Source organism: Lactuca serriola, chromosome 6, assembly GCF_051521515.1.
Source record: "Lactuca serriola cultivar US96UC23 chromosome 6, Lser_US96UC23_V15, whole genome shotgun sequence".
Lineage (NCBI taxonomy): Eukaryota > Viridiplantae > Streptophyta > Magnoliopsida > Asterales > Asteraceae > Lactuca > Lactuca serriola.
This window is the reverse complement of record NC_136413.1, coordinates 190,958,068-191,030,156: the sequence shown is the minus strand read 5'-3', so window position 1 is coordinate 191,030,156 and position 72,089 is coordinate 190,958,068. Positions and strand designations below refer to the sequence as shown.

At 38.0% G+C, this 72,089-nt stretch overlaps 5 protein-coding genes and 1 non-coding gene across 6 annotated transcripts; 2 read left to right on the top strand and 4 right to left on the bottom strand.

Moving 5' to 3' along the window:
- The first annotated feature begins 20,471 nt into the window (after positions 1-20,471).
- LOC145057629 (stromal 70 kDa heat shock-related protein, chloroplastic-like) lies at positions 20,472-23,440 on the top strand. The gene is made up of 8 exons (XM_079005499.1): positions 20,472-21,161; positions 21,251-21,503; positions 21,599-21,678; positions 21,761-21,903; positions 21,984-22,082; positions 22,182-22,371; positions 22,455-22,853; positions 22,936-23,440. The coding sequence occupies exons 1-8, from the start codon at positions 20,652-20,654 to the stop codon at positions 23,317-23,319; spliced, it is 2,058 nt and encodes a 685-aa protein (XP_078861625.1). The 5' UTR covers positions 20,472-20,651; the 3' UTR covers positions 23,320-23,440.
- A 548-nt stretch (positions 23,441-23,988) lies between these two features.
- On the bottom strand, positions 23,989-25,827 carry LOC145057630 (GDSL esterase/lipase At1g71691-like). Its single transcript, XM_079005500.1, has 5 exons — positions 25,433-25,827; positions 25,223-25,350; positions 24,775-25,014; positions 24,414-24,663; positions 23,989-24,347 (listed from the first exon to the last, which is right to left on the bottom strand). Exons 1-5 carry the CDS (start codon positions 25,746-25,748, stop codon positions 24,127-24,129), a joined length of 1,155 nt encoding a protein of 384 aa, XP_078861626.1. The 5' UTR covers positions 25,749-25,827; the 3' UTR covers positions 23,989-24,126.
- Positions 25,828-29,771: 3,944 nt separating this feature from the next.
- Positions 29,772-29,878, bottom strand: LOC145060816 (small nucleolar RNA R71). The gene has a single exon (XR_013686999.1). It is a non-coding gene; the product is annotated as a small nucleolar RNA R71 (small nucleolar RNA).
- Positions 29,879-45,492: 15,614 nt separating this feature from the next.
- LOC145060508 (uncharacterized) lies at positions 45,493-51,649 on the bottom strand. Its single transcript, XM_079008158.1, has 6 exons — positions 51,389-51,649; positions 50,881-51,244; positions 50,596-50,676; positions 46,629-46,778; positions 46,402-46,478; positions 45,493-46,269 (listed from the first exon to the last, which is right to left on the bottom strand). Exons 1-6 carry the CDS (start codon positions 51,647-51,649, stop codon positions 45,493-45,495), a joined length of 1,710 nt encoding a protein of 569 aa, XP_078864284.1.
- A 2,518-nt stretch (positions 51,650-54,167) lies between these two features.
- On the bottom strand, positions 54,168-54,608 carry LOC145060507 (uncharacterized). Its single transcript, XM_079008157.1, has one exon. It carries the CDS (start codon positions 54,606-54,608, stop codon positions 54,168-54,170), a length of 441 nt encoding a protein of 146 aa, XP_078864283.1.
- A 2,055-nt stretch (positions 54,609-56,663) lies between these two features.
- LOC145057628 (uncharacterized protein At4g06744-like) lies at positions 56,664-58,131 on the top strand. Its single transcript, XM_079005498.1, has one exon. It carries the CDS (start codon positions 56,787-56,789, stop codon positions 57,996-57,998), a length of 1,212 nt encoding a protein of 403 aa, XP_078861624.1. The 5' UTR covers positions 56,664-56,786; the 3' UTR covers positions 57,999-58,131.
- Positions 58,132-72,089: the final 13,958 nt, after the last annotated feature.

Sequence of the window (72,089 nt, the reverse complement as noted above, 5' to 3'; positions counted from 1 at the left end):
GGGGACTGGAGTATTGATGTGTGACACAGCAGCCGCTACGGCCGCCGTGAAAGCTGCTTGGAACATGGCAACGTCAAAGTAAGGAGGTGGTTGAGGTGGTGGTATCAGTGTTTTGTTATTAGGGTTACGCCTTGGATTTATGCGAGGCGGCATCTTTTAACTATAAGTTTACAAAGATGATAATATGGATTTAGAATTGAGACATTGATGAGAGTGACTCATGGACTAACTCCCCATAGTCCAACAACACAATTGAATAACACATTTGAATGAAGATGATAACATTTGGATAATAATTTCCATATGATTAGATATCTGTCAGTAATACTGGAATTACATATGTAACAAGTTTGGGAAAAATGGCCTAGAAGTAGGCCTTACATTAACCAAGATGGGAAAATTTTGACAGAACTATGATGGTATCAAGACCTAGTAAGTCTAAGATTTACAAAGATAGGAAATTAGACCAGAGTTTTTACATAAACTAGGTTATATCCAAAAGAGAAGTCGATGAGATTCTATCGGCGACGAGAACTACTAGAGTGAGTTCTTGATCCTGACAGTAGGCGTTCTAGGTCCCCCATACGCCTGTCAGCTCTTACTTGCTGAGCTCGAAGTTCCCTGACTTCAGCTTGGGTTTCAGCAAGTTCTCTCTTTAGAGCTGCATTGCGAACCAGAGTCCTTTCATGATCAGACTCTAGTTGGCGAATGTGGACCGTGTTAACGCCAGAGTTGGTGTCAATCTCCACGACTCGATTGATAGTTGCTCGACCTTGTACGTCATTCCGAGAAATCCTACAAACCATGTGATGGCATTTGAGCATTCTAACACTTCCTAAGTGTACATGCAACCCTAGTAACATTGGATCTATGTTTGTCTAATTATCATGCAAAGTTGATTTCCAAGGTTATGTTCCTATCTAGCATACATGGGGAACAATTTTTATTTGAATGAAAGATAGAACTACATACCTTGTTGTTGAAAGTGTTCCTTAAAACCTTCTGAGCCTAGCAACTCAAGTGTGATGCCTCAAATGCTTCACACCGCACCAAATGCAATGAACAAACTTGAGAGAAAACTCTAACACTTGCAAAATTGGCCAAGCCCTCTTCTTCCAGTTAGTGTAGCCGTTTTGGGGGAAAAATACATTGCTTATATAGTGTGTTGCATTAGGTAAACCCTAATGTAACATGACTCTTCATTTCTAGATCCATGGGTTAACTCCATAGAGCATCCATGGAGCATCCTATGGGTGGAACCCAACTTGACAATCCATGGAGCCTCTTAGCCCTTTATATAAGATATGGAAGATTTATATAATCTACCCATATATCTAATTAGTTATTTTTTGATCACTTAATTAATTCTAAATTAATTCTTGATCAAAATTAATTAAATAATATTATTAATATATTAGAACTTATAATATATTAATAAACCATAAGTGTTATTTCTCTCATTTAGTTTATTCAATTGCATGATGCCATGCAACCCAAATGGACCATGTCGGGTCGGGTCAAGTACATACCAGAAATAGTTATGGACATAGACACCTTATCCAACAGTCTCCCACTTGGATAAGTCTAATAACTATAACTGTAATACTTCAGGAACCGATCAACAATCGTAGCTCTTTCAAGGTTTATCGGAACTGAGAAAATATTGATACACCATTTAAGATAAGTGATCACATAATCCTCTGTTCTAGATATCAGCCGGACAAATACATGGAACAATGTCTTACTTATTGTCCAACAGTTTGTTTCCCGATTTCCGATTTGTTTGACAAAGAACTTAATTGAACACATCAATTTAGTTCTGACCGGGCCCGGTACATAGGTCAAAACAAAATCATCGAGGGGCCCAGATATCAGCTTCTAATCCAAGAAGGAACAGATAAACTTCGACTCATATGTTTGTTCTACTACTCACTGAATTATACACAAATGCACGTTTTATAACATCGAGTTACCAATGCGTTTACGTACAATCAATGCATAACCAACTCATAAGTAACAAATCATATCTCTAGGTTTGAAGACTTATGTGATATTACCATCTCATGATCACTCGAGATAAATTCCATGAAGTGATTCCAGTGAGTGTGGGTTGATTCCAGTACTCAGAACTTATGAGTACTCATGAAGTGTTGTCCTTAACCTTGACACCTACACCCAACTTCATGACAGTCTTAATTCATATCTACTTCCAACATATGACTGACTGTGGAGATTTGAATAATATGTAGAAACACAACATAATATTCTAGAAGTCAAAATATGCAAAAGAAATTATAGTAAATGACTGACAAAAGATAGTAACACTTTACTCATAAATAAACAACCAACTATTATTTATCATTAAATGTTAATTACACTTTACAAACTTCATAATTTATCTAACTACTAAAACATATATCATCCTTTAGCCCTATGCTCCGAGCATGCTGAAGATGCTTAGCCCTACTCAGTCCCTTCGTGAGGGGATCTGCTAGGTTCTCATCTGATGATACCCTCTTTGCAACGAGGATTCCTTCTTCTATGTGATGTCTGATAAAATGATATTTTCTGTCGATGTGTCTGGATCTCCTGTGATCCCTCAGTTCCTTAGCTAAGGCAACAACACTTTCACTATCACAAAAATTTCCATAGGCTCCTTTATAGCTGGTACAACTCCAAGGTCTCCAATGAAGTTCTTTAGCCATATCGCCTCCTTTGCTGCCTTGCTAGCTGCTATATACTCTGATTCGCAAGTTGAATCAGCCACTGTCTCTTGCTTGGAACTCTTCCAAGAAATTGCTCCTCCGTTTAAGGTAAAGACCCAGCCTGACTGAGAGTGGAAATTATCCATATCAGTCTAAAAGCTAGCATCACTATACCCTACAACTCTCAAGTCTTCACTCCTACCGAGGGTAAGGACCCAATCCTTAGTCCTTCGTAGGTACTTGAGGATATTCTTTACCGCAGTCCAGTGTGCCTTCCCAGGGTTCCCCTGATACCTGCTAACTATGCTCAAGGCAAATGCTACATCAGGTCGAGTACACGTCATAATATACATGATCGATCCTACAGCCGAAGCATAAGGTATTCGACTCATTTTTGCTATCTCAGCCTCGGTACTAGGGCTTTGTGTCTTACTCAATCTGGCGTTACTCTGGATGGGTAACTCTCCTTTCTTGGAGTCTTGCATGTCGAATCTCTTCAACACCTTATCCAAGTAGGTACTCTGACTAAGTCCAATTAGTCTTTTACTCCGGTCTCTCAAGATCCTTATCCCTAGAATATAGGCAGCTTCTCCTACGTCCTTCATAGAGAAACACTTCCCAAGCCAGGACTTAACTTCCTGCAGAGTTGGGATGTCATTTCCTATGAGTAGTATGTTATCCACATACAATACCAAAAAGCTAACTATACTCCCACTAGCCTTGACATATACACAAGATTCATTTTCATTCCTAGAAAAGCCAAATTCTTTGACTTTCTTATCAAAGCAAAGATTCCATCTGCGAGGTGCTTGCTTTAACCCATAAATGGATTTCTCAAGCTTACACACTCTATTAGGGTACTCTTTGTTGACAAAACCCTCTGGCTAACTCATGTAAACATCCTCAGCCAACTTTCCATTAAGGAAAGCGGTTTTGACATCCATTTGCCATATATCATAGTCATGAAATGCGGTTATGGCTAACAGAACCCTAATAGACTTACTCTTGGCCACTGGAGAAAAGGTCTCATCATAATCAACTCCCGGAGTTTGTGAGAAACCCTTTGCAACCAGTCGTGCCTTATAAGTGTGTACATTACCATCCATGTCGGTCATCTTCTTGAAGATCCATTTGCACCCTACAGTCTTACGACCTAGTACATTCTCAACCAAGTTCCAAACTTGATTGTCATACATGGATTGTATCTCGCTGTCAATTGCCTCTTTCCACTTGGCTGACTAAGGGCCTGCCATGGCTTCCGCGTAACTGTTAGGTTCATCCAGACCTATCAGTGTCTCATCACTGATAAGTGTATCACCTTCCGCAGTAATATGGAATCCATAGTAATGCTCAGGTGCATTCCTAACCCTTGTGGAACACCTCAGAGGTACAGACTTTTCAATTGGCTCAACAGGAGTTTCCTCCTCAAGTCGAGTGTTAGGGTTTAAAGTTCCTTCACCACTTGACTCTTGAATTTCTTCAAGGTCAACTTGCCTCCCACTGTTTCCTTGGCTTATGAACTCTCTCTCTCTCTCTCTCTCTCTCTCTCTCTCTCTCTCTCTCTCTCGAAAGACAGCCCTCCTAGCTACAAAGACCACATTTTCACTAGGTCTGTAGAAGAGGTAACCAAAGGATTTCTGTGGGTAGCCGATGAAAATACACCTCTCACTACGAGGTTTGAGCTTATCATGAGTCTCGCATCTCACGAAAGCCTCGCAACCCCAAATCTTGATGTGGTCTAGTTTGGGTACTTTACCAGTCCACATCTTATGAGGAGTTTTGGAAACTTTCTTTGTAGGGACTAGATTAAGGATATGGGTGATAGTCTCTAAGGCATACCCCCAAAATGATATTGGTAGCGAAGCTCGACTCATCATGGAACGGACCATATCCAACAAGGTTCGATTTTGCCTCTCAGCCACCCCATTCAACTCCGGTGTCGTGGGAGGTGTCAATTGTGAGAGAATCCCACATTCCCTAAGATAGTCGAGGAAATCTGAACTAAGATACTCACCACCTCGATCGGATCGAAGCATCTTAATGTTCCTGCCCAATTGATTCTCGACTTCCTGTTTAAATTATTTAAACCTTTCAAAAGTCTCTGACGTATGCTTGATTAAGTAGACATATCCATATCTATTGTAATCGTCAGTAAAAGTCAAATAATAACGATTAGCATCCTATGTGGCATGTTTGAAGGGTCCACACACATCCGTGTGTACAAGATCCAACAAACCTTCACCCCTCTCACAAGAACCTGTGAAGGGTGACTTTGTCATTTTTCTAAGTAAGCATGATTCACAACTATCATCTGACTTTAGGTCAAATGACTCCAAGAATCCATCCTTTTGGAGTTAGCCTATGTGTTTCTTGCTTATATGTCCAAGACGACAATGCCATAATGATGCTTTATCCAAGTTATTATCATTAACAAAATCAATACACAATACATTATTTCCTAAGTTATCAACCACAAATACAGTTTCATACACACCATGACAAGGTAATGCTTTAAAATAAAGAACATTATTAAAGAAAGCATTAATCGAACCAACTTCATTATCAAATGAAAAGGTGAAACCTTGTTTATACAATGCATGAAAGGAAATAATATTTCTTGCCATTCCTGGCGAATAACGACATTTATTCAAATCTAAACTAAACCCACTACTTAGCGATAAAGTATAAACTCCAATCTTGGTGACAGGTAAAGCTTTCCTATTACCCATGATTAAGTTTATTCTTCCATGCTCCACATTCTCACTTCTTCTTAGTCCCTACAAATCATAACATATATGAATACCACAACCGGTATCAAGGACCCAAGAGTTAGAATGGGGTGAGTTGTTAGATAAGATAGTGTAAATACCTGCATGGTTGGGTTTAACTTTACCATCCTTCACATCTTGCTGGTATTTTGGGCAGTTCCGCTTCCAATATGACTTTTCGTGGCAATAGAAGCATTCAGCCATCAAGGGTCCTAGCCTTGGTACCCTTCGAAGAGCTCTTCCTCTTCTTCACTCGACCTTTCCCGATTTCCAAAACCGGGGCGAAGTTTGGAGTAGGAGTGTTAACAACCGACTTACCCTTTAGACCTGTTTCTGCGGTCTTGAGGAGTCCCTGAAGTTTGCTGGGTGTGACCTATTCCTTATTCATGTGATATGTCATGCGGAATTGATCATAGCATGATGGTAAGGAGTGCAAAATGATATCTATTCCTTTACATTTTCTGCATGTGGCTCGTGACGGATTCCCCGTCCTTCATCATGGTTGTTATCATGGAGCAAATGATTTCATACCTCTCTTGCCGTGCACTTTGATGGTATCTTTCCATCAGATCTTGGTGCATTTCAAAAGGGTAGAAGCCCTCATAGGACTTTTGGAGTTCCGATGTCATGGTGGCCAACATGATGCATGCCACTTTTGTAGCATCCCTTTCATGTGCCCGGAAGTCAGCGATCTCCTAAGGAGTTGCAGTGGTCTCATCAATCTCCTTAAGCTCCTTGTCAAGGAAATATTCTTTGTCCTCGTAACGGGTAATCATCCTGATGTTTCTGATCCATTCATTGAAGTTTGATCCATGAAAAGTGACTTTCGCACACAAGTTCATAAGGGTAAAGGAGCCATTAGGATTAGAGCCAGAAGCAGCATTGTTTGAAGACATCTGAAAGAAGAGAACAATATTAGTTTAGATATTAAGAGAGACCTTAATAAAACACGCAAATGTAATATTAAGGCTAGGATCCAATCACAATATATTATAACTTAGAAGAGGTATGTCGTAAGCCAAGCTATAACATATTTGAAAGGTAGGTGAATGACGATTCACCAATTTCCACCATAAAAAAATGAAATATAGATATTAGGTTTTTAATTGGTTCTTAGAAATTCCTAGATTCTTTTGAGATTCAATGAACTTTTCAAAGGCATGTTTCAATCTCGAGTGTGCCCTCCAAGTTTTGTGACTGGGATACCGAGGATCACAAAACGAGGTGTGAAGTAACCATGCAAATCACTTGGTACCCTTAAAGTTTATCACTCAATCGATGTGCGGGTAAACCACACACGCTCCACCGATACTATGATAAACCTTAAGTCACCCTTTACCTACCTTGTTAAGTCCAAGTTAGTGTGCCGGTTAACCACACACGCTCCACCAACGACTTAAACAAGGTGTAAAGTGTAATTTCATGGATTAGCACCTTATTCACATTTTTCCTAAAGTAACTAAGATTGGGAATTTAATAAAACATTTAGTTACTTTATAATATTCATCATACTTTTAATGAGAATTTATAAGTCCATGTCCTACCCGTTCGGCTAACGACCCTCCACCAATCAAGGAAGCAATGGGTGAGAGTGGACACCCATTAAGTTGCCATTTTATAGGCAACAACCTTATACCCCCTTATAGACCGGCTTCGTGAATGAAGCGTCCTAGCAGTAAGACAAATTGATCTTATACATACATATACATACATATATATATATATATATATATATATATATATATATATTATTAACTTATAATATTATAAAGTATAAGGGTTGAATTTTAACTTTTAAAATTCTAAGGGTTGGAACTAAAGTTTTAATCAAGACTTTACTTGTTCCAAAACTTGATGGCAAGTTTTGTAAACTTTCAAAACTTTTCATTTCTTATAGCTTATGAATTAATTGAGTAATAAAAATGAAGACTCTTCATTTTTTATAACTCTTGTGTTCTTTTAATGGCTTTAATAAAAGTGTGATTTTTGGTTTTCCATAACTTGAGGACAAGTTATGGACTCCATTAAAACACATCATGATCATGAATTAAACTACCATGAAGGTTACAAGCAATTCCTATGATCATCTAATCTTCATAAGTTCAAGAACATGAATATGAACACTTTCAAGAATCAAAAATTACACTTAAAATCTTGTAATTTTGCTAATTGCCATTGTAAATGGATTAGCATAAACATTACACCATCTAAACAAGTTTTAAAACACCAAAACAGTTTAGGGTAATGTTTCTAGTCCATTTCCAGCAACAAATGTCGAAATTCTGAAAACTGCAGCCTCTACTCGTCGAGTGCAAGAACATACTCGACGAGTAGCTTGCATTTGTTCATGGACTCGTCAAGTCCCCCCATGGACTCGGCGAGTTCATACGAGCAGAAAACAGAAAAACAATTTTTTCAAGTAGTTTGCACAAAAAATCAACAAATAAGCCTAGGCTCTGATACCACTGATAGGTTTTGAGCATTCTAACACTTCCTAAGTGTACATACAACCCTAATAACCTTGGATCTATGTTTGTCTAATTATCATGCAAAGTTGAATTCCAAGGTTATATTCCGATTTTGGTGGAGGAGATGGTCTTTATATAGCGTGACACATCTAGGGTTACACCATGTAAACCCTAATGTGTCATGGCTCTTCATTTCCATGACCCATGGGTTTTTAACTCCCATGGAGCATCCATGGAGCATCCATTGGGTTTAACCCAACTTGATAATCCATGGAGCCTCTTAGCCCACTATACAAGTTATGGATGATTTACATAATCAACCCATATATTTAATTAGTTATCTTTTGATCACTTAATTAAATCTTAATTAATTATTGATCAAACTAATTAAATAATATTATTAATATATTAGAACTTATAATATATTAATAAACCAGAAGTGTTATTTCTCTTATTTAGTCTATCCAATTGCATGGTGCCATGCAACCCAAATGGACCATGCCGGGTCGGGTCAAGTACATACCAGAAATAGTTATGGACTTAGACATCTTATCCAACATTATGTAGATAAGCGTTATTTATATTAATCTATTATACTTGTTTCTTCTCTTGTTGATGTTTGTATTTCTTTCAGGTCTCCGCACACGTTTCCCAGTTCACCAATGATCTCAAGATCCGTGTCGATAAAGCCGAGTCTATTTTAAAATATCAGGAGTAAACATGGAGGGCCACTAATGAGGATCTTCTCCAGAGGGTGGAGTTGTTGAGTAAACAGAAGGCTGAAAAGGAGGAAGAGCGTCTTGTAGATCTCGAGGAGGTGATCGTTGATGCAAAGACAAGCGTTGCGATAGCTATTCTGCAGGCTAAGATCAAGATGACGGAGGATCTGGAAAATGCAGGTTCCTGGGACGTGGGCGGATGGCACGAGGCATTGGCCAAATTGATCGACAAGCCTGTTATCGCCAATCAGGATTCTATACTGCTGTTGACCGAAGGAGGGGAGAAGAAGGACGCGGCCGATGATGACCAGGCTAAGGTCTAAGCATGCAAAAAATTAGTTTAAGTAGTTTTTGTATTTATCATCGATGTAAAAAACATTAGTTTTTTGCTTGGTTTGATACGCAACCCTTTTATGAACGACATGGTAGTGTTTCCTTTCATTTTTCTCTTTTGATTCCTCTGCATTATTGTTATGATATTAGGATCCTTGAATAATCAGGATCCCAGAAAACTTGGTTCATGCAAACAATCTTGAGACAAAATTTTCTTAGTGGATCATTTTTAGCGTGCTTGAATTCTGATAACCAAATGGTTTTTGCTTAAGATCCTATAAGGTTTAAGATCCTTAAGCTTTATCTACAGTTTTTTGAAAATAAGGATAGATGGAACCTCATTATCTCCAAGTTTTTCCTTAAGCTTTGTAAGTTCTTCAACCTGAGGACAAACCTCAACTTCGAAAAGAACTTAGGTTCACTATTGATTTCTGACAATAAGATTCTTCACCAATGAGGATCGATGAGGATCCTTAAAAATGAGGATCCATGAGGATTCTTAATGGTGAGAATGCTCAAAGATGAGGATCCTGCAGTGGAGTTCTCCTCTCAAGATAACCTGTTTAGGTTATATACTTTGATAATATTCATGGGTAGCACCATAAGTTCAATGTACCTCAAGGAAAATCTCCCTACTTATGAAAATGTTATGATTCGTGTGTATTTTCTAGGGAAAAATCCCAACGTGTGGTAACATAAAGATGTTATGACCCTTATGTTATTTCGAGGGTAAGATCCCAACTTTAGGATAACATGAAGATGTTATAGACCTTAAGTCATCGCTGGGTAGGATCCCAACTTTTGGATAACATGAAAATGTTATAAACCTTATGTAATCACTGGGGCAAGATCGTAATTTTAGATAACATGAAAATGTTATAAACCTTGAGGATCTTAACTTATGTTCAAAGATCAGAGGGTTGCCAAGCCACTGTATCGTGAAATGATCCCCTTATTCGTATCCCACAGTTAGATATCGTGCGTTCGAGTGAGGTGTACAAACCTTAGTTCATGTGAAAGAGGTAATTAGCTCTTTAAACCTTAGAGTGGATTAAGTACACTTAAACGTAGGAGAGATGACCAGTCTTTATCTTGTGTATGCAATAGTTTAAAAATCATATCATTGATATAATGGAATTGTTATGATGCTGAGATCTTTATGTGTTTAGAGGCTTATTTAATCATGATGATCCTTATACTTTAAGGATCTTCAAGCTCGAAGATCCTAGTGTTCCAGGATCTTTAACTTCGAGGATCCTCATGTCTCAGGATTGTTACTCATGGATATCTTTAGCTGTGCGTCGTCCTGCATGGAAAACGTTAGCTAGGGGTAGGCGTTAGTCTAGCTAACCCCCCTTCGATGCTTAAGTTAGTAATGAAATCGAGGAGAAAGTAAGTAACGATGAAAAGTTCAAGGTAAGGAGCATGTGTACCTTGGTTTTGTTGAAGATTAATCGAACCTACTTACATGTAGTATGCTTTGAGATGTATATATTCCAGGATATTGGCAGAACGTCTCCTTCGAGTGTTTCCAGCCAGTATACTCCTTTTCCTGCTTCAGCATCTATAAGATATGGTCCTTCCCATTTAGAAGCTAATTTACCTGCATTGGGATTCTTGGTGTTCTAGAATGTTTTCCTTAATGCCAAGTCTCCTATTTGAAACCTTTTGATTTTTATATTCTTATTGTAATCCTTGGTGATCCTTTGTTGGTAAGCAGCAATGCGTACTTTGGCAAGATCTATGAGTTCATAAATAATGTCAAGATCTTGGGCTAGGATCCTATCATTGTTTTCTTGATCTTGGAGCAGGTATCTTGCTGTCGGGATTACTACTTCGGTAAGGATCATTGATTCTGTCCCAAACACCAAGGAGTAGAGGGTCTGACCTGTGGCTACTTTGGAAGTAGTCCTGTCTGTCCATAGGACAAAGGGAAGCTCTTCTGCCCATCTTCCTTTCTTCTTATCCAGCCTTTTCTTCAAGTTGTTTACTGTGATCTTATTGCTAGATTCTACTTGACCATTTGCCTTGGGATGGACAGGAGTGGACATTATCATTTTGATTCCCCAACTTTTGCAAAAGTCTCATGTCCTTTTGCTTATGAATTAGGATCGTTGTCACATATGATCTCAGCCGGGATCCCGAACCTGGTCAATATATTATGTTTAATGAATGATACTACCTCTTTGTCTCTGACCTGAACAAAGGCTTCAACTTCGATCCACTTTGAGAAATAATCAGTCATCACCAGCATGAAGACTTTTCCCTCTAGAGCTATTGGTAATTTTCCCACTATATCCATTGCCCATTTCATGAATGGCCATGGAGAAATAATAGGATGTAGAGGTTCTGTTGGTTGATGTAGGATGTTGTTATGTCTTTGACAAGCATTACATTTTTAAGCATGTAAGAAAGAGTCTATTTTCATGGTTGGTCAATAGTATCCTGTTCTTAATATCTTGGAGCATAAGGATCTACCTCCAGCATGATTGACACAGTCTCCTTTATGTATGTCCTTCAGGACTTGTGTAGCTTCGGGATCTTCCAAGCATCTAAGGTATGGACCTGCCATAGACTCTTTATAAAGTTTACCTTGGATTTTACGAACCTTAAGATTCTTGTTCTGAATGCTCTTTCGCTTTTTTTTTCGTTGGAATCGTGCCAATATTCGGAGATACTCCATAATGGGTTGTTTCCATGATCGTGGACTTCCTTGTGGATCATGTTCGTCGGGATACCTTTGAGGAGGGATCTGAAGGTCAGGATTTTTAATGGCTGCTACGCTTATTGGGTGTACGAGATCCTCTGATTTTTCGGGAAGGGATTCTCTTGATGGAGTTATTATATGGGTTATAGGGATCTTTGTTTCTGGTGGGATCCTTAGGGAGGATCCTAAGTTGGCTAAAGCGTCTGCTTCAGTGTTTTCTTCTCTAGGAACTTGGATTAGGTTAAAGTTTTCAAAATCAGAGGCTAATTTTTTGAGGATCTCTAGATATAGTGTTAATATTTCACCTTTCACTGCATAAGATCCATTGACGTGATTAGTCAGTAATAAGAAATCACAAATATATGAAGATCCCTGATTTGAAGATCCTTAGCCAATTGTAGTCCCATGATGAGTGCTTCATATTCTGCTTCGTTATTGGTAGTGTTGAATTCTCAATTAACTGTCGTGGGTAGGATGTCGCCATGTGGTGAATTTAGTATGATCCCTAGCCCTGTTCCTTTTTGGTTTGAAGCTTCATCTGCGAACAAGGTTGTAGAACTTGTTACTCGGTACCTGTTCGGCCGACTACCAAGTAGCGAGTACTCGGATTTGGAAATTTGTGTAGAAATATTTTTAGGGAAATTATATATGTCAAAATCATAAGATAAAATCATAAGTTGAGTGAAATATATAACTAAATTGAATACATGTGACTGCACAAAAAATGTAAAACACATAATGGTCTCACTTAATGAATAATTACTGAAAATTTAAGATATATATGTAGTAATAATCACATGTTTGTGTGTTAAATAATAAATCGTTAAGTATATTATACATATTAATCACCGAGTTGACCGAATTTCAGTTCGTAAGGGATCGATCGAGGAGTACTCGGGATTATGTAACTCGCCTCGGCAAGGGGGGAGTAACGAGTACTCGGAGGAGTAATCGGCTAACTCGGCGAGTTTTACAACACTGTCTGTGAATAGTGTCCATTTTCCCAAGTGCTCATCTTCTAGGAGTCGTTTGGCTTCAATGTCTACTTCGTTTTTTAGATCATCACTAAAGTCTGCTAATGCTTGTGACTTTTTGGCGGATCTTAGCTCATATCTGATGTCAAACGTGCTTAACTTCACTGACCATTTTGCCATCCTTCCTCGCATTTCTGATTTCCTCATGACATTCTTAATAGGATAATTAGTTTTTACATGCATAGTGTGAGTTTTGAAATAATGTCTTAATTTGGTAGAAGCGGTTACTAAGGTAAGAATTAATTTTTCGAGGTGGGAATACCTGGTCTCAGGATCCATAAGACTTTTACTTACATAGTAGATAGGATGTTGGATTTTTGGTCTCCGTTAAGATCCTTGGCCAGGACAGCACTTACTGCACTTGAAGATACTGAGAGGCAGAAGAGAAGTGGTTCTCCAACTATAGGCTTCACTAGCAGTGGTGCAGAACTTGGATATTTTTGAGTTCCTGGAAGGCTTTCTCGTGTTCTTCCTTCCACTCAAATCTCTTGTTCTTCTTCAAGATATCATAGAAGGGATTACACCTTTCTGAGGATCTTGAAATGAATCTGTTGAGAGCTGCTACTCTTCCAGTTAACCTTTAGATGTCTTTTGTTGAGGAGGGAGATTTCAGTTCGATGACTGCTTTGATCTGCTCCAGGTTGGCTTCTATTCCTCTCTTGGTTACCATATATCCAAGGAACTTTCCCGACTTCATCCGAAAGTGGCATTTGAGTGGATTCAACTTCATGTTGTATTCATCCAGGATGTCGAAGGCTTCTTCGAGATCCTTGAGATGATCTTCAGCTTTCATCGACTTCACCACCATTTCGTCAATATAGACTTCCATGGTGCCCCCCAGCTTGTCTTTGAGCATCCGATTTACCAATCTTTGATATGTTGCACCCTATGCAATTATTGTGATCCAAAATCAAATATCAATCAAGGGCCAATATACGATATATAGGTTATCGTGGTGGAATATTGGTATTTTTATATTATGTAGCGCCTTTGTAACCTTATGTTGTATTGGATGAATACAAGGTCATTAAGTAAAACATATAGTAAATTAGAAAATGTTGGAAGCAAATGTTTGTCAATCCCATAAAAACCCCACCATATATCTACATTTTAATAAAAAATGAAGTGATTTAATAAAAACTTTAGCTATAAACGCTATTTCACCGCTATCCCACCGATATTTGCCAAATATCAGTCAAATATCGGTCAATATCACCGATATTTGTGGCACCACTATTTTGGACCGCTATTTAGTACCGCTATTTTGCCAACTACAAATAACCGCTATCTGACCGCTATTTCACCACTATCCCACCACTATTGACTACACAGGTTGCACCTGTATTTTTAAGGCCAAAAAGCATTACAGTGTAACAATATATACATGTCGGCGTTATAAACGTTGTGTCTTAGAATTAGAGGATATTTTATTGACTACAATCAAAATATGTATCCTTTACAATTTCCTAATTTGTGGAAACTAATATAAGTATGTATTAGGATTTGTAACGAACTTTTTACTCATGTTGATAAAAACCATTGTCATTTTAGATAACACTACCATTTCGTTTACATATTTAAGTTTCAAAAGTTATTACAATATTAAAATTTTATATTACATTTCCAGGATAATCGGGAACTTGCGTCTGGTGCAAACTAGCGGTGTCTACATGATTTTCAAATAATTCCATGGAGGTTTCAGTTAGGCTGGACCCATTATCTGTCAATTAGACTCAATTTTCTATTGTTGGAGTTGTCATACGTGCTTCTTCGATGAGGTCCATTGTGTTTAGAAACGGTCGTATATCTCTAGACATCGTAATGATGAGCATTTGCATATTATACAATGCTAGTTTTCTCCGCTCCTCGACCGCAGAAGGCGGTAATGAGATTTCCAGTATCACCATTCGTTGTTTAGCACGTTGAAAATCACGAATCATTCTAATGCAGTCGTATCAACAAGACGTCGTTGCTCTTCTTCATGACGTAGTATATCATATTCTATTGTCAACTCATCCTCATTGATCGAGTCACTGGATGTTGGAGACTGGAAATTTTTAAATATATTAACATACACATTAAAATAATTTTCATAAACGTATCCAACAATAAAACCAACTTGCTGAAACATAATCAATAATATAATGGCATTGCAACTAGTCTATAATAACATATTTGTCTGGACTTGATCCGGTTCTATCTTTTAGAGTTTATCTGCTTTCAATTTAAGCTTTAACACCATTTTTGATTTCTTTCTTAATTTTACAGGTGTCTTTATTATTTTTAATTTATAAATCAACATCCTGGTTTGTTATGAGTAAAAACAAATTTTCAACAACATTTTAATACACATTACCATTAAACCAACCATTTTAACAAAATTTCAATCGTTTTTATCTTTATTGGGTGCAATTTTGAAAGCTCATGTAAATGGAATAAAACTTTTTTCATCCATAAAGCCCACTTTTTAACACCATCCACGCAAACTCGTATTTGGACTAATAATGGTTAACGAACAGTGTCAGACAAAATAATAATAATAATAATAATAATAATAATAATAATAATAATAATAATAATAATCAATTCTCATTATGGATGAAGTTCTCCGTATTCGAGGACATCATTTTGGACCAAGATCTTCGTATCCCAGACCTACAGAACCTTTCCGGATTCCCTAGAAAACATACTTCCGGACTAAAAAAACGGTCTTAAACGCAATATAAGTGATCATCACATACACGTACAATGAAAAAAACATACAAATTTTGGATATTTCGGACTCATTCTTCGTACCCGAAGTGTTCATCACATTCTGGAATACGTCTATTTGTTTGAAAACTCAAATGAAAGTAATTTAAAGAGTAGAACTCACATGGTTTGATGAATCCATGCTAAAAATATGTTCGAAATGCTGATAAAATGAACTTCAGAAATCGAGAATCCGGAACACATATTCTGGATTTTTGTGTGTGGGACCCATATATATAACATTTGAGTACAATATTGCGCTTGTGCCATGTATTTTGGTCCGAAATAGCCTATTCCTGACATAGTGGTAATTTTACAAAAAAAAAAATGATTATTATTATTAAAATAAAATTAAAAAATGATTAGTTACTCAATTTCCCATAATAAAAATACAAATTACACAAAACAGTAATTTTATCGATTGAATCACCCAATATTGTTTTTAGTCATTAAACTGTTAAATTAAAATTTTCTTATTTGTAAATGCAAAAATATAAAAGTATAATATATAATCATTAATAGACAGTTATAACGCCAAATGAATAGATAAAATAAAAATACATTTTTGTTTTTTAATAGTATTTTATACATTTAAAAGAAAAAATAAATTAAACATTTATACAAGGTGGTCCATGCTGAAAATGAAGCCGCTTTCTGCTGACAATCTTTGTCTGCAGTTGGCATAGTGAGTGAAGCACTAAAGCCCTGTTTATAGCTTCTAACTTGCAAATATTTCTGATCATGTCTCCAACACTTCTTACATATATACATACATAATTACATACATACTATTTGTTGATCATCCTTAAACTGTTTCCAATAATTTTTTTATTTATTTGAATCTATGATAAGATGTATTGTATCATTCTGTAGGAAGTTAAGATAGTTTATAACCAAAAATTAGATTCAAAATAGAATATTCATATACATCTCGAGTTGTTTAGCAAGTGTGTGTTACTTTATTATTATTATTATTATTATTATTATTATTATTATTATTATTATTATTATTATTATTATTATTATTATATTGTATTAAAGTGCCTGCCATCCTGTAACCATGAACTCATTCGTCTTTTTAATAATAAAAACAGACTTTTTTTTCTTTCAATTTTGGATATATATCATGTGGTGAATATTATGAGGTTAAACAATCGAGTGCCCTTTTGAATTTGAGCAATGAGGTTGGATGGATCATGTCTTCTTGTGGTCAAATTATTGGTGCATATCTGGCCTTTATTCCTTCTTATAAATTATGTATCACATAAAATAATAACACCTTTTTATCTATAAATAATCATTTTTCCAATCCCCTAAGTTAAGTATGTAAAAGTATGAATATGTAGGCCCTCTTCATATTGGTTGTAACAAAAATAATAATGAAATAGCTTCATGGTTCCAATCGAGTATTGAGTATCGAGAGTTTGAGATTAGAGGTGTACACAAGAACCTGTTCATTTAGAAACCTGGGCCGGTTTTATTGAAAATCGGTTTTTTAAGAATCGGTTAATTTAAAACCAAACCATTGGTTAGGAATAGTTATTTTTTTCTTTTTAAATATGAAACCGATTTTTCTGAAAAACCCGAACCAAACCGGTGTTTTAGCGCAACTTCACGCATAAAAACACTAAAAATTGTAACCGAAACCAACCTAGAAAAACTCAATTATATAAAAACCAGTTTTTAGGGGAAAAAACGGCATTTGTTCACCTCTCTTTAAGATTGAGACTACTATTGGCTTTGCTTACACAAAATGGTGTAAGCCCATTGGGTTGTGCTCTCTCTTTAACATTGAGACTACCATTGGCTTTGCTTAGACAAAATGGTTTAAGCCCATTGGGTTAAGCTATACTTTACAAGAATATAGAAGGGCGTTACACTCTAGGTTTTCATTGTTGTGGTTTGTATGGCCCAACAATTGTCACTATGTTTACACTCTAACTAGACCTGCACATTTACGGTTTCGGATGGGTTTTGGGTCGGTCTTGAAACGGTCCGGTTTTTTTATTGTCGGTCTTGGGGCGGTCTGGTCTTTTTTCGGATTGGTCCCGTCCTGTCTCAAGACGGTCTTATTTTGGTTCAGTCTTTTTTCAGACCGGTCTCTTTCGGTCTGATCTTTATTGGGACCAGTCATGATCTTTTTCGGTCCGGTCTCGTGGTCTTTCCATGTACTTTTTCGGTTCGATTTTCGGGGTTTTTTGGTCGGTTCGGCATGGTTTCGGTATTTGTTGGTTTTTTTAGTTTTAGTTTCGAGTTTTTCCCTTAACAAATGTGTGATTAACACAAAGATGATAGATTAAACTTTATTAAAAATGATAAACTAAAGTTTAATAAAAAAAAATGAAGTAAGATACTGTGTAACACAAAAATGATATATTTATAAACTTTGGCTTCCGGTCTTTTTTGAGATCGGTCTCAGACCGGTCTCGGATTGGTCTCGGACCAGTCTTGTGTCGCTCCCGGAACGTTCCGGTCTTTTTTGGGGGATTGGTCTAAGAATGGTCCAAAAAAAAGTTTTTCTCCGACCGGTCTTGGACGGTTTCGAGCTAGTCTTTTTTCGGTTGGGTCTTTTTCTTGGTTCAGTCTCGTTAGACAGGTCCGATCTCAGTCTTTTTCGGTTTCGGTCCGAAACTAGTCTTTTTGTGCAGGACTACTCTAGACTCTAGAGGTGAGCAAAATGATGGGTTTCGGGAATCCAAGTTTTATCCGAGTTTTTTAAATTATTATTATTATTATTCATATAAGGTGTTAGGTGCATAAATTGCATCTTTTTCATACTTATTTCATGTTTAATTCTTAGGACAACTGTTCCAAAAAAACGCAAAAATATTGATGGCCATCGTTTACGGTTATTTGTGTTGCGTTTGGAAAGCGAAGAATGAAAGTCTTTTTGCTCTTTGTGTTTCTTCTTCGAAACCGGCAAACAATGTGCTCTCGGTGTTGTTTGATTGGATTAAACATAGGGGAAGTTTGAGGTTTGTAATTGGGCGAATTGGGTTTGTTCTCCCTTTAAAATCTTGTAGCTTTGTACGTTTTGTTCTTTCTTTTGCCCGACCTTTTTCCATTTTAGGTTGTGGTCTTTAAAAATATTTCATGTTTAATTCTAGCATTACATAACATATTAGTTTAATTTTGCATGCATTTTTGCATTTTCGGGATATTTTCGATGATCAATCTACTTTTGATAGTTTTTGTGGATTTCAAAGGGCGTTCGAGACTTTGGGTATGCTTAGGATGATCAAGAAAAGCTCTCTGCTAAGTTTTAGAATTTTCGGAGCAAAATTGAAGAAAATGAGATTTTTGGGATTGTACACTTTAACATAATGACTGAAGCATTAAAGCCCTATTTATAGCTACTAACTTGCAAATATTTATATGAGAGGACTAAGATAATATGTTGTTTAGTAATGTAAATAGTTCAATCTCGCATAATAATTATCATTTACATATTTTCACTAATTAAATCGACTATAAAGGTAGTATGATTTTTTTTTTTCTGATAATCAGTGTGTCTTGTTATGTGTATTTTGTAAAAATGAGAATGAGTGAATATGAAATGAATGAAAATGCATGATAATGTCAATAGTTGGTACTATTATACCAAACAATTTCTTGTAATTTATACATTTTGTTTTCAACATTATATTCGTTTTCAAATGCAACTACAAAGTTATTTCGAGACAAATTACTTAGGCTGAAATGAGTGGTAACATTTTTAGCATATTGCCACATATGATTTTTTTGTTTTTTTCATGACACATAGGCTTAGGATGTCTAGCACGAAAAAGATAGGGAGTGGAAGTGTGACAATTTAATAGATTTAATTTTGAAGAAAAAAAATTAAAATATATAAAGAAATACTAATCACAACACACATTTATATTTTCTCTCTCCTTTCTCCTCTGGCTACACACATAACACCTCTTTCTTAGCACCTTCCTTAGCTTAAGATATGGAGTGGTATAACATCTTTAGCATTTCTCTTAACACCTCCCTTAAGGTCGGACGGAGTGGGATGAGGGAAAGGAGCGAGAACCGATCCCACACCTATGTACACCGTACCGTGGGTGCGGGAAAGGAACCGCGGGAAGCAACAGGAGGGAGAGAGTCCCGCTCTCTCTCTCTCTCACTTCTAACCATTGGCCGATGCATTTTTTTTCTTTTTTAATCAAACGGCTATAGCCGTTAACACACACACCCACCCATATATATATATATATATATATATATATATATATATATATATATATATATATATATATATATATATATTATTTTTTTTCCTTCCTTTTTCTTAATCTATAAATACTCAAACATTTTATCATTTTTTAAACCATAATCTATATTTCTTTATATTTATCTCTAAAAAATATTACTCAAAATGTCATCATCTTCATCATCCGATTTGTGTCTATTTTTGACTTTTGAAGTCTTTATTTTTGAACTTTGGCTTTAAATATACAAGATTCAATAAAAAAATAAAAAATATACAAACAGAAAGAACATAAAATTATACCATCATGATTTCATACCGATAATATTATTTGAGAATTAAATATTTTTAAGAAGATGAATTAAATATTTAAAACTCGAGTCTCATGACTTCAAGTTTTGAGATATCACATCATTTAAAAGTGTTTATAGAATACCAGATGCTATACCAGCAGCATCAGACGAAGGATTTTCAACTGCCAACAGAAGTTACATGCTACTTTCATTAAAAATGTTATCATACACCAAATTTCTGAAATTTTGATCCATTTATATCGGTTAAAAATACCAAGTTAACTAGACTTAAAAGTAACTATAATATTATAATTTTTTTCCCTATACAACCAGCTTACTTATTTAATATTTTTACTCAGAAAGTTGTGACATGTAACAGTATTATTTTCGAAAAATATTAGTATGTCCAAATAATATTTGTCCATAAATTATAAAACGAAACCCCTAGCATGTTCCATGCATCAAACCACGTCTAAATCACAAGGCTTCTCTAGAACCCTCCACTTTCTTCTATTTTCTTCCTATCGCCCATAATTTCTAAATTCTTCTATACTGATTATAATAAACCCTTTCACCTCACTTCCATACACACTCATCTATTCAACTGCGTAGCAATTAGCATTCTTGATTTCAAAACACACCAAGATTCAATTCATCCAAATGTCTGCAACAACTCTATCCCCTTCTTGTTCCTTCAAACCCCACATCATCGATCGTAGCTCTAATCCAAGAACGTCTTTTTTCGGCAAACCCACATCGTATAATCCGAGATCATGGACATTGAGACCTCAAAGGCGACGCGTGTTGAAGGTCGTGAGCGAGAAGGTGGTGGGAATTGATCTAGGTACGACGAATTCCGCGGTGGCGGCGATGGAAGGAGGGCAACCGACAATAATTACGAACGCCGAGGGGCAGAGGACGACGCCGTCGGTAGTAGCGTACAGTAAGAATGGAGATAGGTTAGTAGGTCAGATTGCGAAACGGCAGGCGGTGGTTAATCCGGAGAACACGTTTTTCTCTGTGAAGAGGTTTATTGGGAGGAAGATGATGGAGGTCGATGAAGAATCGAAGCAGGTTTCTTACAAAGTGATCAGAGACGATAATGGAAATGTCAAATTAGATTGCCCTGCTATTGGTAAACAATTCGCCCCTGAAGAAATTTCTGCACAGGTACCCACTTCAATTCATCTTCATCGATCTCTATTTATCGTTTAACTCAATGAAATTCATCTTTTCATTCAACGAATTGTTCAATTTAGGTGCTGCGGAAGCTCGTGGATGACGCATCGAAGTTTTTGAGTGATAAAGTTACGAAAGCAGTGGTAACAGTGCCAGCATATTTCAACGATTCCCAAAGAACTGCAACCAAAGATGCTGGACGAATTGCAGGTATTGAGGTTCTTCGCATTATCAATGAGCCAACTGCTGCTTCATTGGCGTATGGTTTTGAGAAGAAAAACAATGAAACAATTCTAGTCTTTGATCTTGGTGGTGGAACGTTTGATGTTTCAGGTAAGTTTCCCTTTCTCATCTGTGAAATTATGATTACCTAAATAGTTCTAGTTCTACCCTTGCGCCATTGATAACTTAGATTCATCTTTATGCAGTGCTTGAGGTTGGTGATGGTGTTTTTGAGGTACTTTCAACCTCGGGAGACACCCATTTGGGAGGAGATGACTTTGACAAGGTTAGGAATTGGGATCATGTCGCGTGTCATAAACACATTCTTTATAACCAAATCTCTAACACGATTCTTGAATTTTAAACAGAGAATTGTTGATTGGCTTGCTGAAACTTTCAAGAGGGATGAAGGTATAGATCTTCTTAAAGATAAACAAGCGCTTCAACGTCTAACAGAAACTGCTGAGAAAGCAAAGATGGAGTTATCCACTTTGACCCAAACTAATATCAGGTAGATGATGCATTTTCAGTATTTTTTTACTTTGGTTTTTTCATTGTAAGTTTTCCGATCATGGGTTCTGTTTTTTGCAGTTTACCTTTTATTACAGCAACATCAGATGGCCCAAAACATATCGATACTACACTAACAAGGGCAAAGTTTGAGGAGTTGTGCTCAGATTTACTAGACAGGTACTTGAGTTAATTTGTTTTCTTGATGATTCAAGTAATTGTCACTCTTCAAGATGATAACTTTCGAAAACCAATTTGTTTGTTCTTTGTTTGGCATAGGCTAAAGACCCCTGTTGAAACAGCTTTAAAAGATGCAAACCTCTCTCTGAAAGATCTTGATGAAGTGGTTCTTGTTGGTGGATCAACACGTATCCCTGCTGTTCAAGAGCTTGTTAAAAAGATGACATCTAAAGAACCAAATGTCACAGTCAATCCAGATGAAGTTGTTGCTCTTGGAGCTTCAGTTCAGGTCTGTATATATCCTATCTTTACTCCAATTTTCAACAGCAGTTTAGGAAAAGGTCATGACGATGTTGCCTTTTGTAATTTTAGGCTGGTGTTTTGTCTGGAGATGTGAGCAATATTGTGTTATTAGACGTGACACCATTGTCGCTGGGTTTAGAAACCCTAGGAGGTGTGATGACGAAGATCATTCCAAGAAACACGACACTCCCAACCTCCAAATCAGAAGTTTTTTCAACAGCAGCTGATGGTCAAACGAGTGTTGAAATCAATGTTCTTCAAGGGGAGAGAGAATTCGTACGTGATAACAAATCTCTTGGAAGCTTTCGATTGGATGGAATCCCTCCAGCTCCACGTGGAGTTCCTCAAATCGAGGTCAAATTTGATATCGACGCCAATGGTATCCTTTCAGTCACAGCCATTGACAAAGGAACAGGAAAGAAACAGGACATTACAATCACTGGTGCTAGCACATTGCCTTCCGATGAGGTATGATTTAGGGTTAATTTACAACGTGATATGGTCTGTTTTGGGTTGATGGATATTGAGGAAAATTTTGTTGTTATTGTAGGTGGAGAGGATGGTGGCAGAAGCTGAGAAGTATGCGAAGGAGGATAAGGAGAAGAGGGAAGCCATTGATACAAAGAACCAAGCTGAATCGGCTGTGTATCAGTGTGAAAAGCAGCTGAAGGAAGTGGGAGAGAAGGTACCTGGTGAAGTGAAAGAGAAGGTGGAGGCGAAGTTGAAAGAGCTTAAAGATGCGATATCTGGTGGTACAACTCAGAGCATGAAGGATGCCATGGCTGCGTTGAATCAAGAAATGATGCAGGTTGGTCAGGCTATTTACAGCCAAGGTGGTGCTGCTGCGAGTGGTGGTGAAGCTGGCAAGGCGTCTGGTTCTAGTGGAGAAGGTGATGGTGAGGTTATTGATGCTGATTTTAGTGATAGCCAATGAGATTGCATAGCCATATTAGGTGGAATATGTGTGTTACTCTGTAAAGATGTATATAGGTGATTTGTAGATTGTTTTGTGGTTTTGGTTCCACCGATTTAATCGCAAAACTGTAGTTTGTTAATAGTATGATTTTGTTGTGAGGAAAGGAATCTAGACATCTAATAGTTTATAGTTTGTAGAATAAAAAAAAATCAAAACAAAATGATTTGAATTGAAACACAGCTAAAGTTTCTTGGTGCATGATCTAGACAGAAAGCTTGGGAGGTGATTTGCCTAATATATCTTATTTACATATAGCATAATACTAATAAAATTATTTTTTTATTAGTATAGAGAAGGGTAGGGTAGTAGGGTATAAAAGGGTTTAGGTATTTGGCTATAAATAGGATCAGTAGAATATGTCTAATTTAGGATTGTAATTTATGACCTGGTTAATTATATTATATTTGCTAATAAAAACATTAAACATTTGGTCCAAAATTTCTCCTTCTCTTTTCTGTCTTGGTGACTTGAAAACACATAACCACATACGAAATCGGTCACTGTTTTTAACACCCAATCAGCCCTATTTTTGGTCTAACATTTCGCTTTCCATATTGGAGCTTTCATCGCACTCATAATTTAATTTGAACCGCATATTAATAAAGGTTCGACATTGTAAGTATATAATTAAGGTTAAAATGAAGGCGAATATATTTAAATCACATCTTGATCATAGCCTAAAGATCATCCATCTCACGAAAAAATACAAAGAAACACAGATTTCTTCATAGTTAATTAGGTGGACATAGATGTACGTGTTGAACACTAGAGATTCGCCAGTTGTTGGATGTTGATGGGATAAACAACATCAGTACCACCACTGAAAGCCTTCCTCCCCATCAACACATTCACTGCTTCTGTTGGATGGAATGCATCCCAAAACACATACTCGTTCCTATTCGGACATGGTGTTTGAAATGGTAAACATGTTATCTGCCCTCTGTTTCTCCCTATTCCACAACATCCCCTATTCACCACTCGAAAACCTGCATCAAAATCCTGGTGTTTTAATACATGGAATTAAAAAGCAAAAACAAGGTCGTAGCTCATACCATAAGATCTAGCGTTTGCTAGAATATCTTGGAACATGTTATGAACGTCGATGAAAACGAATCTAGAACCAGGAAGATTTGCGCTTAGGTTGTTGATCATGGTCTTCATGTTTGCATTGAAAGGTAGGACAAGCTGGTTTACTTCATCCGAGCATCTTCCTGTAGTACCTTGCGCTAAGATGCTAGGAATACAACCCATCAACCCTAGCCCCGCTAGAACAAACTTCCGAGCTCCAAGATTGTAAAGTTGCTATATTATATAATATCCAACAAAACAAAACAAAACTTAATTAATCCAATTAATACAAACGTACAAATTGTGTTTACGAATTAAGCTTAATTATAAAGTTTAACAACTTACACGAAGTTGAATAGTGTATTCTTCGGACAAAAGATCAGCATATTGGTTGCCATCGTACTGGTTTCGAGTAGGGTAATTGGGCATGAGATAGTTGTTTAAATAGTCATTACTTCCCATTCCTACAAAGAAAATGCAACGAGAGAGAGCCTGACCAAGATTTGCTCTACCCAATGCATCACTTATTTGATCCAAACTATTTTCGAAGTTCTTTATCTGTTGATTGAACGGGATTCTACCCACCTACACTCAAGAGTTCATTATCCGATTAGCACGACACACATACCGCTTTTAGAAGTCGCGAAAATGATGACTTAATTATGACCACCCATTATGATCCAAATCTACCTTTAAAAAGCTAAACAACTTGCACCTATACCTTAAAGTTGGTAACTTTAGTAACTATAGAAGATAATCTTGATCTATCAAACTAAGGGAAATATGAGCTTACAAAATTTCGGCCTGTGATATCGAGAATTCCAGCGGCAGCAGATGCGAAATTGACACCATGAAGCATTTGATCTGCGGAACTCGAAGCTTGCGAATAGGCTGGTATAAGTGGCAATCCCAGTAGCTCCGCTGCATTACAAATCCCACATTTTAGAGATCTATATATGTATACTCGAAGAAACACACACACACACAGAGGATATATACGAACCTATAGCATCAACCATGGTGAAACCGTTAGAGAATCGGCCTGTAGGACCTCCATTAAAGTCAATCCCATAAGGGAAATAATTGGCTTTAGCTAAAGAAGCTAAGTCGTTGTTGTTTCCATTGTCAATGAGTGAGTCTCCAAATATGAACATTGCCGGCACCATTTCTTTAGCTGCTGCTGCCGCTGCTGCCTCCGGCGCCGCTGCGTCAAAAACACCACCACCATCTTGGCCGTAATCTTGTCCACAGACTACATGATTCCCACCACTTAACAACGTCATTCCAGTTACCAACAGTACCCATAATAAGCAACCCATACTCGTTCGTTAGATTTTCTGTGTCGCTTGTGAGAAAGAGGAAGTGGAAAGTGAAAGTGGAATTGGGATTCACAAAAACTTGGCTGTGGGGGTAATTATAAAGGGAAATTTACTAGCGGTGGTTGAAGGTTATTAAATGGTTTCACCTGTAAATTTTGAATAGCAGTAAGTGTGGCCTGCACCTTTTGTTATCTCTTTACCACTGGCCATTCTTGATCATTATGTTGGGGGTTGTACGTAGGCACAGGTTATGTTTGCTCCAATATTACAAAAAAAAAAAGTGGTTTGTAGTTAATTTCATAAAAAAAAAAGTACGCAATCACTGAAATGCATGAATACTAAACGAACTGTTTTTCAGAGATATATATTCCATTTTGTAAGACAATGTCAACTACTAATTAAGGTGTCGCAAAAATCTTGGCGCACCAGTTACGACCTGTCCAATTTTAAGACCCGTGATTAGCTTCTTGAAGGAGACTGTAAAATGGCTGGTGAGTGGTGATGAGCCGTAATTAAGTTAAGTTATTTGTTTTTTTTTTTTTTTCCTCATTTCGGTTATAATTTTACTATTTTAGGTGTTGAATGGTATATTTTAGTAAGAAATTAATTAGTGAGAGTAAATGAGGGAAGGTGTTGGGAGATGCGTTGGGAATATAAATGTAAATGAAGAGGGAAATTGCATGTGGGAGCAACTAACGGCATGTAAATTGCATGTTGATTCATATGCCGACGGATATGACATGTGAAGCCTGGCCTCTTCTCATTAATTCACTTTATCTGCTCTTGTAGTCAACAACACCTTCGTAACCCTACGGGCTAGACTTGGCTACTACCTATATATTTCTTGACTTTAGGTGGAAGTGTTTGTGGTTTTGAGCGGCTAAACAAGGATTTTTTTTGGAAATAACTAGATTCAATCATAAGAAATACCTTTTTCTTCCTTCCAAGGTCATAAAAACACCAAAGATGAGCTCAAAACTTACAATGAGGCTAGGGTTTTATCTAGGGCACTTTGGAGGTGATGGAGGCTAAGGGCGGAAGGAACCCTAACCATTAGTTCCCTTAAATAATGCAAAAAACCCGGAAATTTAAGGGTTTGCCAAAAATAAATCGCCACGCCATGACAAATGCATGGCCACACTGTGGCAATCATTTAATGCATTTGTGGCCTTGGTAGGATGCCAAGTCATGTTGATCCTTTCACTAAGTTGTGGCTATAGAATTTTCAAAAATGAAATATAAAAATTATACATGAAATTCAGGTGTTATACTGGCTTAATGGATTAAACACTTATTGGAAGAAAGGATTTGCTATGTAGAGCATGACGTGCCTTTTCCTTGGCACAGTGCGCTTCATGAAGAAACTCGACTATTTGTCTTTTTGTGAGTAGAGAGCACCTTTTGTGGTCATGACGCATCCCATTGACTTTAACTTTTTAACCAGTTTAAATTTTAGTCAACTTTTGAGAAATTGAGCCATAGGTTAAGGTTTGACCTCTGGTTGTTATTTAGGTGGTTTGTGTCAGCTAATTCGTTTGAAGATGTTGCTGTTGATTTTCTGTTGATAGTCTTGTAACACCATAAATTTTCAAACAAAAATTTTCATTTAAAATTCTCTTTAATCTCATTAACACAATCACAAAACCCCCTAATATGTGCATAATTAGTTAATTATTTAGCATACATTTTTTACTCATTTTCAACTAATTATGTGTATAATGTGGACAAAAGGTACTTAATATTGTTTAAATTTTGTTTTCAGTCCAAAAGACATGCTTGAGAGTGAAAGGGAACAAGGGGAAGCAATTAGAGACCAAAGAATGAAGATTGAGGGACAAAAGCTTTCCTACTCGGCGAGTACACAAGCCTACTCGGCGAGTACACGAGCCTACTCGGCGAGTCCATTAGAATATTCCAGAAGATAAGTCATGACTCCCGATTTGAGACGGATAACTAGAACCTACTCGGCGAGTTGGGTCTGCTACTCGTCGAGTACACCCTGTTTTGAGATAGCTATAAAAACCGAGCCTTTATCCGATGGGACTACTTTCCTGACGTTTTTTTTGAGATTCATCTGCGATTGGAGAACCTTGGAAGGCGCTGAGGAACTCTAATCTTCAATCTCTTGAAGAATCAAGGCAACTAGGTTAATCATTCCACTTAGCTTTAGGAATTAAGTATGGTTAGCTTAGTTAAACCTGTTTTTGTGTTTTTTTTTACTGCAACTATGAGCTAAATACGTTTTTGTTTCTGTTTGGGGAATACCAAGTAACTCCTATGGTTTAATTCTTAGCTTTTGATTGATTGTTTATTGGTGATTTATTAAATTAAGTTTGTTAAAGAACCTTATGCATTAATCACAACTATTTTCTGTTAATTGGAAGACAATTAAGCTGCATGAACATCTCTTAGTTGTTAACCTCATATGTCTATGTGAACACTTAATCATATGCTTAGGAATAATGAATATGAAACTAAGATTAACAAGATAATGGGTAGATTAATATGTGAGCTTGTTTGAGAAACCAACAAACAAGAGGTTAATTGAACCACTAATTTGATTAACCACTACAAATCTTATTTAATCCAAATCATTAATCTAGGGAATTAATTAGTTTAAACACTTGATCACCGCTTGAATTAATTGACTGTCTAAGGGTTAGGAGTAATGAACATGAACCTAACCACTATAGTTGGTAGCCAATAACAATTAATCTATCATAAATTCAAAATAACCATAGGAGTGAATTGGTTGAACCTAAATAGAAACATCTTTATCAAATTTGGTGAATTAGTTGTTTGCTTTAGTTACTTAGTTAATTAAGTGTTTTTATGGTGTGTTTAAGTTTCTAGTCTTGCAAAACTAGAGAAAAAACCTTTTTACTTTCATTATTTGCTTAGTTAAAATTAGCTATTAGTTTAATTTTCCCGTTCCCTGAGATCGACACCCTATTTATCCAACTATACCACTAAAAGACAGGTTCACTGCCTTTGTGTGCTAAATTTATCAATAAAAAGTAGGAATAAAACAAGTGCATTTTACACACATCAAGTTTTTGGCGCCATTGCCGGGGAACGGTTCTAAATAATTAATCTAATCCCTAATTTTTTTGATCCTTTGTGTGAGTTTAATGGCATAAAGTTAATTTATTTCAATTTAGTAACTAGTAATTAGGTTTTAGCATCTGTTTTAGTTTTAATATTCAGTTTAGTGTCTCTTTAAAATTACACCGATACTCGCCGAGTGCAGTCGCACCTACTCGGCGGGTACAAGTGTATTTGGCAGATTAATTTTCGATTTTTTTAGTACACTATTTTTGTTCTTTTTACATTTTTATCTTGTTTATTTCAAGACTTTCATGACCAGAGGATCAAACACCCCGCTGGTACCCCCGTTTGGAATCCGCATTGAAAAGGAACAAAGGAAAGGACGTGGAGAGCTCGAGTACACCAAAGAAGTCACCTTTGTCCAATTTGAAGACTGTTTTTGGGAAAAAGAAGAGCAGCAAATCAGGAGCATCCAGTGCTTCTTTAGTAATCGACGAACCGGTTAAGGAAGATATCGAGTACGAGACCGAGGAAGAAGAGGAGCCTACATACGAGCACGAATCCGATTCCGAGGAAGAGTTAGCTATCACAATGGCTAACATTGATGAAATCCCCATGGGAGAATGGAAGAAGAGGATGCGCGATGACACTGGCCTGGGACTTGTGCAACCCGCAATTCCCGCGACTGCTACTTTCGAGCTAAAGGGTCATATCCTAGCTTTACTTAAAGAAATACCTTTTTATGGAAAAGACCACGAAGATGCCTACAAGCATTTGGATGAAGTCAATGATGTAGCTGATTACTTCAATGTTCCAAATGTGCCTCGCGAGACTCAGCTACTTCGCATGCTTCCAGTGACATTCAAAGGTGCTGCAAAAGACTGGCTCAAGTCACTTCCCCCCGGATCAGTCACCACATGGGCCAAGATGAAAGAAGAATTCATTGATCACTATTGCCCACCTTCCAAGATAGCCAAGTTGAAGAAGGCTATTGCTAACTTTGAACAACAAGCTGGAGAGTCGTTATATGAAGCTTGGGAGAGGTACAAGAGCCTACTAAGAAACTGCCCACACCATGACCTAAACAGCCAGCAAGAAGTATCCATCTTCTATGATGGAGTCAATGTCACAACTAGGCAGTTACTTGACTCGCAAGGCCCGCTCACAAAGAAGCCGCCCTCGGTAATCAAGGAATTGATTGAAGAATTCTCTAAACACTCTAGAGAATACCACAACCCTAGAAATGATGTTACTAGGGGAGCCGCATATGCAGCTACTAAAGACTTATCCGCGGTCATGGCTATGCTAAAAACCATGGATAAGAGGATGGATAAAATGGATCAAACAATCCATGCTATTCGGGTGGGTTGTGAAAACTGCAATGGGCCTCACCTCACTAGAGACTGTGATTTAGATGAGAATGGCAATAAGCAGGTGCAAGTTTGTTACTCAAGCGGAGACCGATATGATGAAGACTGGTGCAAACAAAAGAAAGAGTGGCTCCCTTATGAAGAGTACAAGAAGGCCAAGGAGGAGAAGTTTAGGCAAAAAGGAAGAGGTTTCTACCAAAAGGAGGAGCCGGTACAAGAGAAAGCTAAGCTTGGAAGAAATGCTCACCAAATTTGTAGCTGCTTCATAAAAAAGACATAGTGATCATGATGATGCAATTCAAGAAACAAGGACCATGCTTAGAAACCAGCAAGCATCTATCCATAATATAGAAACGCAGTTTGGGCAACTTGCTCAACAAATCAACCAAAGGTCACCGGGCGAACTTCCTAGCAAAACTGAAAATAACCCACGAGGCGCGCACATAAACATAGTCACAACAAGAAGTGGGAAGATAATCACTCCCCTGGCACCTATTCAGACTGAGGCATCCAAGGAATCACCTAAGGAGGAGGTAGAAAATCAAGCAGAAGAGCAAAACTTACAATTTGACAGCCCTACTCGCCGAGTACCACGTATGGACTCGGCGAGTACACTACCAAATCCGAACAAACAGATCCTAGAAAATCCGTATCAGCCTCCAATGCCATACCCAACCCGAGCTAAGAAGGAGAAGCAGGAAGAGGAGTACCAGAAGTTTCTAGATCATATCAAGACTCTTCAAATTAACATACCCTTCATTGAAGCCGTCATGCAAATGCCCAAATATGCAAAGTTCCTTAAGGAACTTCTCACTAATAGAAGGAAGATGGAAGAAGTGAAGAAGGTAGTCCTCAATGAAAACTGCTCAACTGCTATGCTAAATAAGCTACCAAAGAAGAAGGGTGACCCGGGGAGTTTGACTTTACCTTGCCAATTTGGCAACTTGGCTGCTATTCATGCCTTAGCCGATTCGGGAGCAAGTGTGAACCTAATGCCATATTCATTCTTTAAGAAGTTGGATCTCCCGGAACCAAGGCCAATTCGCATGGCCATTCACTTGGCAAACAAGACAGTCACCTTCCCAAGAGGCATATGCGAAGACTTACTAGTCAAGGTGGACAAATTCGTCTTTCCCGCTGATTTTATCATTCTAGACATGGAGGCGGATCCACAAGTTCCAATCATCCTTGGAAGGCCCTTCCTCAACACGGAAAGTGCTATAGTAGACATGAGGGACTCGAAGCTCACCTTGCGGGTAGGAGAAGATTCAGTCACATTTGGGGTAGACCAAGCTATGAAGTATGCAAGGAACAGTGACGACACGACATTCTCAATTGATATGCTTGACGAATTATTGGAGGAATGCATGAGTGAAGATTCCAGCAAGTTCACAACTGATGATGAAGAATTTGATCGAGAAAAAGACTTAATGGAGATTGAAAGGCTGCTGGAAGAAGCTGAGTTTGAAGAATTGGTGAAGCAAACTGACAGCCCTACTCGCCGAGTACGGCCGATCTACTCGCCGAGTTCTTCCTTAGAAAAGGCAGAATTCGTGAATGCAGGCACAAACTCGCCGAGTACCTTACCTGCACTCGGCGAGTCCAACAGTCATAACCAAAAATCTAAGCTCAAAACTTTACCAAAACATTTGGAGTATGCTTTCCTTGAAGAAGGCAACCAAAAGCAGTAATCATAGCCTCTGACCTGTCCAATTCTGAAAAGGAAGAGCTTGTGCAAGTGTTGAAGAAGCGGAAGCGGGCCATAACATGGAGCATCACCGACATCAAGGGAATAAGCCCATCCTATTGCTCCCACAAGATCAATATGGAAGAAGGAGCAAAGTCGGTTGTACAGCACCAAAGAAGGTTAAACCCAAATATGCAAGAAGTAGTCAAGAAGGAAGTGGTTAAACTCTTAGATGCAGGAATTATGTATTCCATTTCCGACAGTCCGTGGGTGAGTCCGGTCCAAGTGGTGCCCAAGAAAGGAGGGATGACGGTCATAACCAACGAAAAGAACGAGCTAATTCCGACACGAACGGTAACCGGTTGGAGAGTGTGCATCGATTATCGAAAGCTAAACGATGTCACTCGTAAAGACCATTTTCCCTTACCTTTTATTGATCAAATGTTAGAAAGACTATCGGGCAATAGTTACTATTGCTTTCTAGACGGATTCTCGGGTTATTTCCAAATACCCATAGACCCAATGGACCAAGAAAAGACTACATTTACTTGCCCAAATGGGACTTTTGCTTATAGACGCATGCCCTTTGGGCTATGCAATGCACCCGTGACTTTTCAAAGGTGTATGACAGCCATATTCCATGATATGGTGGAAAAATTCATGGAAGTTTTTACGGACGACTTTTCCGTTTTTGGATCTTCTTTCCATGATTGTCTCACAAATCTTGACTTAATTCTTGCTAGGTGTGAAAAAACCGACTTGGTCCTCAATTGGGAGAAATGTCACTTTATGGTCAAGAAGGGTATAGTTTTGGGCCATAAGGTTTCCAAAATGGGAATTGAAGTGGATCAGGCAAAGATTGACACCATTGCCAAATTACCCCCACCAACTAATGTGAAAGACATTAGAAGTTTTCTAGGACACGCGGGTTTTTACCGGCATTTCATAAAAGATTTTTCCAAAATAACTAGACCTCTAACACAATTGTTATTAAAAGACGCACCATTTAATTTTACTAAAGAGTGTTTAGAGGCATTTGAATTTTTAAAGGAAAAATTAACTAATGCCCCGATCATTGTTGCACCAAATTGGAGTTTACCCTTTGAGATTATGTGTGATGCTAGTGACTTTGCATTAGGAGTTATCCTTGGTCAAAGGGTTGATAAGCACTTTCGACCCATATATTATGCTAGCAAGACTCTAAATCCAGCCCAAGAAAATTACACCACCACGGAAAAAGAATTATTAGCTGTGGTGTATGCTTTTGACAAGTTCCGTCCTTATTTAGTTTTATCTAAAACAACCGTTTTTACTGACCATTCTTCCATCAAGTATTTATTTGCCAAACAGGATGCTAAGCCAAGACTGATACGATGGGTGCTACTTCTTCAAGAGTTTGACATAGAGATACGAGACAAGAAGGGAATGGAGAATTTAGCAGCTGACCACTTGTCAAGGCTTGAAAACCTGCAATTGCACGAAGATAGAGTTGGCGATGATTTTCCAGACGAGTATATTATGGTGACCATGGGAGAAGAACCATGGTTTGCAAATATAGCTAACTACTTAGCTAGCAATTACATCCCAAAAGATCTCACAAGTCAACAAAAGAAGAAATTCTTTTCCGAGATAAAATATTACTTTTGGGATGAACCATATCTTTTCCAAAGCTGCGCGGATGGGATCATACGAAGATGCGTCTTCGGGAATTAAAGCCGGAAGATATTAGAGCATTGTCATAGCGGGCCCACGGGTGGACATCATGGAGCACACTACACTAAAAAGATCTTTGACATTGGGTTCTATTGGCCCACAATTTTTAAAGATGCAGCCCAATTTGTCAAAGAATGTGATGCTTGTCAAAGAGTGGGAAACATTTCATCTCAAAATGAAATGCCACAACATAGTATCCAAGTGTGCGAGGTGTTTGATGTGTGGGGAATCGACTTCATGGGACCATTTCCCATGTCTAGAGGAAACAAATACATATTGGTGGCGGTGGATTATGTATCCAAATGGGCGGAGGCACAAGCGTTACCAACTAATGACGGTCGGGTGGTGGTGAGGTTTTTAAAGAAGTTATTTTCACGATTTGGAGTCGCGAAAGCTCTTATAAGTGACTTAGGCACACATTTTGCCAATGACCAATTGGAGAAGGTGTTAAAGAAATATGGGGTAACCCATAAGTTTTCTACATCCTACCATCCACAAACTAGTGGACAAACCGAAGTGACCAATCGAGCTTTAAAGCGAATCTTGGAGAAATCGGTGGGGAGCAATCACAAGGAATGGTCGGATAAGCTAGATGATGCACTTTGGGCCTTTCGTACAGCTTTCAAAACACCTATTGGTACTACACCATATAGGTTAGTTTATGGAAAGCAATGTCATTTGCCGGTGGAGATAGAGCATATGGCATTTTCGGCCTTAAAGATGTGTAACTTCAACATGGAGGAACTCAAAAGTAACTGGTTAACGCAAATGAATGCTCTTGAGGAGCTTAGAAATGATGCATACTCAAGTTCGTTGATCTATAAAGAGAAGACCAAGAAGTGGCATGACAAAAGGATCAAAGAAAATAAAGAATTTCATGAAGGCCAAAATGTGTTACTCATTAATTCACGACTAAAAATTTTCTCGGGAAAACTCAAGTCAAGATGAGATGGTCTTTTTCTGGTGACGGTGTTTCCACATGGTGCTATAGAGCTATTGTCAAGAGATGGCACACCTTTCAAGGTCAATGGCCAGAGGGTCAAAAAGTATGAAGAAGGAGTCCCCCGGAATGAAGGAATGGAAGAGTTGCTGCTGCTGGAAGGGATTGCAACCACGTAGAAGGGGAGGAGTCCAGCTAATGACTCCCTAAAAAGAAGCGCTTATCGGGAGGCAACCCGAGTTTCAAGTTTGCATTTTCTTTCCTTTACTTTATTTTCATTATTCTTTTTTTTCCTTCGTCTTCTTTTAAGAATATAATTGCTTGAGGGCAAGCAATGCCTAGAGTGTGGGGTGGATGGCTAAAAAAATGAGAAAATACATTAATTTTTCAAAACATTCACATTTTTTTCAATATGCAAGGATTACTCGCCGAGTAGGCACGTATACTCGGCGAGTACCTGCCCGAGTAACCCAATAAAACGCATAACGACATTTCTACTCGGCGAGTAGCCAATTTACACTAATGAGATATAAATATGTAAAATAAGGGTTTTCACCCATTTAACCCCTATACTCGCCGTGCACAGCGTTCCCTCAAGCATCCTCTTTGATTTCTTCAAATTTCTTCAATTTTCCACTTAATCTTCATCTTTCAAAGGAAAAGGTAACATCTTTACACTTAAAACTCATCAAAGGTTCAAGCTTTATCATTGATTTGCCCCTATTTTGCTTAAATTCGGATTTGGGGGTTTCCTCAAATTCTAGGGTTTTAATTTAGCCATGAATTAGGTAATGTTGGGAGGAATTTCTTTTGGATTTATGGTTAGATGACTCATTACAACAAACCCCTGTGAAGAATTTGGAGTTTTGGACAACCTATACATGATCGGCAAGAACTGTTCCCAATGTTCATCCTACTCGCCGAGTAGGTCGTGTACTCGGCGAGTAGAGGACTATTCAGACCTGATTTGTTCGTTTTTAATTACTGGGTACTGTTTGTTTATGTTCTTTTGATGTTTTTATGCAGGTATCATGGCCAGAAGGGGGTAGTCTTCTAGGGAGGAGCCAAAGTGATATCCCGTGGCTTTCATTTCAACAAATCACTTCCAAAGCATCCCAAGCTCGGGCCAAAAACAGATTAGAGGCGCTCAAAAAGAAGGAAATCCATTTGCCCAACGCTGTTGACTGGGATTGGTTGGGAAAAGTGGGTTTGGAGGAAGAGATCACACCATACTTGGTGAAGGAGTGCAGTTTGGGGTATACCACCATCACATGTGATGGTTGGTTACAATTATTCAAGATACAAGAGCCTGTTTATGTCGAGTTGTGTTGGGAATTTTTTGCTACCATCTCATTTTGAGGTGGTAGTGAGTATTACAACCCCAACATAATTTCTTTTTCTTTGGGCGGGGAGCTGCGACAATGCAGCATTGCTGAGTTTTCTTGGAGGCTGGGGATTTATGACCAGAGCACTATGATGATTGAGGACTTTGAGGCTTTTTTGGAGAACTGCCATAAGGAACTTCCCGAGGCAGTGGTGGCCTCTACATGGTGGAACACAATTGCCAACCGGGTGTATATTCCTTCCACCGCTCAGGAGAGTCATATTCGCTCGCCGATCCATCGCCTTATTCACCGCTTCGTGGCCAGCACCATCAATATGCAGAAGGATTGGGCCAAGGTCCCAACCCTTGATATCTTCTATCTATGGAGTATTATTACTCCCGACGCTTTCTGCAATCTCCCCTATTGCATTGCCAAATTTCTTGCTGAAGGGGCGGTTAAGGAAAAAGTTTACTCCAAAATCAATGGAGGCATGTTTGTTACTAGGCTGGCCAGGTCGTTTGGGGTCCTAGATTTGCAACAAGCTAGGGCACTCACGGTCATTCACCCTCCACCATTCAACACTGCATTATACAGGAGGGCACGGATCGTTGAGAAGTTTGGTGATTCATTTTCCATTCCACATGCAGACGAGTCGGCAATCCCCGATGAGCCGGGAAGGCGGGTACGACAACGTAGCGAGCGGGTGCAAGAAGACCCATCAGTTATTCCGGTGGAAGAGGACAACGATGGGTGGAACCAAGTGGAGTACCGGCGCTACTTTGATGATATTGGACGCGGGGTTAATTATAATAATCAATCGTTTGAATACCTCTTCCAACAGATGAACATTGCCCCAAGACCCGGACCCGGGTATCCATACATTATGAGTTGGGACGAGAGAATGAGGAGAAGAAATGAAGAAGGAGGAAGTGGCGCGGGAGGAGCCGATATGGAAGAAGAAGAAGAAGAAGAAGAAGACTGAAGACTTTACTTATTTTTTGTGTTTTTATGATGTTATGTTTTGAACAAATGATAAAACTTGGATGATTTTTATTTTTGTTGGGATGGTTATTACTTTCACTTTTAGTTGTTTATTTTTCAGGGATGGAAGATTAGGAAGCATACTAAATTGTTGAGGGTCAAGTAAGGAATGAGAGATGTTCAAGAAAAGTACAAAGTTTTGTCCTTAGGATTGAGTCCGTTAGAGTCGAGAGTAATGGAGAGTGTTGCTGCTGAAGGATTTAGAGTGAGGGTTAGTGAAATTTCCAATTTCAAAACCTGAGTCAAAAGGAACATGAGCTGGATCAGTTTTGGCAATACATCGCCTACTCGTCGAGTGCACAAATTCTACTCGGCGAGTACATGAGATATTACACGATATAGTTCCAAGTCAAGAGATACTCGCCGAGTACACGTCCCTACTCGCCGAGTAGACTTGCAATTTTCGATTTCAAGAGCTGTTTTAAGCACTTTCACTGCAACATTTATCCACTTTTTGTAAAGAAATTGTTACTGGGGATTTTTCTAAGAAGCTTGTTCCGTGAAATTTTCGAGCTGTCAACCACACGAGACGCATGACACCCAAGACATGGATGAGCTGTTCCCATGGCTAAAGTCAAGTGAAGATGGAGCTGAAGAGAAGAGTATCAACCTATCGACTGCTACCCCAGGGGAGTTTGTTCCAATTCTCTCTATATTTGCATTTTTATTTTTTTGCATAATATGCAATGAGGGCATTGCATAAAATAAGTGTGGGGTAGGGGGTTGGTCACATATTAGAAAATTTAGAATCTTAATTTAGGCTAATTTTAAAAAATTATTGCATACCAAAAATATTACTTAGGACTTAATTTAGAAAATTTTGGTAAAAGCAAATTAGGATTTCATGTTAGAATTGTGTTGATAATTGCATGAAAACCCAAATGTTTAGTTAAGCCTATACACGTTCTAGTGCATTTGTGGCTTCCTTATTCCAGTGAAATCATGGGACAAAAACACGACCCCGCTCAGCCTGAGGGATGCAATATGTTTAGCAGCCTAAACCTGAAATGTATCCAGGAAAATTATTATCGTTAGCCAATAAAGGTTGAGGTTGAGCGCCCCTGCTTAAGCATGTAGGTTTTTGAGTGAAAAAAGAGAGGTACATGTAAAAAAAAAAAGAGAATTGCAAGAAAAGTTTGAAGAATTTTGGAGCAAATAAAGTGAAGATCAAAAGATCAAAATTCCAAGAAATTCAAAAAGTTGAAGATACCAAAAATCAAACAACAAAGTGGTGAATTCAAAGAGATCAAAGATCAAATTATCAAGGAAGTGAAGAATTCAAAAAAGCTCCATAGTGGTACCATAAATTGTAATTCTAGATTATGTATGCTTGGGTTGCTCAACTAAAAATACCTTGAGGGTAAGAGGTTTTCTACGGATGGATTCGGAGGGATGCATAAAATGAGAATAGTTTGGGGTGAGTGGGCGAATGTTTATGAGGATTGTGAATATTTGGAGTATGGGGGGTACTTAGGACAATTTCAGACACAAATACATGCGTTGCGGTCTTGGCATAATGGCTAGGTTAGATTGGAGTTGTCATATGTGATTCTAATATGTTTAAAATTCAGTTTTGCTTGGGGGCAAACAAAAGTCAAGTGTGGGGTATTTTGATGTGTGTAAAATGCACTTGTTTTATTCCTACTTTTTATTGATAAATTTAGCACACAAAGGCAGTGAACCTGTCTTTTAGTGGTATAGTTGGATAAATAGGGTGTCGATCTCAGGGAACGGGAAAATTAAACTAATAGCTAATTTTAACTAAGCAAATAATGAAAGTAAAAAGGTTTTTTCTCTAGTTTTGCAAGACTAGAAACTTAAACACACCATAAAAACACTTAATTAACTAAGTAACTAAAGCAAACAACTAATTCACCAAATTTGATAAAGATGTTTCTATTTAGGTTCAACCAATTCACTCCTATGGTTATTTTGAATTTATGATAGATTAATTGTTATTGGCTACCAACTATAGTGGTTAGGTTCATGTTCATTACTCCTAACCCTTAGACAGTCAATTAATTCAAGCGGTGATCAAGTGTTTAAACTAATTAATTCCCTAGATTAATGATTTGGATTAAATAAGATTTGTAGTGGTTAATCAAATTAGTGGTTCAATTAACCTCTTGTTTGTTGGTTTCTCAAACAAGCTCACACATTAATCTACCCATTATCTTGTTAATCTTAGTTTCATATTCATTATTCCTAAGCATATGATTAAGTGTTCACATAGACATATGAGGTTAACAACTAAGAGATGTTCATGCAGCTTAATTGTCTTCCAATTAACAGAAAATAGTTGTGATTAATGCATAAGGTTCTTTAACAAACTTAATTTAATAAATCACCAATAAACAATCAATCAAAAGCTAAGAATTAAACCATAGGAGTTACTTGGTATTCCCCAAACAGAAACAAAAACGTATTTAGCTCATAGTTGCAGTAAAAAAAAACACAAAAACAGGTTTAACTAAGCTAAACATACTTAATTCCTAAAGCTAAGTGGAATGATTAACCTAGTTGCCTTGATTCTTCAAGAGATTGAAGATTAGAGTTCCTCAGCGCCTTCCAAGGTTCTCCAATCGCAGATGAATCTAAAAAAAAACGTCAGGAAAGTAGTCCCATCGGATAAAGGCTCGGTTTTTATAGCTATCTCAAAACAGGGTGTACTCGACGAGTAGCAGACCCAACTCGCCGAGTAGGTTCTAGTTATCCGTCTCAAATCGGGAGTCATGACTTATCTTCTGGAATATTCTAATGGACTCGCTGAGTAGGCTCGTGTACTCGCCGAGTAGGAAAGCTTTTGTCCCTCAATCTTCATTCTTTGGTCTCTAATTGCTTCCCCTTGTTCCCTTTCACTCCCAAGCATGTCTTTTGGACTGAAAACAAAATTTAAACAGTATTAAGTACCTTTTGTCCACATTATACACATAATTAGTTGAAAATGAATAAAAAATGTATGCTAAATAATTAACTAATTATGCACATATCACCCCCCAAAATATCAAGTTATCAAAACACATGTTCATAAATTGTTTAAAACACAATCCAGGATCCTCCAAAACATATCTCCAACTCGTGTGTGTACAATCAAGTCGGTGCCTTCCCGTGATCCTGACAAGTACCTGAAACACATAACACATAACACGGTAAACATGAAGCTTAGTGAGTTCCCCAAAATACCACACATATCTCATTAGCCTCTCATGGATATACCCAAATAAGACCCTCCAGTCAATGTGTCTCAGTGGGACCCTCCAGTCCCACAACTCGGGTGGACCCTCTGGTCCTAACTCAGTAAGCTCAGGATAATACACATCATAAATCACAAAGACATAATACAGGATATCACAATACTCAATATAAGCACATAATACCCTCCGCTCACAGAAAGATTACCACTCTAGGTAATTATAGTGAGAAGACTCACCTCGCAAACAAGTAAGCAAATAACCTCATACACGAATCTCGAACTAGCCTCCGCCTGACACATAGAATAATTATCTCTAATTAACACTTAAATCACGACTCTAAATAAACTAAGTTTTTTTCTCTCTCAAACTCTTAGAATGGGTAAAAGATCATTTTACCCCTCCACGGTCCCCATAACTCTGTCTTGACCAAACCCTAAAATCAACAGAAGTCAACACTCGAGTTAACAGTCCATGTTGACCCAACTCGCCGAGTGCATCTATGTGACTCGTCGAGTCCCCTCGATTCCTCTGAAATTTCGCAAAAACCCAACTTAACTCGTCGAGTTGTCTCGTCAACTCGTCGAGTTACCCATTTCCAGACACATCAGGGAAAACCCTAGCCGACTCGTCGAGTCAGCTCATTGACTCGGCGAGTCCATTCAATCTATTTCCTCATTCACTCGTTTTTGTAGTGGTGTTGATTATGATGGCATGTGCGGAATTAGAAAGATCTAGTGATTCATCATACAAATTCAAGAACACAAGGAGTAAATAAATCTTTGTAAGCTCTTATTAGATCTAGAAAGATTATACAAAATGGGTTTGTATACAATTTCTCTCTCTAGTCTAACACTCCAAAATGGACTCTTACATAATGGGAGTCACTCACTTCCTATTTATAGGAAAAGACTCAACCCATTTACACATACAAAGAGGAAAGCCTAAAACATTACATCCAAGCATGACTTTTCACCCTGACATTCTCCCCCTCAAAGTTAGGATTGGATGTCCGACTTTAATCTCCAACGAGCTAGCGCGATCAAGACCAAACTCCCCCTCGAAGTAACACCGGTCTTCAAATCCGCAAATGAATATTCGACAAACCCGAGAAGCTTTGAATACCCATCATTCTCCCCCTTTTTATAATCAAAAATTGATTATAAAACCCACTAAGGATGAGAAGCGTCCGAGGAATAGTCTTCATGATACTCCCCCTTGATGTGTACCAAAAATGAATCACCAAAAATCTTGCACAGAAAAACAATCACGAAAAAGCCACAAAAAAATTTCCAATGTATGAAATTTTTTGACTTTTTGGGTGAAAGTTGCAAGATTTTTCAAAATCCGGGTAGAAACTATCACTTTCTGAAACTTGCAGGGACTCGTTGCGCCAAAAACAGTCAAATATGCGAAACTCTAGCCCATTTGTGAAACCGGGCATAAAGCGTAAATTCGCACAAACTGCATGGACCAAAACTGAAAATTCTGCAATTTTTCAGCTTATATTACCCATTTTGCGAAGTTGGGTCAATTTTGTCATTTTGTGAAAAGATCAGGGGTGTAAACTGAAAATCTTTTCTTTCTTCTTCCCCAATTCACATTATACTGTAAAAGACTTCGCACGTTCCTTACTTTTTGATTTCGCATTTTGACCCTTCGCACATTTGTGAATCATGAATGCGAACGATGTATAAGAAAATTTCATGAATGTGAATCATTATCTCCTTCGCATTTTTATCCCCAATTAACCAAATGCGAATTCCATTCACACAAATGCGAATTGAACAAACATGGCAATGCGAAGCCAAACAAGATCAATATGCAAACTTAATTTTTTCATTACAGCAACTCGATTCCTAAATCATCAATTTCAACCTGAAACATTCGCAAACCATCGATTCAAAGCTGTTACTTTGCATAATCGATCCTTTGATTCACAATCGACTCCAAATTAACTGATTTAACAAAATCAATCTACAGCTAATATGCAAACCCAACAATCTCGTTGTCTGCTATCAATTTACAACCATCATTCTAGTCGAAACCAAGATCACTCCCAATTTCTTCGTTATCATTCAAGCCAAATATGCGAACTCGATTCACATAACCATTCGATTTTAACACCAATTTCGATTTCAACATCAAAAATCAGTCGAAATTTTGAAATCGAATTTGATTACAATATCCAAATCATATCAGTCGACTTCAACTTCAATCGATTCCAAAAACAAATGAAGCTATCAATAACGAACCCATCTGCTATCAAAATCGAATCTATCCTCAAGGTTTGACTCCCAAATCAATTTCCAAATATCCAAAATCGACTTAGACCCTAATCGATTGTCGATCCTTCGTTCTTTGTTTTCTCCAATCGTTCTTTATTATCAAGAACCTTCGATTTCATTACAGGAACCAAAAATTGATTATCTTCAATCGAACCTTACTCAAAATCGTCATGAATCAATTGATTTCAACATTCATTCCGATATCTCTTCCCATTCAATTGAAATCAAAACAGATGAAACAAATTCATCTGTTGAAGATCCTGAGTACAAGAGCATCCCAGATTGATAACATTCCAAAGTTCGTCTTCACGACATCAATCAAGATTCAGTTTCGATTTAAGAGTTAATCAACGTCTATCTTGATTAAGAACCGAAGAGTCTAGAAGTCGATCAACGAGAAAAAATTATAAGAATTCGGATTTGTGACCAGCTTAGAGAAAAAGATTGGGCCAAAGATGAACGGTGACAAACTTAAAAGGTTTTGGGCTAAATCGTGCTTGATGAACAGTTGTGATATCAATTTTGGGCTCAAAAGATTTCGATTTAATTGAGTTCTATGAACAGTGAAATTAAACAAAAATGAGTTTAATTTGGTTTTGATCTAGAGAAAAATAATTGGATCAATTAACGGGGTTGAAACGGATTTGATCCAATGAGGCAAATTGATCAAAATTGAAAAACGCAAAGCACGAATCGAAATCATGGATGTTTTGGAATCCATTTGAGAATTTGAGATACCTTTTTGACGAATCGAGTTTCGTTTTCAACGAACGAATCAAATTTGGAAGATCTTGGTTCTTTTGTCGGAATGAGAAAATCTCCAAATCGAACATTGTACCACCCACCATGCGAGATGTACAACTCGTTCTTCGTGTTCTTCGTGTTCTTCATCAAACCAAGAACATCTTCAAAAGAACCACCAACACTTTTGGGTTTTGACTTCAAATTCAATGCAATCTTTGGAGATTGTTGCTTTGGAACCCAAATTTGCTTCACGGATTTTGGCTTCACAACATATGACGATTTTTGTGAGTAAACCCGCTTATTCTTCCGATTCATCTTCTTCTTCTTTTTCTTTCTCATCTTTTTACATCTTGAAGACTTGACTTCATGAACAAACTCACTTTCAACAACATGAACATTTTGAGTTTGAATCAAATCTTTTGGAGTTTGATATTTGTGAATTTCTTGAATCACCGGCTTCCGATAAGGAATCATTCCTTCAAATGAATCACAAGAACACAAAATATCATCGGTTTGAACTCCAATCGAGCAAAAAACTTTTGTCATCTTGAAAATCAACTTGAACTCCTTTTTCTTGAACATCAAGAACATCACATTGAACTCCATTGTTTTGAACTTCTTTTCCTTGAACATCATGAACACGATGAACATCATCAAGAACATGTTCTTGAGCTTCATGACAATTTGCATAATATTCAAGTCTATTTCTTCCCGGTTTAGAATTAGCAAGAGGAATTCCTTTTATGACTTCACCATTCCTCTTATTTCTTCGTCTTTCTTGATATGTTGTAATCAATCGATCAAACAAATCTTTGTTTTGATAAATTGGATAACCAATGAAATCTCCCTTTCTATCCCTTTCTCCATTTGACATAAGTGCATCTTCACTTTGCGATCCAACAGTCAATTGATAAAGAATGCATTCAAAAGAAGTGTATACGTATATAAAACTTTCATTCTGAACCAACCATTGCTCCATAATTGCTTCTTTTCTTTTGAATCAAATGTTATGAACTTGAGTTTTCTAGAGAGAGAAAGTGTAAATCAAGGAGATCTCTAGAGAGAGAAAGTGAATATGAACCAAATTCTAGTGAGAGAAAGTGGTACAAACAAGTATTCTAGAGAGAGAAAGTCGAATTATGGATCAAATTAAGGAAAAATTCGACTTCAAGAACACAAAAACACTCTAATCACGAAGATCCATAAGAACATGAAGAATCACCAAATCAAAAATCGCCATCAAGGATCAATTCTTGATGAAATCAAGAACACCCGCTCTGATACCAATTGTAGTTGTGTTGATTCTGACGGCATGTGCGGAATTAGAAAGATCTAGTGATTCATCATACAAATTCAAGAACACAAGGAGTAAATAAATCTTTGTAAGCTCTTATTAGATCTAGAAAGATTATACAAAATGGGTTTGTATACAATTTCTCTCTCTAGTCTAACACTCCAAAATGGACTCTTACATAATGGGAGTCACTCACTTTCTATTTATAGGAAAAGACTCAACCCATTTACACATACAAAGAGGAAAGCCTGAAACATTACATCCAATCATGACTTTGCACCCTAACAGTTTTAAGTCATATCTACAACCCCAAACTCTAGATCTAGCCTCCCAAGGCTCGAATGTCAGGTAAAGCTAAAAGCTTTACGTTCATGCATGGCATATTAGACCCATAATGCCAATACAAACTCCAACAAGGGTTAGATGCACAAAAGCTAGACTCTAGCTCAATAAAGCTCGGATATTTGGTCTCTCAATTCCTTCTATAGTCCAGATCTGAGGTTTCAACCCCATGATATGCTCAAATAACTCATTGTCAAGTATGGATGGGAGAAAACCCTCAAAACCTCCCTAAACTAAGATCTCACGAAGGAAGGGTCAAGATAGGAGCTTTTTACTTCTGATAAAGAACAACATTTTGGATAAGCACATCATTATTATCAATGTCTTCTCCTTTAATTACAACATTACAATCCAAAGGAGTTTTAACTGGTTTACAGCTTAACATACCAAATTCATGTAATAACTCCATACAATATTTCCTTTGACACAAACATACTCCTTTATCAATATCTATAACTTCAATTCATAATAAAAACTTTAATTTTCCTAAATCTTTGATTAAAAACTTGGATTTTAAAAAACTTTTAACCTTATTAATCTCTTTATCACAACTACCACTTAAAATTATATCAATAACATATACAAGTAATATAATAGTAGTACCATTAGCCATTTTAACAAACAGTGAAAAATCATTCATACTTTGAACAAATCCAAACTCAAGTAAAAAACCACACAAATTTTCATTCCATTTTCTAGGTGTTTGTTCTAGCCCATATAGAGACTTTGGTAACTTACATACTTTGTTACTATTCTTATCATTATAACCAAAAAACAATCTTGATTGAAACCATTTTTGCAACAGGTGAAAAAGTTTCATCAAAATCTATTCCTTCCCTTTGGTTATAACCTTTAGCAACAAGCCTTGCCTTAAACCTTTCTATTTCACCATTAGATTTATACTTGATTATATACACCCATTTACAACCAATGAGTTTTCTATCAGCAGGTAAATCACAAATTTCCCAAGTATTATTTCTATACAAAGCTTCAATTTCTTCATTTATAGCATTTACCCAGTTAGGATCCAAGGATGCTTGATAATAAGATTGTGGTTCTACTGATTTGTTTAAATTTGTTGCAAAACGTTTGTTATCAAAACTAAGAAAGGAATAATTAACAGACCTTTCGATTCCATATTTATACTTTCCTTCTATAACAAAATCATTAAACTTTTGAGGAAGTCTGGACTCACGAGTAGATTTTCTAACTCCTATTAACTGAGAATCAGAAACAGAATTATCATTATTAAGATTTTCCTCAGAACAATTAGTGGGATCCAATGTAACAGTCTCAGGTTGCGACCCAGAAGTTTCACAACCAAGAGTACCTTCCTGATGAGATATAGTTGCATCTAAACTAGAGCTACCATCAATACCTAAATCAGTTGCACCCGAAGGTTGATTAACAACTGTATCACCATCCTGACTATTACTATTATAATCTCCACTATTTTGATTATCATCAAAATTTTCAGAAAATAAAAGTTTATCATTGGAAAACGGATCCCAGGGATCCTTATTATTCAAAAAAGTTGTCTAAAAAAATGAGAAATTTCATTTGATTTAGAAGCCAACTTAAAAGGAAAAACAGTCTCATAAACTTTCACATCCATGGAAAAAAAAACAATAACCATTATCAAGAGTAAACTATTTGTAACCTTTTTTAACATTAGAATAACCAATAAGGACACATTTCTCAGAACGTTCAAAAAATTTATCAGTAATGTTTAACTTAGTAGCAAAAGCTAAACAACCAAACACGAATTTTATCATAAACTGGAACATACTTATAGACTAGTTCAAAAGGTGTTTTTCCATTTAGAACAGAAGATGGGGTTCTATTTATTAAAAACACAACAGTAAAAATAGAATCACCCCAGAATTTTTAGGCAAACCAGCTTGAAATAATAAAGACCTTGCAACATTCAATAAATGTCTATGCTTTCGTTCCACCACTCCATTTTGTTGTGGAGTGTGAACACAAGAAGTCTGATGAATAACACCTTTAGATTCAAGATAACTTTTCATCTTTAGATTAACAAACTCTGTTCCATTATCAGATCAAATAATCTTTAGATTAACATTAAACTGATTTTCTAATAACATAACAAACTCATGGAAACAACTAAACACCTCTTCTTTAGACTTCATCAAAAAAACCCATATACCTCTAGTAAAATCATCCACAATTGTAAGAAAAAACCTAAAACCACCAATAGCAACAACTTTATAGGGACCCCAAACATCTAAGTGAACAAGCTCTCCTAAACTAAAGAACTTGTTCTCATTCAGAGGGAAAGGTTCCCTAGTTTGTTTATGTGACAACCCGAAGTTCATTCCGTTATTATAACCCGTTCCATTAATAAATTCGTCGTTTTTGAATTATTTCCGTTTACGTTATTAAATAAATCATTAATTCTGGGACTTCTATTATGACTTAATGGGTGTCCAAACACATTAGAAACTCATGATAATGCCCCAATTTAATAATTGGAAAATTTTTAGTTACAACCATATCGAGTTACAGCAACTTAATCGGGTGCGACCAAAAGCATCGTATAACGTCAGTATCGGGTAGAATTCCACCGTGTCCAAAACTTGAACCATATATAAAGTTCAAAAGGCTTCCATTTGAAGCTTTTGCACCCTCTCTCACTACTCTCTCTCTACAACTCAATTCTTGGTCCAAAAATCATCCAATTCAAGCCTCAAATCATTAAGGTAACTATCCTAACTCATTGTATAACCTCTTCAACCTTCAAATTCGTGTTTAATCTATGATTTAGGACCATAAACATGTGTTTACGGCCCTGGAACACTCATGGGCTGTGAACACATATAAGATGGGTTTTTGAGCCTTAAAACCCTCTCAAACCACTTATGGAGCTTAGAAATGACATAAGGACTTAATGGAATGGACTTGGAACACCTAGAACTCATCATTTAGAGGGTAAATGAGAGTTTACGGCCGAAGCACATGCTTGGACCGTAAACACCAATTCATGGGGAGTAAACTCATTCTAGGGTGTTAAGATGCCCCTTAAACACCTCAAGAGCCTTGGAATAAAGTCTAGAAGCAACCACAATCGAGTTAGGGACCTTAAAATTGATAGAAACCACTCCATAGGGAGTTCACGACCGTAAACCCCCCCAAGAATGGGTTCATGGGCCGTAAACTCCTATACATTAGCCAAATAATGCCATAAATCCATTCCAAGGCTTGTAAAATTATTTTGAACCACATGTGATTGATCTAAGGCCACCAAATCATTAAGAGAAGTAAGGTATAGGAGCTTACGGTCGTAAACTCCTATTTTAGGGTCGTAAACTCCCTTTGATGGTTCCTTTGGTGGTTTAATTCCTTCCTATGCCTTAGATTAAATCCTAGCAACATTCCCCAAGTGATGTTTGACCCTTGAACACCTTAAAACCCATCATCCATGAGTTCACGGACGTGAACTCATGTGGACATGGTCTTAGGGCCGTAAACTCCCTAAGGAGTTTACTCTTGAAGAGCAAACTCATTATCTATGCCCTATACGTCCGTAGATGCGACCCGGGTCACTCCAAACACTTGAATTGAAGTGTTTTCGCGTCTAGAAGTGTTTATTCTTAATTAATTAATAGACCAAGGTCTAATTAGATACAAATTATGTATCTCTTCATATTACATAGGAACCTCGCGTGTTTCAATCCCTGAACTGACAATTAGCATCCAACCGGCACATCTCTCGTCTGGTGAGTTCATACCCCTACGCCTTTTTCGTGTTTTTCAATGTTTTCAGGTGGGGAATACAAGCAAATTATAAATGTTTTCAAAACCTAAAACTGATACTTCTATAAATATCTAGCTAACTTTTAGATATCTTTACCCCTTATGTACTATGCGGAGCATAAGGGATGTTTATTTTAATATAAATACATGGATTTCAATTACAGTAAAGGAAACAATCAAATCAATCAAATTATTATGGGAATAATTTGGGATCTTTAGTTCTTGTTTTACGAGCACAGATTTATGTAAAGTTAATAGATAAACTATGTCTGATTCAGTTTATCTCTGTTTAATTTAAAGTATATTGCCAGATAATTCCATTGTATTTAACTGTTTTCACTGTATTATGTTTCAAAATGATTAGTATGTTTGATAACATCTGAGAACACCGTGAATAATTTAATACTAGCTTGTGAGATTCGTCTTTATTAAACCCTTTTGGGTTATCAGTAAATCCTCCCCGGAAGTGTAACTAGAGTCTCCTGGAGGGAGAGCGTGGAATTTGTGAATAGATCTATTCGGGACTGACAATCCCACACCTAAACTACTAGCTACAGTTAGGCGGGAACGCCTGGGGTGACAAATTCTGGATATCGTCCGACATCTGATGAACGTCAAGGAGGTCTCGGTTTCGTATTAGCATGGTTACCCGACTCACAATACGTATTAATATAAGTTTATTCACGGATTTTATTTTCATATCTATCTTTGATCTATAGAACTTATATCTAGTACGGGATGGTATTCCCATGGTCTTTACATCTAGTACGGGATGGTATTCCCATGGTCTTCATATCTAGTACGGGATAGTATTCCCATGGTTTTTACATCTAGTATGGGACTGTAATCCCATGACTTTCAATCTATAGTTTTTGTGTATTAAAACTATCTTATATCTAGTGCGGGATGGTATTCCCATGGTTTTTACATCTAGTACGGGACGGTAATCCCATGGATTTCAATCTATAGTTTTTGTGTATTAAAACTATCTTATATCTAGTACGGGATGGTATTCCCATGGTTTTCAATCAATATTTTTATGTATTAAAAATATCTACTGTTGTACTGGATGGTATTCCCAGTAGTTTTCAATATATAGTTTTATGTATTAAACTATACACTGTTGTAACGGAAAATCAGAACTTTAACTAAACTGTCTTTATAAGAAAATACAGGATTTTCTTGGATATCAACTTTTCAGAAAACTAAAGGAAACATGTTCATTTTCAGAAAACAAAACACTTATGAACTCACCAGCTTTATGCTGATTTTTAAATTGCTTGTATTCTCAGGTTCTCCTTAGACAGGTATCTCGCGTTCTTTTGCAGAAGACGGAGCATATGGAAGTTACATCTTACTTTTGTTTAATCTTATGTATCTACAAAACTTGCATTATTGTACTTTCAAACAAATGTAATGAATCTATGTAATGTAATGTTTTGTGTTTACTATGCTTACTATGTACATTGGTTGCGATACTTCATGACGTCCTCCGCCCCGGAACGTTTCCGCCTTCGGTTTCGGGGTGTGACGGTTTAGCCTTATGGAAAACATCACATGGCATAACTAACCCATCATCAAATTTTAAAAAAGGTTTTAAAACATTTAGAGATTTATCATTTGGATGTCCCATTCTATTATGTCATGTTAATTTTGATACAAAATATATATGAGTATTAATTACTGTATTTGACCTACCTAAGACTTGATTTTCCAAATAATAAAGGCCTCCAAATTCTTTACCAGTCTTCACAGTCTCCATTGATAGTGAATCCTGAATCAAACAATTATTTTCATCAAAAACAACCTTGCACTTATTTTCTTTACAAATTTTGTGAACAGACAACAGATTGACATGAAAATCAGAATAACAAAGACATCAGACAACATAATAGAATCAGAAAGATTAATGTTTCCAATCTTATCTATTTTAGCAGTTGAACCATTAGGATGATCAACTCTTACATTAAGTTTGGAGACATCGACCACATCAAAAAGTTATGATTCAAATGCAATCATATGTTGACTTGCCCCTGAATCAACAATCCATTTTCTTTTATTAAAAAGAACATTATTACAAGTCATACCTGCCATATTAGCATTAGCAGGTACTCCTTCTGATAACTCTTTCTCTTGAAGAAGTGACATTAACTTTGTACATTGATCATCTATTAACAAACAATGATCAGACTTATCAGAAGCATTAATACTTTCACTAACATGTGAAGCAGTACCAGACACAGTAGAAGTAGATGACTTATTAAACTCAAACCAGGGTTTATAATCCTTAGGATATCTAATTAACTTATAACATTTTTCAATTGTATGACCTTTAATTCAACAATTTTTGCAGATTAAGTTCTGGTTTCTACCTTTAAACTTTTTATTATCAACAATTTTACTAGCAAAGGTAGAAGAATTTTGACTTTTATTAGAGAAAACAGAAATATTCCCATGTTCCTGATTAGACTCTTCTCTAGACACAATGGAAAAAGCAGTTTTAACATCAGTCAATGGTTCCATCAAAAGAATATGACTTTTAACTTGGTTAAAAGATTCATCAAGACCATTGAGAAACTGCATAAGTTTCATGAGTTTTGAATGACTTTTAGTATGAGTAGCAGCTTCACAAGTGCAGTCAAGACACTTAATTAACCCATCAAATTCTTTCCAGAGACCATCTAGCTTATTAAAATAATTTGATACTGACAAACTACCTTGAGTGAGATTATTAATCTGTTATTGAATATTAAAAACAACAGAACCATCAACCTTATAATAAGTTTCACAAAGTTCATTCCAAACATCCAAAGCATACTCAGAACAAGCATGTCCAATGTAAATAGATTCAGAAAGAGAGTTATGTATCCAGGAACATACAATAGCATTAACTCTATCCCATTTTAAAGATTTAACAATATCCTTATTATCCTTCAATTTAGTTCCTTCAATAAACCCTTGTTTATTTCTGGCTTTAAGAGCCCTAGTCATACAACTCTTCCAAACTCTAAAATTCTCAGTACCAAGAAGTTTAAAACTTATAATAGTTGTCACAGAATGATCTGAAGGATGCAAATATAGTGGATCATCAAAATCAACAACATCATTTTTATTAGATGTTTCAGGTGGTGTATCAGACATGATTACAACAATAACCAATCAAAAAAATAGATAAATCAGAAAGCCAACACTCAAAACACACACCTCCATAATAGTTTCTATAGACTAGACAAGAATTATAGCACACAGAAGGCTAAAGCAATCTAGTTTACAGATGTGAAGGAAGCAAAACAAATGATCAGATGTTAACTGATCTATCAAGAACAACACTAAAAAGAAAACAAAAGAAGTGTGCGAAACTTACAGTGATCCACAATTAATACGCTCAGCAAGCAGCAAAGTAGTTCCGATGAGTTCTGTAATACATAATCACCACTGAAAATCATAAAGGGCATTCAAATGCCAAAACCAACCCGATTTTAGAACCTTGTTTGCACAATCTTAACGTTGACCGTTGTGATAGCGTTGGCCGTTAGGATTAATACAAATTAACCCTAAACGTTTACTACTACCATAAACGTTTACTCTTAAGAAGTGACAAGAGAACAACTAGGTTGATGATCACCACTTTCTTCAAGATCCACCACAGATCAGGAAAAAAATTATAGTCCTGATAATAGATCTGATAACAGATCCAAAAAACCCCAGGAAAAAAACGAAGACCAGAATCAGATCCAGATAATAGACCTAAAACTCTGACCCGATCTACAAAAATAATCTGAAACCCTAACTTGACCTAGACGAGAAACCCTATACCAATCTAGACAAGAACTGATCACAAACACCGTTACTCGGCTTTGATACCAACAAAAGAAACTCAAACACAACAAACATACAACATCAACATTTCTTATTTCATTAAGAACCAGGTTTTCAGGATTACTTACAAATCAAACCTCTCTACATAAACACTCTTCTCTCTACAAAAGACCTCACTACAAATCACTCAACTAATCCACACTCTTCATGAAAGAATGATTAATAACAAAAGAAGAACACTATGAACAGAGAACCCTAAAGATAAGAAAAAGAAGAAGATATTCATGCTAAAGTCCCAGTAACCTTCAATCCTTACACAAATATCCTATTTATATCTTTGAAAAGTCAATTCGGATTATTTGATCAATAATATAGGTCAAATATAACCCGCGTGTACATATCTTGACCACATTATTAATCCAATCCAATAGTTATACAAATTGTTCACAATATATCCTCCTGCACAAAATCATAACAAACATATATATATATATATATATATATATATATATATATATATATATATATATATATATATAGAGAGAGAGAGAGAGAGAGAGAGAGAGTTAGGTTCAAATGTTTTCACTATCTATTGTGTGCATTCAACATGTAATATGCACTAATTACTTTCTTAAAATAATTAAAATGATTGGTCCAGAATCAATCATACATGCACACAATAGATAGTGAAAACAAAATAACCTAACCATATATATATATATATATATATATATATATATATATATATATATATATATATATATATGTTCAAAGTGATTTTTTTTGAAACGTCAAACTAATTAATCTACTTCTAAATAACCACCTATGTCTCCGTCGAGACTTGAACCCCAGACCTCTCATATGAGATGGTCACTCGATACCGCTAGGTCATTGGCCCTTTGGTGGATGCTCAAAGTGATACAATGAATTATAAAGTTTGTACTCATTAAATTCATATAACTCAACATGCACCCTGTGTATGGAAATATATAACTGTCAAATTATATTTTCTCATATTTCCGGTTTCCATCTTTTTTTTTTTTTTTTTTAATATAACCTGATTTAATTTTATGATTTATTTTAATTATAGTCATATTTATAACTTTAATAAAAAAAATTAAAAACAGTGTTAATTATTTGTTTGTTTATTAATATAATATATTATTTGTTTAGTTATTAATATAGTATACTTTCTTAATGTTTGTATATTGTTTTTTTTTTGAAACCATCTAATGATATATTAAAAATAGACTACACATAGCAAGTCTCCAGGCGAGTAAAGAGTTACAAACAACAAAGAGGAAACAACAAAATTCAAAAATACATGTTAGTTAAGAGCAATAGGTATGGGCAATTAGATCTAACACCATTTTGATACCACATCATCAATGGTGTTATAACACAAAGTGGGGAAATGGTCACCATGTTGTATCTTTTTATGACACCAACTTTTTTTTTTCTATTTTATAATTTATTTTTTATTTTTTTCGATTTTTTTCTAATTTAGACAAATATTTTTTAAATATAACATAATAAATAAAACATAATGTTTAAAAATAATAAATAACATATAATGATTTTTAAAGATTAAAATTAACATAGAGATTAAATTACACATAACATCCAAAAACAAAAAAAAAAAAAAAAAATAACATCCAAATTCAAAAAAAAAAAAAAAAAAAAAATACAACACTATTCGTTATCGTTATTGTTACCATAGAAGATATAATATGTTAAGTCCTCTCGAAGTTGTTTGTGTTTATTTGCGTCCTGCATGTCAACAACGCGATGCAAATAATCTGTTGTTCCTAGTTGAAACTAAACGTGTATGGGCTCCGCTTCAGCGCTCCAAAAGCACGTTCCACATCTTTACGTGCTCCTTCTTGTCTTCTCTTAAAAAATTGTCTTGTTCTTCAACCAGGTGGCGGAATGCCTTTACGAATGTGGAATACTGAGGATATATTCTATCTGTAAGGTAATGCCCATATTTGTATTCGTTTCCATTTACCGTGAAAGGAGCATCCGAGGCTTTTCCATTCAAAAGATCGTCGAATATTGGCGACTGATCAAGAACGTTGATGTCGTTGTTGGAACCCGCAACCCCAAAAAATGCATGCCAAATCCATAAATCTTGAGAAGCAACAGCCTCTAAAACCAACGAAGGTGATCCGTGATAACCACTTGCGTATTGCTCTTTCCATGCTACCGGATAATTTTTTTCATTTCCAATGTGTGCAATCAATGCTTCCGATAATTCCGGGAAACCCATGGCGTTCTTCATGCGCCGCATACAATTCTTGCAAATCATGCAACGAAGGTTTCCGCAAATACACGTCTCCAAATGTTTCAACAACACCCCTTGACAATGTATACAAACTCTCCCTTGCGGTTCTTTCAGACATTCTCATATAGTCATCCATGGTGTCGGGTGACTCCCCCATAGCCATCAAACGAATGACCACAACACATTTCTGCAATGTTGTAAACCCTCGTCTACCTCTAGCATCATATCTTAATTGACAAAATTCGTACCTAAACATAAATTAACTATAGTTTAAAAATATATTGCATATGTTGTAAAATTAAAGAAACATGTAGTACATTTTTATTTATTTTGTATAAAAGTATAGTAAAGAAGCGATACCGGCTTTCCAAGGCGTTGACGATTCGTAAGAACACATCCCTACTCAAACGAAATCTTCTTTTGAAGTCTTTCGCCTCGTATACACAATTATCCGCAGAGTAATCGCGATATAGAAGTTTGTGTCCTTCCTCGCGATTTCTGTTTAACATCGCACGTCTTGTTAGTAGCGGGGCTGGGTCTGGTTGTAGCAAGTCTGTAGTGTAATAATGATACATCATTCTAAAGAAAATATCGTCATCTGAATCATCGGACGAGTCGAAAGGGTCTATATTTTTTTTGAAGATAATTGAAACTATGTAGAAATGAGAAGAGAAAGTGTGAAATTTTTTATAAAATTGTAGGTATTTATAGGGTAAATGGTTTTTTTTAATAGTTAATTTTTTTTAAACCTTTGTCATTTAAACATTTGAAAACGTTTAAATTTCATTCGTTACATCCAGTCACGACGGCAACGAGATTCAACCTCGACGAGCAAAAACAAAATAAGGGGGGCGGTGTTCCCCCATCACGACGCCGTTGAGGCGTGCCACGTCATCACCGTTTCTTCTCGTTTGGCCCATACCGCATGGTCTAAAAGGATAAATGCTCGAATAAGTCCAATTAATTTAGACCTCCATGGCTGTTCATGTGTTTGAACCAAAGAAAAGTAGTTGCTTTGACAATATCAACCACAATTGTGGTTAATATGCAATATTGACAATTATTAATGAGTATGAGTTTGTGACGATTATGATATATTTTAGGTATAATTTTAATACTTTTATTAGAAAAAAAATGATACAAGTTATTCATTGCATAATTATAAAAAATCAAATGGAAATAATGAACAATAAATTCCTTTCTCAAAGTATATAAGAACTGATCTATAGTTAATGAAATACTTGGCTTAGATGGTGTCACTCACATACCAATCCGATAAAAAAAAATTGATCTATTTATTATTTTTACCTCATTTAAACTGGATATTTGTGAATTTAAATACTAGATTCGTCATTCGTCGTTGTATTCCGGTAGAGATAACCAGATAAGGTCTTGAATCGGAGCGTAAATGGCAAATGAAATGTTCGTGCAAATTTAAAGGCATTTCGACGATTTTTTTAATGAAATGCGTAGTTATTTCTGGATATTCATAAAAACGATTCCTATTTTTTTTCTTTTAACGAATAGCCCTTATATTAAACATTGTTATTTCTGGATACTTTGTCAAGTGAGGCATGACATGAAGTGGGCGTCATGTGAATGCACCAATTGCCATGTCATGTCATTGGTGGAGTACATTAACAAATAAAAGTATTAACCAATCATCAACACCTTTGAATCAAAAGCATTCCACTGCCTTCTCCTTCTTCATCTTTCCTTTTCTAAGTGGAAGACCAACAACACCAACCAATTAATCTTTCATTCATCTTTAATATTCTAACTAGTATTATACTGTACATAGCAATAAATTGACTAATTGAGAACCTTTTATGCTACTTTTTGTTCGTTTGTTTGTTTTTAGTTGAATTATCGGTATGAAAAACAGTGTAAGATTTTAAAAAAACGTGTCAAAAGGTTAATTAATTTGTGGGACCTGACCTACCATGTTGTTCATCCTTTCTCATTCAAGTTTGGGTATCCTACATGGCCATAAACATGGGGTCTTTTCATGACTAATGTAAAACATAATTCCATTCCATAATCCAGACGACTGCGAACCTTAAAGAAAGATTAGTGGTCCCTTGAGAATGAGTAATATTTAATGGCTACTTTGATCAAATCCATTAACATTTCTCTGGTTCTTACATTTGAGCTCGAAGAAAACTCACCAATAAAATGCCGATGATTGTTAATTTCATTTTCAAGATCGTTGTTGTCGTGGCTTTTGGAGTCGATATAGTTCATGGAGGAATAACTTCTATCATTGGAAACCCTGTCAAAGTAATCAAAGATGAACTCGATGGACTAACGTTCATTGATCAAAGACTCTCTGTTGTCTACCCGTTGATACAAAGCTTCAAGAACACCATCTCCTCCGACCCCCTTAACATCACCGGATCTTGGGTCGGGTCAGATATATGTAGTTACAGAGGGTTTTACTGTGACAACCCACCAGACAACAAAACTGCCATCACTCTTGCATCCATCGACTTCAATGGATTCCAACTCACAGCCCCAAGTCTAGATGGTTTCCTCGACCAACTACCCGACCTTGCGCTCTTTCATGCTAACTCTAACTTCTTTTCAGGCTCCATCTCTCCAAACATAGCTAAGCTTCCTTACCTGTACGAACTCGACATCAGCAACAACTTATTTTCTGGATCTTTTCCAAACTCGATACTAGGTATGAACAGCTTATCGTTTCTTGATATCCGGTTTAATCTCTTTACAGGTTCGATCCCACCTCAACTCTTCACAAAAGACTTGGACATCTTGTTTGTGAACAACAATAATTTCATTCAGAAACTGGCTGAAGTTCTCGGAAACTCACATATTCTATACCTCACCTTAGCCAACAACAAATTCTATGGACCAATTCCTCGTACCATCGCCAGATACTTGTCGGGTTTATCAGAGGTTTTGCTATTAAACAACATGCTGAGTGGATGCCTCCCTTATGAGCTCGGTTTCTTGAAAGAAACCGTGGTTTTTGACGCTGGGAACAACCTTTTAACAGGTCCATTACCATTTTCGTTAGGGTGTTTGAAGAAAGCAGAAGTGCTTAACTTCGCTGGGAACTTGTTGTATGGGATGGTGCCGGAAGTGGTTTGTGCCATGAGTAGTCTGGCTAACCTGTCGTTGTCTGATAACTATTTCATTCAAGTAGGTCCGATTTGCAGAGGGTTGATGAAGAAAGGGGTGCTTGACGTGAGGAAGAACTGCATCCCTGGGCTCCCATCTCAGAGGCCAGTATGGGAGTGTGCGGCATTCTTTGCAAAGCCTAGGTATTGTTCTTACATGCAGACATACCATTACCTTCCTTGTTGGTTGCCTCATTTCGGTGGTTCTCAGATGAGTCTCACGGAACTGGCTCCTTCACCTTTTTGATTAATCTACTTTGTTCTTGCTTTTTAAGTTGAATATCATGGTATCATGTGGGGTATTTTTTTTTTTTTTTTAAAGAAATGATGCCTATTTGAAAATATCCTTATAAACATAAGTATCAAGACGTTTCATTCAATTCAAGTCTTCAAGAAAATGTTTTGATGGCTCAAGTAATTAAGCTGGAGCTCACCTTTTATGTAGACGATTTCTCCGGAGAAAATTGAACTAACACGTGCAACCAAGTTTAATAAGAGCATATTTACCGCTTAAAATAATGAAACGGTTGAATGAGGTGAAATGTGACATTTAATGAATTTAATCTAACCATAGTGGAATACTATAGATAAAGAGAAATACGAATTGTAATTGGTATTTGAAAACAAACTATTGACTAAGGATAAGGTTTATCCTTATCCTTAACACCCCCATAAGATGGAAGGTCAATAGGAGACTACGATCTTATAGCATAAATGGAGAAACAAGTTGCAAGCCAATGGTTTGGTTATAAGAACATCAACAATTTGATCATAGAGCTTATGTGCAATGCACTCAAGGATCATCTATAACTTTTTCTTGAACAAAGTGAGTGCTAGATGTTTCATGAGAGTAGTAGTCGAGATTGGAACATAGATATGCCATGTAATTATCACAAAATGTAGTAGCCGTGTAAAATAATGTTGAATTTGAGTTGTAATACATATGATATTGTTGATTGACCGCCATATATGGTTAGATTAAGGTGGTGAAAGAGTGGAGTACTTTGTTTAAGAAAGATCTCAAGGTGAATTATACCTTTTAATGACATCCACAATACATTAAATTTCATAGGGTTTGATGGATTGTCACATCATCTTTCTACAATCCATACAACTTTATCATTTTTTTCTACAATACATTGAACTGTACAAAGTTCAATAGAATGTTATAAAATGTAATTTATAGTAATAATTAAGAATTAAAAACTTTTCTTTTTTCCATTGAAGAGTTCAATGACCATTAAACTTCAAATTCATTGAATGCTAAGGTGACATCTCACAATGATATAATTTCATCCATTGAATGACACATAGATTCGCCATCTCATTCAACTCTCCTATTAAACTCACCATTATGGATGCTCTAAGTACTCAAGCGTTCATCAAAGATATCACTAATGCAATTGTGTTGGAGCATGCATATACCTCGACATGTAATTGACAGGAAAAGTGTAACGCCCCATTTCTGGTATGTGATTTAAATAAAGTATTTTCTTTTCTTGAGGGGTACTCGACGAGTCTGTAGCCCGACTCGTCGAGTAGAGACGGGATGATCACGCGATTTAAGCTGGCTACTCGACGAGTCCATACGCTGGGACTCGGCGAGTCCGCCTGTCTGGATGAAGCCTTAATTTTAAGGGTTTGCACTCTATTTAAACACACTTATACACCCCCAACCTCGCCTCTATCACTCTCAGGACATTTCCCATGTAAACCATAGCCCCCATTGTTGAGTTTGAGTGTGTTTGTAATAGCTTGGAAGCTTTGTGAAGGAAAAAAGGTCCATAGAAGAGAAGGAAGATCCAGGAGTTAGCTTACATCTGTTTTTCATTCAGGTAATGAAGTTATGACCTTGTGTAGTCCTCCATTACAACCTCCGTTATGCTTGTTATGCCTTCTTTGGAGCCTCTTATGATTCAAACTTGAGATATGAACTTCTTTTTTTATGGAAACTGCAGATCTGGACCCTCATTGCATTCTAGAAGTGTAAAGTTTTAGTCATGATCGTGATTGAGGTCCCTCTTGAGCTTAGAACCCCATTAAGAGCTTAGTTTTGACATTTGAAGCCTTAAATCCATGCATGCACGTAAAGTTTGCAACTTTACGTGATAAGAATGCCCTAGAAGTTTGGATCTGTGATTTGGAGCCGCTGCATGGCTCAAATCAGGTCTGTATGGAAAAGGGACTGAATGAACTCGGCGAGTCGCAAGTTTGACTCGGCGAGTCATATGAAGATAGCCGTGGACTCGACGAGTTGGATGAGCAACTCAGCGAGTCCGATGAAGATTGCCTTAGACTCGACGAGTTGTTTGAACAACTCGGCGAGTCGGATGAGTTTTCTCGAGAAAAGTAGTGTTTGAGTGAAATATCTTCATTCCTTCTTAGTTACACGTAAAGTTAGCAACTTTACGTGTTCAAATGGTTCCAGGGGCTCAGATCTACAAGTTAGATGCTCTAGAATGGTTTAGAATTCGATTGTATGGAATCTGCACGACAAGACTCGGCGAGTTGTTCTTCGGACTCGAAGAGTCGAGTCCCGAGTCCCCGTTTTCCTTCGACTTGTGAGTTCAGGGTGAGTCAGTGAGTGGGAAAGGGACTCGGTGAGTTAAAGTCAGAGTTAGTAAAGAAGGGACTCAGCGAGCCTGCGCCTTGACTCAGCGAGTCTGGTCAACTGGGAGTTGACTTTGACTAGGGGTAAAATAATCATTTTACCCTGAGAGCATTTACAAGTAACAGATCTAGTGTTTTTGGGATTTGTAGCCGGACAGTCGGGGAGCAGCAGTCATCCACTTTTAGAGTTAGCATCCCAGCAGCCAACACTACGAGGTGAGTTTCCTTCCAGTAGGAACGGGTCTACGGCCATAATGTCGGACCGTTTAGTTAGCGGTAGTTCCGGACCTCGGTCTGATGTAGTAGTTAGATTGTTTGATGTCCTTGCGATTCAAGCATGTCCTTGTGTTATGTGTTCCGGACTTCGGTCCGATGCAGTATGTAGTATATGTGTTTATACTAGTTGATATGTGTTTATACTATGCTATGTTCAGTCAGTTCCAGGCTTTGGTCCGATGCAGGGGACAAGGTCCTAGTCAGTTCCGGACTCCGGTCCGATGCAGTTAGTTCCGGACTTCGATCCGACGCAGGGGACAAGGTCCCAGTTAATTCCGGACTTCGGTCTGATGCAATTTTCGGGCTTCGGTCCGATGCAGAGGGCAAGGCCCTGGTTAGTTTCCGGACTTTAGTCCGATGCAGTGGGCAAGGCCCAGTATGTGCTTTATATGTTATTTTATAGTATGTGGTAGTTTGGGGGGAGCTCACTAAGCTTTGTGCTTACAGTTTCAGTTTTGGTTTCAGGTACTTCCGCAAGCAAAGGGAAGAGCTCGGGATGGTGACATTGCACACACCGCAGTTTCAGCTTTTGTCCTGGGAGTTTATTTCAGATACCATGTTATGTTGATACAGTTCTTTTGACATGACACGTCTATTATAAGTTTTTGGGATTTATGACGTACGATTTCATGATATATTATAAATGGTTGATATCTTTAGTATTATTTAAAAAAAATTGGGTCGTATTTTGGGTCGTTACAAGTTGGTATCAGAGCCTTGGTTTGAGAGATTCGGACACGCTTTCAAGTGTGTCTGAACTCAAACTAAGGAAATGGTAAAAGATTTTCAAAAGAGAAACATATTCAAAAAGAATTTTTGAAAATGAACTTAGAAAGAAAAAGAGTTTTCTTAAAAAGGGGTGTGGTGCATGCGATCAGCCAATAAGTAAGTACTCTCAAATTACCCATACAAGTTTATATTATGATTATCTGATTCAGTTACAGTAGAACAACATGCTAGAATAGGACTAAGGATCTAGGAGGATGCCTTGTGTGCCTGCTATATGTGTTTCAGCTTTATGAGAATTGCAGCCGAGGACGGGTTTTGGTTGAGTCAGAGATTTCCCTAGGGCAAGCCTAGGATGAGAGTAGCAGAGATCAGTAGCAGTAGTAGTGATTTGGTGGAGCTCCAGACTACCATTGGGCGCGGGACCCCATTGCCAGTACTAGGTGGTTGGCAGATGTTGCCAACACGTTCCGCACCAGCAGATGTCCCGAGGGGGACAAGGTCAAATTAGCATCCTGTCTTCTGAAGGACAGGGCACGTGACTGGTGGGAGGAGGTTGGGCATGGTATCGAGGATGACACAACACTTGATGCTATGACTTGGGCGGATTTTTCTACCAGGTTCAGAGCCGAGTTTGCACCAGTTATTGAGGTGCAGTAGTTAGCCAGAGAGTTTCAGGACCTTACTCAGACTATAGAGTCAGTGGCGGAGATTACCGCCAAGTTCAGGGAGAGGGCTCTTCTTGTTCCTCAGTACGCAGCTGATGAGGAAATGAAGAAGGCCCGTTATCATGAGATGTTGCGGAATGATATCCGCCAGTTTGTGAGCCGATCCAGCTGTAAGATGTTGGATGATATGATTGTGAGGGCTCGAGAGAGAGATTGATCTTGAGATGGAGAAGAAGAGGAAGCCGGAGGCGGCTTCGGGTATAGGGAGTTCGGGCAAGAAGCCTAAGGTTTCGGATCATAGGTCCAGAGGTTAGCAGAGCCACAGTCGGTGTGGCAAGTGTGGGAGATTACATGATGGGGCGTGCAAGGCAGGGAGTTCCGGCTGCTACAAGTGCGGTCGGACTGGGCATATGAGTAGAGATTGTACAGCTTCTACCACCGCCACCGCAACATCAGATCTGATTTGCTTCCATTGCAATCAGAGGGGACATAAAAAGTCCCAGTGCCCGAGCTTAGCCACAGCAGGGAAGGTGTCGGCACCTGCCCCTGCTACTTTGAGGATTACGGACGGTCGTCAAGGCCGGGCCGAGGCACCAGTAGCGAAGAGTAGAGCTTTTCAGATGACAGCAGAGGAGGCGCAAGTGACTCCTAACGTGGCGACGGGTATGTATTTTCCTTTCTATCACTGCATTTATTATCGACTGTTTTAATGTTATATGTTTGTGTATAGGGTCGTTCTTAGTGAACGGCATTTCAGCTACAGTGTTATTTGATTCGGGGGTTACCCGATCGTTTGTCTCTCTTGCGCTTAACAAGAGGTTTAGCAGAGCTCCAGGGGAGCTGGATTGTCCATTCGAGGTGGAGATAGCCGATGATAGGACTGTCAGAGTCGCGAGAGTGCATAAGGCATGCTCGATGCAGTTATTCGATGAGCAGTTTTCGGTAGACCTGGTCCCTATTCCTTTGTGAGGGAACAAGGTCATAGTAGGCATGGATTGGCTGAGCCCCAATGGGGCGGTGATCGATTGCGAGTTACAGCTAGTGAGTGTTCGCACTCCCAGTGGGAGACAGTTAGTGATTCAGGGCGAGAGGCCACAACGCGGACCGATTCTTTGTTCAGCAGCGAGAGCGAGGCGCTACTTCCAGCAGGGTTGCACAGGGTTCGTCGCCTATGTTTTGGACGCTCGGGAGAAGGGCAAGGCGACAGTCAATGATGTACCGGTAATGTGAGACTACCCGGACGTATTCCCGGAGGATCTGCCTAGTATACCTCCGGAGAGACAGGTTGAGTTCAGGATTGACCTGGTTCCTGGTGCGGCTTCGATAGCCAAGGCACCGTATCGGTTGGCTCCTCCAGAGATGCAGGAGTTGTCTATGCAGTTGCAGGAGCTGTTAGACAAGGGTTTCATCAGACCGAGTAGTTCACCATGGGAAGCCCCGATCCTGTTCGTGAAGAAGAAGGATGGGTCGCACCGTATGTGCATAGATTACCGGGAGTTGAACAAGGTAACGGTGAAGAACCGTTATCCACTCCTGAGAATAGATGACTTGTTCGATCAGCTTCAGGGAGCATCTTGGTTTTCCAAGATTGATCTGCGCTCCGGTTATCATCAAATACGAGTCAGGGGTGAGGATGTTCAGAAGACAGCTTTTAGGACCCGTTATGGTCATTATGAGTTTGTGATGATGCCTTTTGGGCTCACCAACGCTCCAGGCGCGTTCATGGATCTCATGAACCACATATGTAGGATGATGTTGGATCGGTCTGTGATAGTGTTCATTGATGACATCTTGGTTTACTCCAAGACTCAGGAGCAGAATGAGGAGCACTTGAGAGAAGTGTTGGAGACGCTGAGGAGGGAGAGACTTTTTGCGAAGTTCTCCAAGTGTGAGTTCTGGTTGCGCGAGGTGCAGTTCCTCGGTCACCTTGTCAGCCAGAAGGGTATTCTAGTGGATCCGGCCAAGATCGAGGCCGTGATGCAGTGGGAGGTCCCGAGGTCTCCATCATAGATTCGGAGCTTCCTAGGTTTGGCAGGGTACTACAGGAGATTCATTTAGGATTTCTCCAAGATAGCAGTTGTAACGACCCAAATTTCACTTCCAAAAATTTTCTTTTTAAATCAATACTTTAGAAAACGATTGTAATTAAAACACTGTCTGGTCAAACCATTTCATAACATACATCGTATCTGAGAACCGAAGCATGAAAACAATCAACTATCAAAGTACAAAATCCCACAATGACTCATGGTACGGAAAACAAAGTGCGTGTATGATGTACCGCTACTGCGCCAGCTCCTTCCCCCTTGAAGAAGAGGTACCTGAAAACAAAACTATAAACCGTAAGCACGAAGCTTAGTGAGTTCCCTCATAATACCTCATACCATACAAACATACAATGAACAGCTAGGAGATACGGGCCTCGCCCACACTCATGAAGATACGGGCCTCGCCCACACTCCGCTAGCTGGGAGATACGGGCCTCGCCCACACTCCGCTATCTAGGAGATACGGGCCTCGCCCACACTCCGCTATCTGAGAGATACGGGCCACACCCACACTCTGCTATCTGAGAGATATGAGCCTTGCCCACACTCCACTATCAGAGAGATACGGGCCTCGACCACGCTCAACTGCTCAACCATAACATACAAGTATCACACAGACAACGAGTATAAACAATTCTATCATATTGGCATATATCATAATCAAACTCAACTATGAGATACGGGCTCTGCCCACACTCCAACACTAACATATCGTCTATACGGGCCGGCCTTGGTGCCTTAGACCCGTTGCTACTGGAAGGAAACTCACCTCGAAAAGTAGCTACCGAAAGTCTGACTGCTAGACGTCTAGCTGCTGCACCGACAATCCTCCGGCTACAAATCCATAAACATAGATTAGCCACTGATAAATACCCTTAGGTCAATTGACTGACCCACCCCTGGTCCAAGGTCAACTCCTTGGTCAAAGTCAACTTCCAGTTGACTGGACTCGCCGAGTCATGGCACAGACTCGCCAGTCCTTCTCCTACTAACCCGGTCCTACTCGCCAAGTCCCTCTTCCCACTCACTGAGTCACCCTTATCTCACTACTCGGGACTATAGAACCGACTCGCGATCTGACTCACCGAGTCCAAGAACAACTCGCCGAGTCCCCACGAGCAGATCTCCTACTCGCTTCCAAATCCTCACCAGAGCATCCCTTAAGAGGATTTGGGGTTCTGGGACTATTGCTACACGTTAAATTGCTAATTCCGCGTGCAGATACGAAGGGTTGAACCTTCAACACTTAAACCCCTCTTACTTAGTGACAACTCATATGACTCGCCGAGTTTGAAGAACCACTTGTCGAGTTCCATGCAATCTTCATAGGACTTGCCGAGTTGTTCTTCCAACTCGCCGAGTCTAAGACCATCTTCATAAAACTCGTCGAGTTCCACTTTGGGACTCGCCGAGTCCCTTCGACCCATTTTCCATACAGACCAAATTTGAGACATGCAACGCTTCTAAACCATAGATCTATGCTCCTAGGGCATGCTTATCACGTAAAGTTGCAAACTTTACGTGTATGCATGGCCCCATAAGCTCAAAAAGGCAAATCCAAGCTCTTTAAGAAGTCATATACTCAATAGGGACCCTAATAACTCCAACCACAGAGACTTTACACTTCTAAGATGTCCATAAGGTCCCAATCTGAAGTCCTTTCAGAACATAGAGCATAAATACATGGAGTTTGAGGTTTTAGGGCTTGAAAACCACTAATTTGGACAAAAAGGAGATCTAATGAACTAGTGATCAAGGTAAAAACTTTTCTACCTGAATGGAGGCTTCCCACAGTGTAGATTCCGGATCTACCTCCCTTCCTTGTACACTTCAACCTCTTCCTTCTTCTTCTAAGCTCCAAACCTTCTTCACAAAGCCAAAATCACTCTCAAGAACAATATGGGGGATAGGGTTTCTTTCTACAGCTCTCTGAAAGTGTTAGGGACAAAGGAGGCCAAGTTAGAGGGTTTAAATAGGGTGCAAACACCCGGATTAGGGTTTTTGCCCAAACAGGGTCTACTCGTCGAGTCCAAAGCTTAGACCCCGCGTCTCATCCCGCTTCTACTCGGCGAGTTGGTCCTTCAACTCACCGAGTCCAAGGCAAAATGCATAATTAAGAAATATTAATTACAAGGATTACGTACCAAGAACCAGGTGCTACAGTAGTACCACTCACCCGACTAACCAAGAAGTCGGTGGTGTTTCATTGGGGGACTGAGCAACAGGCAGCATTTAAGACCCTTAGACAGCGATTGTGCGAGGCACCGATTCTTACCCTACCAGAGGGAGTGGATGATTTTGTAGTCTACTGTGATGCCTCGATTACAGGTATGGGAGCAGTATTGATGCAGCAGGGGCATGTGATAGCTTACGCCTCTAGACAGTTGAAGCCTCATGAGACTAACTATCCGACGCACGATTTGGAGTTGGGGGCAGTAGTGTTCGCCCTCAAGATTTGGAGACACTACCTCTATGGGGTCCGTTGTACCATCTACATGATTCACAAGAGTCTGAGATACCCCATGGACTAGCCAAATCTGAACATTAGGCGGCGTCGGTGGTTAGATGTGGTGAAGGATTATGACTATGAGATCCTTTATCACCCGGGGAAGGACAACGTAGTGGCCGACGCCCTGAGCCGCAAGGCGGCAGTGGCCCCGATCAGGGATTTTTGCTTGAGGATGACAGTGATTACTCCATTGTTGGAGCAAATCAGGGAGGCATAGGTCGAGGGCCTCAAGGAGGAGAGGCAGAAGTGTCCTTGTTATTCAAGCATGTCCTTGTGTTATGTGTTCCGGACTTCGGTCCGATGCAGTATGTAGTATATGTGTTTATACTAGTTGATATGTGTTTATACTATGCTATTTTCAGTCAGTTCCGGACTTTGGTCCGATGCAGGGGACAAGGTCCCAGTCAGTTCCGGACTCCGGTCCGATGCAGTTGGTTCCGGACTTCGGTCCGACGCAGGGTACAAGGTCCTAGTTAGTTTCGGACTTCGGTCCGATGCAGTTTCCGGGCTTCGGTCCGATGTAGAGGGTAATTCCCTGGTTAGTTTCCGGACTTCGATCTGATTCAGTTTCCGGACTTCGGTCTGATGCAGTGGGCAAGGCCCAGTATGCGCTTTATATGTTATTGTATAGTATGTAGTAGTTTGGGGGAGCTCACTAAGCATTGTGCTTAAAGTTTCAGTTTTGGTTTCAGGTACTTCCGCAAGCAAAGGGAAGAGCTCGGGATGATGGCATTGCACACACCATAGTTTCAGCTTTTGTCCTGGGAGTTTATTTTAGATACCATGTTATGTTGATATAGTTCTTTTGTCATGACACATCTATTATAACTTTTTGGGATTTATGGCGTATGATTTAATGATATATTATAAATGGTTGATATCTTTAGTATTATTTAAACAAAAATTTTTGGGTCGTATTTTGGGTCGTTACAAAAAGAGACTTCTTAGATGACTGATTGCTAGATATTGAAGTAAACCTACATGCCAGTGGTAATGTGTTGTATTTGAGCTAGGATCACAACAAGGATAATATATAGTGGAATTTAAAGGTATAATAACTTCTTTATCACCGACCATGTAAAATTGTTCCAACAAATCAACTATGTGTCGATGTTGGGATAATAATAACCCATGTGGAGTAGAGATGACCCTAAAACCCAAAAATGATGAATGGTCCAATATCTTTGATTAAGAATTTACTTGATAATTGATGGACAAACTTATCTATAAATGTAATGCAACTACCTATGAGAACTATAAGGAAGTATTTGCAAGTGATTTTTGGAATCCAGTGAAAAAAAATAGTTAATTCATTGTACCAAGCATGCAAATGTAACGTCCCGAATATCCAAGGTATTTTTTTATTTTTAAAACAATAAATCATACAAACGAGTTGTTTCAAAACCGATCAAAGTGAATATATCATTTAAACATCAGAGTAATATCATTAATTGCCAATGCAGAAAATTCTGAGGGATGTTGTGTAGTCACGCTGTGCCCTTCCATTTCGAACCGAAAGTACCTGAAACCATAAATATGAAACCGTAAGCACAAAGCTAAGTAAGTTCCCCAAAATACCACATAACAAAACATACAAGTGTCATGTGCTACCCCCATGGTCTTTCCTTGCAGTGTCGTTGGCCAAATCTCGGTCTTACATACAGGTGCCAGGGCCAGATCCTGGTCTTTCATACAACTACCAAGGTCCAGATCATGGTCTTTCGTACAATTTCCAGGGGTCAGGTCTTGTTCTTTCATGCAAGTATCACAGAGATAACTAGCTTTTCATGTAACAAGTAACGGGTCGGCATTGGTGCCTTCAACCCATCGATACACTGAGAAAACTCACCTCACAGTCTGAAAGAATAGTTGCACCAATCACTGCTCTAAAATCTATCTCTATCATTCACCTATACAATTAACATGAACCCAAATCTCAAACTATAAATCAAATTACCCAAAATGTCTTTACGTTGTAACGCCCACAGATTCGGGCTAGTCAATCTAGAGAGAATAAGCATTAAAAAAAATGAATTTTTGATAGAATATTATTTAGAATAAATAATCTTAACCAAAGTATAGTATATGTCACAATGATTCCGTACATATAAAGAACGCTGAAATTCGACTTATAATGAAGAAATTATGACCTGTCGAAGTTTTGCGACAAAACCAGCACGGCGTCGCGTATCGTAAAAAGTAAATTTTTGACAAAATACTTTTAGCCTTATCAATCTAAACGAAAGTCGTAGTATACGTTAAATTGAGAACGTTCATAAAAAGAACATTCATATCTGACTTCGTTAGAGGAAGTTAAGATTTTTCTAAGATTTAGCATAGCAATACATAGCCCGGAAATCGAATTTTAGATCGATCGATAATTAGCCGACACAACCTAAACGAGAATTGAAGATCTCGTTAATAGGATCTCAACAATATAAAGACAGTCAAAAACAGATGTCGAATGACAAATTTATGAATTTTTAACGGACATTAACTGTCTAAGCCTATTAAAATATAACTTTAAAAATAAAGTCAAAACTAGACGACGGAGTCTAAACGAAAGTTGTAGATCACGTCGCTACCTACGCGTGGATATAAAGAACGTCAAAAATGGAACTGTTATGAGAAAGTTACAGAATTTAGAAGATAATTAAATTTTGGGTTAAGTTCCGGAGGTGACACGTGGCACCATCTCAGCCACACCTTCCCCCCCCCCCCCCCCCGGCGGCTTGGAACGAGATTTCGACACCTAGATGGAGCACACCTATCATAACTCAAAGTACACCCAGCGTACTGCTGTTTTGGCCATTACGTCCAGCATACCCTTGCGTACGCCCAACGTATGTGGGTGCTGGCAGCCTATAAATAACACTCGTTTTTCCTCATTTCTCCACACCAATTCTCATCCATTTCTCTCCCAACACCCCAAACCCTCAAGGATTTTCCCTAACACCTCCTAGGTGTAAGAAACGAGTCTCGAAGTGCCAGAAGGCTTCGAGAAGAAGAGCTTTTGGCTCAGAAGTTCTGCCCGCACAGAGTCCGGTTCGTCGCTAAACTCCCTTGTAAGTGAGTTATGATTACCCAACTTTAAGTATAAATTATGTTTAAGTTCATTATCATTATTATGAACCTATAAACAAGATTTATCAGTGATTCCAAGTTGTTATACTAATTGATATATTTACGGGGATGATGTCTAGGCTGTAATTTAGTGAGGTGTTTAAAGTGGGATTTCCAAACAGTATACTTCGTATACCAAACGGACCCTACCTCCGATATGATGCTACCTGGTTGTTCCTTACTTGATAGATTGTGAAGTAGAATTTGAGTTAATGATGAAACCATACTAATAATAATAATAATAATAATAATAATAATAATAATAGAAGTATTATAAACGAGAAGATAAATGTATGTTAATACTTAATACTCTGTATAGAATATTACAGTAAATTAAGATAGTGTTGTCGTAACAGAGTTAGTATTTAAAGTTGATTATAAGCATTGTAGGCTCGCTTAGTGATGAAATAAGACTTAAAAGAAATGCTTAGTTCAATTAAGTTTGGATATTGGGTAGTATCTTATTAAGGGTACTTGTGTGATCGGAATAGAGAGTAGAAACTTTGTTCGAGGAGATTGATGATCAGTGGAGTATGTCCTACGTACAATAAGTACCAAGTCTTTTTCAAAGCTTTGTGTCTTAGTTGTTGTTTGTGTCGGTGTAACATCCATAAAAATTCATAAAATTTAAACTTTTCAAAACAACCCTTTTTCTAAAGAAGTGTTTACAAAAACCATTGTTCCTAAAACATTATTTAAAAATCAGAATCGCTTTCAACATAGTTTTGAAAATGTTCACATTATCAAGGTTTTCCCAGAAATCATAAGTCCAAAATGCGAGGATGTGTACGGTCATGCCTTCACCTTGACATGATCCACCGAAGTACCTGAAACCATAAACCAAACTGTAAGCACGAAGCTTAGTGAGTTCCCCTAAAGTACCAACACCCAGCAGATAACATATACAAATAACAGCATGCATACAGATCCTTCAGCATGTTTGGACCTCCTCACTGGGTCTTCAGCCTGTCTGGACCGTTCTCCGGGCCTTCAGTCTATTCGGGCCGCCCTAGGTCGGTTAGCCTTCAGCACAAAACAGGTCCGCCTCAACCCAACCACACACACAAACCATGTCGACATATACATAACAGATAAGCATACATATAATGTACCGATATAAACATTATCGAGTTTGTTGACTGGCAGCACAAAGCAGCACGGTCTCAACCCAACCACACTATATCAACACATGTTACTAGAAAACATATAGCCAGAACAGATAACAAGCAGATATAACAAATCACTAAGCATAACATTATCCTCTCTACCGGGATACGAATCTAACAGATCACCACAATACTTAATCATATGATAGACCAGGATAACAATCCAAAGGGCCAGCATTGGTGCCTTCTACCCGCAAGTACAGTGAGGAAAACTTACCTCGAATGCAGAAGCTCCTGAAAGAAATCCGTAGTTGTTGCCCTGCCGGCTTCCCGAGCTATCAATACCAACAACACACCCAATTAGCAATTGGGTTCCATGCTATAATCCATAATCCTTACTAAGGGTAAAATGACCATTGTACCCCTAACCCAACATGAACCAAAACTAAGGCCCAAAACCAAAAGATCCACAAAGGCCCACTAATGGCCCAATTTTCCAAATTGGGCCCAACCCCATATGATCCTTATCCTAAGCCCATAATTTTCCTATTTACAATTCTGATTACCTCAAGTACCCCTTTAGAACAACTTGGTCAGAGACATAAATTGAAAGTCAAAGTCAACGGTCCAGGTTGACCCAACTCGCCGAGTTATCCGACAACTCGTCGAGTTTCTCCATCAACTGCCCAGATCGTGAAAAACCAAGTCAACTCGCCGAGTTAACCACAAACTTGTCGAGTTCCTCTATCAATCTGAAAATGTCAGGTAAAACCGAGCCAACTCGTCGAGTTTATCCATAAACTCCTCGAGTTCGCTAGAAACCCACATCATAATACATTAAGCACTTAATCCAGTAGGACAGTATTGCGTGTGGGGGTACAGGATTGTACGGGAGTACTTTATTAGTATTTCTTCATACTTTTTTATTTTGAAGAGCTTTTGAGTCAACATTTCTTTTATGAAGTGATCGGATGAGCTTCATGTGTCAGCGTTTCCTTTCACGAAGTAATTGAAGGTACTTTGTAGACTGCCTAATAGATTGTGTCAGCAATAGACCACTACCAGATATGTCTGATGTTGTATTGTTGCATAGGGTGAGTCTGGAGGTAAAATATTGTAGCACCTGGTTCTTGGTACGTATTCTTGTATTTAATTCTTTTAATGATTTGCAATTTTGGCCTTGGACTCGGCGAGTCGAAGGACTGACTCGCCGAGTAGAAGCGGGATGAGACGCGGAGTTTAAGTTGTGGACTCGGCAAGTAGCCGCTATCT

Bases quoted from the DNA above. Each gene is read 5' to 3' on its own strand.
- LOC145057629 (XM_079005499.1), top strand. From the start codon at position 20,652: ATGTCTGCAACAACTCTATCCCCTTCTTGTTCCTTCAAACCCCACATC. The intron at 21,162-21,250 runs GTACCCACTTCA...TGTTCAATTTAG, and splicing joins CTGAAGAAATTTCTGCACAG to GTGCTGCGGAAGCTCGTGGA. The intron at 22,372-22,454 runs GTCTGTATATAT...TTGTAATTTTAG, and splicing joins CTCTTGGAGCTTCAGTTCAG to GCTGGTGTTTTGTCTGGAGA.
- LOC145057630 (XM_079005500.1), bottom strand. From the start codon at position 25,748: ATGGGTTGCTTATTATGGGTACTGTTGGTAACTGGAATGACGTTGTTA. The intron at 24,664-24,774 runs GTAAGTTGTTAA...TATATAATATAG, and splicing joins AATACACTATTCAACTTCGT to CAACTTTACAATCTTGGAGC. The intron at 24,348-24,413 runs GTATGAGCTACG...ATTTTGATGCAG, and splicing joins AGCAAACGCTAGATCTTATG to GTTTTCGAGTGGTGAATAGG.
- LOC145060508 (XM_079008158.1), bottom strand. From the start codon at position 51,649: ATGTCTGATACACCACCTGAAACATCTAATAAAAATGATGTTGTTGAT. The intron at 46,779-50,595 runs GTATGACTTGTA...ATAATGGAACAG, and splicing joins TGCTAATGCTAATATGGCAG to AGTTTGTTAATCTAAAGATG. The intron at 46,479-46,628 runs GTTTGCCTAAAA...TTGGTTGTTTAG, and splicing joins GTCTTTATTATTTCAAGCTG to CTTTTGCTACTAAGTTAAAC.
- LOC145060507 (XM_079008157.1), bottom strand. From the start codon at position 54,608: ATGAAGAACGCCATGGGTTTCCCGGAATTATCGGAAGCATTGATTGCA.
- LOC145057628 (XM_079005498.1), top strand. From the start codon at position 56,787: ATGCCGATGATTGTTAATTTCATTTTCAAGATCGTTGTTGTCGTGGCT.